This window comes from Dendrobium catenatum, unplaced genomic scaffold (genome assembly GCF_001605985.2).
Source record: "Dendrobium catenatum unplaced genomic scaffold, ASM160598v2 original_scaffold_268775, whole genome shotgun sequence".
Classification (NCBI taxonomy): domain Eukaryota; kingdom Viridiplantae; phylum Streptophyta; class Magnoliopsida; order Asparagales; family Orchidaceae; genus Dendrobium; species Dendrobium catenatum.
Genome location: NW_021587173.1, coordinates 47,628 through 119,716, shown reverse-complemented (window position 1 = coordinate 119,716; position 72,089 = coordinate 47,628). Strand labels below are relative to the sequence as shown.

General features: G+C 34.4%; 2 protein-coding genes across 2 annotated transcripts; both read right to left on the bottom strand.

Annotated features, from left to right (window-relative positions):
* Positions 1–17,932: 17,932 nt before the first annotated feature.
* On the bottom strand, positions 17,933–18,604 carry LOC110093384. Its single transcript, XM_020818256.2, has one exon. The coding sequence runs from the start codon at positions 18,602–18,604 to the stop codon at positions 17,933–17,935; it is 672 nt and encodes a 223-aa protein (XP_020673915.2).
* A 36,534-nt stretch (positions 18,605–55,138) lies between these two features.
* On the bottom strand, positions 55,139–56,680 carry LOC110093385. Its single transcript, XM_020818257.2, has 3 exons — positions 56,491–56,680; positions 56,013–56,235; positions 55,139–55,463 (listed from the first exon to the last, which is right to left on the bottom strand). Exons 1-3 carry the CDS (start codon positions 56,678–56,680, stop codon positions 55,139–55,141), a joined length of 738 nt encoding a protein of 245 aa, XP_020673916.2.
* Between the last annotated feature and the right edge of the window lie 15,409 nt (positions 56,681–72,089).

Genomic DNA, 72,089 nt, shown 5'->3' with positions numbered 1-72,089 from the left:
GCATATATAAGGTAGGGTTTATTATTATTTTTTATTAAAAAAAATCTAAGCACTATTTATAGGAGATAAAGCTTTAAAATTTTTAATAATTTAAAATTACACTCCACAGTAACCCCCCATCACCTGGCTCAGGTGGCAAGATCTTAGCCATTTAACCCCATTTCTCAATCCTAATAATACCTCCCCTTTCTCTGAATAAATGGTTGATTAAATCATTTCCTTAGCTCCATAGCAAATTCATTAGCTCCCTTATAGTTCCCTCTATTTTTCTTCAGCTCAAGAAAATTCCTAACTAGTAAGACAAAGAAATAAAGAGAGAAAAAAGATAATCTTTTTTTTTTCTGATATAGTGCTAACTATTTCTGGAGTCTTTTAAGAAGTCAAAGAGGGTATCTCTAATAATCTATACAGTCTAAGATTGAAGAAATTAATCCACTTGTTAGTGATATATTCTCATTTTATGCTTAATCTTCAATTTGAAATTTTCCAAAGTTCTGAATGTTTGGAGCCTCTGAACTCCAAGCATTGAAAACATATGGTGACTAGAGTCTCTGTTTAAAATTTCTTCCAATTGGAGGTTATATTGAATGTTTAAGCATTCAATGTTTAGTTTATTTTAAATTGAGTTGAATCAATCTGAGTCATCTGATTGGGTGATGGGATGACCCAAATTAATGAATCAATAATGACAATAAAAGGATTTTGATGCAGGTTAATATATCAAATGGCATGGGAAATGTGGCAAAATGATTTTATAATTAATTTGATTTAAAAATTCATTTAAATTATAATAACTTCAATAAATCATAGAAATCATGCCAAATTGAATGTTCTTCGGCTCATCAAATTCATATTGAGACTTTGTTTTAAAAATTAATTCATGAAGTTTGTCCATTGGATTGTGAGTAAATATGCTTTATTTGAGAATATGATTTCTTAATTTTCTCATACTCCAATCGTCAAATTTAGTTTAATTATGGATGGTAATTCATGAGCATGTTGTTTACTTACCATAATTTTCTTTTTAAAAAAATACCATAATTTTCTTAAGTCTTGATTTGCTCTAAACTTTTGTGATTTTAATTTTCAAGTTGACATTGTTATTTTTTAATTTTTAAGGTGATGTGTTAAGTTTTGACCCATAACTTTAAAAATTCATAGCTCTCCAAATACATTGAATTGCTTTGTTAGTTTTCTATGATGTGTTCATGTTTATTTAAGGGTTGATTTGCCACTGATTTTATCCAAATCAAATTAGTGGAACTCCTAAAATAATTCACCAAATTTCTAGATGCACTTAGCATTAGAGAATGATTTTGAAACCTATGAGGACTTTGATGAACTCAAATTCAATGGAATTGAATAAAATGTACATATATAATTATGTTTCAACATTCACTATATTTGGAGGAAATTTGCTTTATCATTTTGTGAACCCAAAAAATTATGAACATAGTGGACATAAAAACTTTAAAAATTCATAATAAATTCAAATTAAATCCAAAATAAATATTCTAACTATTAAATTATTTAGAATTAAAAGGTTAACAAAGGAAAAATAAAAGCCCTATGAAAATCAATCAAAATAATAATTAATTTAAAATCAAGAAAGATAAATATTTAATTAAATAAATAAGTAAAAAAAAATAAAAAATACCAAATAAATTTAAACACTTAAAATAATCCCTAGAAATTATCTCTTTCATTTGTGAAAATTTCAAGAAGTTTGGAGTTGACTTGGTAAAAAAAATAAAAAAAATCATTAAATAAATTATTAAATGATTCCATTAAATCATCAAAATCACAAAAAATCATAACTAATTGTATAAAAATCTAAATTAAACAAACTTAAAGGCATTAGACTCATATCTAGGTCTAGTATTTTTGAAAAATAATAATAAAAAAACTCTAGAATTCATTGTAAATAAAGAAAGTCAACATTTGATTAAACTTAATACATAAAAATGCATTAAACTTGTAAAACCAATAAATAATTATAGAAAAAAATCTAAATTGGACAACCTCAAAGGCATTAGATTCAACTGTTGGTCTAGTATTTATAAATATATAAAAAACTTAATAAATCACTATAAATAAAAAAGCCAATTAATTGGTCAAACTTATTTCATGTTAATAACCTTTATTTACAAAATTCATAAAAAAAATTCCTGAAAAATTCAAATTCAAAAATATAAGGGAATTGAGCTCATAATTAAATCATGTATATAATAAAAATATAAAACTTTTAGAAATCAATATAAATAAAAAAGTCAACAAGTGGGTCAAACATTAAATACCTTAAAATATTCAATAAGTAATGAAACAATTAGTGAATAATCAATTTACAAATATGAGCTTAGAACTTTCTAATAAAAAATATTTGCTACTTAGAAATTATTGAGCGTTATGTCCTATAAAATCTAAAATTAATAACTATAATATTTAAAACACTCCTTAAAATAAAATATAAAATTTTTAAAGCATTAAATACTTAAATTTAAATCACCCTTTAATGACATTAAAAAATAAATTAATTATGAAAACAAAATAAATAAATAAATCTAAGGACCAATCCAAACCATATAGTCTTTTACTCAAACTTAAATGGTTTGATTGAACAACCAACTCTAGCCTAGGTTAGGCCAGTGCTTTTATTTGATTTGCTTGTGAAGTGCCTTTCCTAGATGGCACTCATATTTCTGTGTTTACCTTTTTGAACTCCATATGTCATATTTATATTTATTTTGGTGCATAAGACATCAAAGTAAAATTTCACAGCCATATTATATATATATATATATATCTTCTCACACTTAATCACTTTATATATGCTTTTTTATAATTGATCTTTTATATTCTTACAAAGTATAATGTACCTATTCATTAATGTAAATGTAATAGAAATGACATAAATATAAATATACTAGATCTTTATATAGCTAGGTTTAGTTATACAGTTGACTTACAAAAGTCAAGTGATTGGTTGATGGTGATTGTAATTCCAAGTTTTTCAGGCATCTGCTACTGCAAGGAGGAATTCAAATTATATTTTGAAAATCAAAGATGAAAATGGTTTTCTGGTGGAGGATCAACATCATATTTAAGAGGTTCTATTTCATTTCGTTAAGCAGAAATGGAAGGAAATGAGCTATATACTAGATGGTTGGACTTCTCCGTGGAGCTATCTAGATGAAGATGAAAAAATAATGTTGAATAAAGAGTTTTCCTTAGAAGAAGTGGAGGTTGGAAGATTTCAAGAATGTTATTAATTAGTTCTTTTATAGGGCGAAATGAGTGCTATTTGGAAAGAAACTTTAATTATGCTGATACCTAAGGAAAGGAATCATATTGCTCCCTCAAACTATAGACCTATTAGCATGTACAATAAAGTTTACACGGTGGCTGCCATGGTTCTTTTGAACAAATTATCATCTACCATTCCTAAATTTATTTCTTAGGAGCAAGTGGAATTTCTGAAAGGAAGGTTGATGTCGAATCATGTTTTGGTAGCACAAGAAGTATTCCATAAGTTCAGGTATTCTGAATCATCCAAAGGATTAGTCTCTTTCAAAATAGATATGGAGCAAGCATATGATTCTATGTGTTGGTTTACTTTGGTGAAAGCTTTGAAGTATTTTAGGTTCCCATCTATGTTTTCTACACTGATTATGGACTGTGTTGAAGAACCAAGGTTCTCTTTCTTGATTAATAACAACTTTTCAAATTGGATCAATGCTAGGAGTGGCTTCCTTCAAGGTTGCTTTTGTCGCCTTTTTTATTTATTCTTTCATCTCAACTTTTATCAAAAGCTTTATCCAAAAAGGTGAATCTATTGGAGTATGTGTTTATCCAAATGGCCCTAGGATTTCACATTTGTTCTATATAGATGACTTCATTATTTTTTCAGAACCTAAAATGAAGGTAGTGAAGTAGATTAGATAGATTTTAATGGACTTTATGGTTGGACTGGTCAAAAAGTAAATGTTAATAAGTCAGGCATTTTGTTTGGCAAATCTATAAGGAAAAGAAAAAAGATAGCTATTTCTTGTATTATGGGATTCTAATCTGTTATGGAGTTCAATTACCTTGGAGTTAAAATTACTTTGAGGCGGCTTGTAGAAGCGGATTTCTAGTTCATTATTAATGATGCTTTGAGAATGCTGAACGTTTAGGGTGGTAAGTTCATCTAATTAGTTGGAAAGATCACTCTTATAAAATAAATATTGCTTTCTTATCCTATATTTCACTGTACACATTCTCTGATCCCGATAGGTGTTTTAAATGAGATTGATTGGATGTGTATAAGATTTATTTGGAATAAGATGAAAGGAAGATTTGGGCTTCATTATGTTAGCTGGAATGTAATGTGTAGGCCATTGAAGTGGGGAGGACGTGGTTTACATTCCTGTTCAACCAAAGTTGGGCCATTGATGGCTAAACTTGCTTGGAAATATATATAAGATAAAGACTCATTGCTGCATAAGAATCTTTTTTGAAAGTATCACTCTCTGTGTGATGATGGAACTTTGAAGAATGTAGGATATGCTATTTGGAAATTAATTTTTGATGACAGAAGATTTCTCAAGTCAATAGCTAGATGGAGCATTACTAATGGTGAGTCTACTGATGCCCTTAGAGACACTTGGGTTATGGATAAACGTATAAATAGGTGGCCTACATTTGTGTTGTCTCTAGAAAAGAGTGAAGTGATGGTGGATAAGTTCATTATAGATGGCTGCTGGAATAAAGGTGTAATTAATAAGTTATTTGGAAATGAACTGGTAGATCTGATATATCAAATACATATTTTGTCAGAATTGGGTGAAGATAGGATGGAACTTATCTATCAAAAATCTAGAAAGTCTATTTCTGCATTGGCATTTAAAGCATTAGCGCATGATCATTCCGATTGTCAAATTTGGGAATGGATTAAAAAGGCTAAGCTTATCCCATGGGTGGAGGTTTTTTGGAGGAGAATTTTCAACAATGCTATTCCTACATATCAATTCTTGTCATATAGGAGATTGCAAGGAGGAAAGGGTTGTCCAAGAAGCTGTAATGAGATTGAAGACATGGAAAATGTTCCAACCAAATGTAAGAAGTTGAAGGAAGTATTTCAACACCTAAATAGATGGCGCTTTGGGATCCCATCCTTTGATTCTTTTGAAAACTATAAGGATGTGAGCCACAATGTTTATTATCATTAAAAAATATAAACTCATGAGCTTAGTAAGAAATGAGTTGACTGCACTAATATCTTGAAAGGTTGAAAATTTGAATTTTATCTACATTAGCGCAGGCTCCTTATAGGTTAAAATCCTTTTTAAACAAAAAATATAATTTTAAAAAAGAATTAGAGAAGAAAATAATGTCTTTTTGAATCTTCTTACATGAAATATATCTAATAGAATATCAATGCAAAAATGGTGAGTCAAAAATCATGATTTTCAAACTCAAGTATCAAAAGTATCATTAGACACATGAGTTTTCTAAGATTTAAAAATAAAAGAAAGGTAAGTTATCTTATTGTGGGCTCATTTAACCTCTCCTTAGTAGTTTTTGATGCACTTTACACATCTTTTGATTTTTCAGAAGATATGATGCATGTTTTCACAATAGAAGCAACATTGGCACTTAGAAGCAAAAGAAAAACCCTTTTTAATGAGGTTATCTTCGGTAGGAAGAAGTTTATGAAGGGTTCACCACATAAAGATAGAGACAATTTTAGGGATGCTCTTGTGCCAAATGTTAGAGAAGAACTTATCCATAGACCTTTTATTTTTAAAAGACAGCCACACATGTTTGATATGGAAAGTCTCGTCATTAGAACCATCACACATAATAACATCTTTAGAGTTAATATTGATAGGTAAGTTAAGACCTGGTAATAACACAGTCCAAGACAAAGTTCGAAAGCTTTTCAGCATCCCAACCATTGTCTTTAAAGAAAAAATTAACTTTAATAGCATCAAAAGAAGAAGTATGCAATAGGGAATCAATAGAATCCTTACCATGCCATTTATCTTGCCAGAAAAAGATGTTCCCATCACCAAGCCCCCAAAAAAGAAGGGACTCCATTTCCCATTTTAGCTTACACAACCGTCTCCACACTTTAGAATCACCAGGCTTAACCGAAATAACAGTGGGATGAAGATCCCCACAATATTTAGAATTCATAAATTGAGACCAGAGACTCTCTTTAGAACATAATTTAAACCAAAGTTTAAAGGAAAAAGCCTTAGCAATGTCAGACATAGGCTTACAACAAACCCACCTTCCTCCAACGCACCACAGCTTTTCTCCCAAGATGACCACTTAATTTTAGAAGAAGAGTTAGAGCCCTTACAAAAAAACTTATTAATAATCTTGTGAATACTATTACAAACATATTGCGTAGGAAATAAAGTTTGAAAAACATAGACAGGTGCAACACAAAGCACGCTTTTAATTAAAGTAATACGACCACCAAAACTCAAGAAATTAGAATCCCATGATAAAAGTTTGTTATGCACCGAGTCAATCAGATCATCAAAAAGGAAAGAATTTTTTTTTTGTACCTTTGAACAAGGGAACACCAAGATACTTGATAGGCAAATTAGAGTGAGTAAAACAAGTAGCATCTTTAATAGCACGAATACGATCATTGGGAATGCTTTTCGAAGTAATAAAAGTGCATTTAATTTTACTAAAAGAGAGGCCACTAACTAATTCAAACATATTGAGAAAAGACATAATTTTCTGAACTCTATTAATAGAAGCATTAGAGAAAATAATTAAGTCATCAGCAAAGCAAAGATGGGATAATTGAAAGCCTCCCATACTTCTCTAATAAAGGCTATGATTAAGGTGAAATAAATTAGAAATACCTCTAGAGAGAAATTCAGCCGAGATGATAAACAGCGCAGGAGAAATAGGTTCACTTGCTTAATCCCATGCGAGGACTTGAAAAAACCATGGTTAGAGCCATTCAGAATAATAGAGAAGTAGACATTTTCAATACAATTTTTAATGAGAGAAATGAAGGTAGAGTTAAAACCAAACAGTTCCAACATAAAGTAAATGAAACTCCAATTAATATTGTCATAAGCCTTGTTAATGTTAAGTTTCAAAATCATATTACCTCCCCTAACTTTAACATCTAAATCATGAGTAAATTCTTGCGCAAAAAGAATATTGTCCGTAATAGCCCTACCTTTAACAAAGCCCATTTGAAAAGGAGAGATAATTTTAGGCAACACAGAAGATAACCGATTAGCAATAATCTTATAAAGCAGTTTATTAAAAAAGGTGCAAAGACTGATAGGCCTAAAGTCATTCCACGTTTGAGTAGCAGGACATTTAGGAATAAGAACAAGAGAGGTGCACATAAAAAATTTAGGAATCGGGTTACCCTAAAAAAAATCAAGAGTAACATTAAAAATATCATGACCAATAATATTCCAACATTTTTGGAAAAAAAGGGTCGTATAACCATCCGGACCAGCAACATAATCACTATTTATAGCAAAAACAATATCTTTAACCTCATCAAAGGAAGGAGATGAGGAAAGGAAGATATTATCCTCATGAGAAATATAGTTAGGAATAAAATAGTGATCCAAAGCTTGAATAGGGTTAAAACCTTTATTAAAGTGGTTATTGTAATGACTCACAGCAAGATTGGCTATTTCAACAACATCAGTAGAAAAAGAAACATCGGTTATTTGAATATTAGCCCTTTTCCTCTTAGTTAAAGCATGAAAATACTTAGTGTTATAGTCACCCTCAACCAAGTGCTTGGCAGCAGCTTTCTGCTTTCATTAAACCTCTTCTTGAGCTTTAAAATTAAAAAGATTAAGTTTAGATTGATTAAGCAAAGACATTCATATCAGAGGGGTCAACTTGATAAGCATTCTCATTAAAAGCAACAACTTGCTCAGCTTGCAAGATGTTGGAAAAAATATTTCTAAAAATATTACGATTCCACCAATTGAGAACATGCTTCAATCTCTTAAGCTTGAACAAGAACCTTTTCATACCAACAGAGGAGTTGTTAGGATAGAGCGGAGCCATCCAGTTCTCCCTAAAAATCTCAAAGAAAGAATTATTAAGAAGCCACATATTCTAAAATCTAAGCTGAGACGAAATATTAATACGATTATTATTAATATTCAAAACTAAGGGAGAATGATCCGATAAGGTTCTACTTAGATATTGAACATTAGTAGAACCAAAAGCATTAATCCAGGAGTCATTGAAGAGAACACGATCAAGCCTTTGCCAAAGATGCCCCCTATTCCAAGTAAAATTATTACCAGTATACCCAATATCAATCAAGTTGCAAGAGAGGATCATGTTATTGAAATCAGCCATAGAGCGATGAGAGGGAGACGAACCACCAAATCTCTCAGAGGGAGAAGTAATGGCATTAAAATCGACACCAACCATCAAAGGTAAAAAATAGAGACTATTAAAATCTATAAGTTGATCCAATAAAATCTTTCTAATGTAAAGAGAAGAAGCAGCATAAAACATATTAAAAATTATGTCCAGTCTACTAGCAGTTAAGTAGAGGAGAGATTTGATTATTCCTCTATATTTTTTCTGATCTACTGATTTTCCATTCGAGTCTTTGTTTAATTGAATCATAGAGCTCATTAGAGTGTTCATGGGCTTTGCACTATCCATCTCATATTTTATCAAAATATTTGTAATGCATTTCATTTGGCTAAGAAATGCTCCACTTTCTATTTATTTTACACTAAAGCTAAGAAAATAATTAAGCTCTCCCATCATGCTCATCTAAAACTCATTACTCATTATGTTTTAGAATTCATCACACAAATTTTTATCTGAAGATCTAAATAGAATGTCATCTACATAAATCTGAATAATGAGAATTTCATCTTTAATCTTTTGTAGAAAGAGAGTGGTGTCCACACTGCCCTTTACAAATCCTTTATCTAGTTAGAATGAGCTAAGTCTTTCATACTAGGCTCTAGGTGCTTGCTTTAACCCATACGGTGCCTTTTTTTAATTTGAACACATGGTTTGAAAATTGTGAACTTTCAAATTTGGGCGGGTTGCTCAACATAAACATCCTATTTAATTATCTCGTTCAAAAAAGCACACTTTACGTCCATTTGATATAGTTTAAAACTTTTGAAGTAATCAAAGGCTAAGAGCACCCTTATGACTTCTAATCTAGCTATTGGGGCAAAGGTTTCTTCAAAGTTTATCCCCTCAATTTAGTTATACCCCTTAGTTACTAGTCAAGCCTTATTTCTTACTATGGTTCCTGAGTCATTCACCTTATTTTTAAAGACCCATTTTGTTCCAACTACACCTTATTCTTTAGGTCTCTTAACTAACTCCCAAATATCATTCATGATGAATTGGTTAAATTCTTCTGACATTGGTAGGATCAAGAATTCATCTCCTAAAGCTTGATTTATATTTATGGGTTATATTATAGAGATGAATGTAGAATGACCAACCTCTTTCCTAAGTTCCTGCCTAGTTCTCACACCTTCTGATGGGTCTCTTAAAATTAATTCTTTAGGATGACTAGAAGAGTATCTCCATTTTCTAGGCAAATCTTCCTGAGGCTCTACCCTTTCTCCTATGTGTTGCGAATCTGAGATTATGGTTAGACTTTTGATGATAGCAAACATTTATGTTTTTCTACGACTGCCCTGCCTACTAACCTTATAGGTCCACAAGATCGAACACAACTCAAGACCAGCTCAATATTAGGTAGATTTAGTTTGAGTCAGTCGATAAGATTTTTTTTTCTTGAGTCATTTGTAAAAGTGGTTCCTGATGCTAAGTAACTTTGCACACACACACTTAAGAAGTTTTTTGAGCTTTTCTATTTTGAGTACATCATCCTGGATGATGTTTATATCAGCTAGGATGATCCAACTAAAAATAGAAACCCTAATTGGGGCATCCTGGTTAAGTAGCCATCATTAAGCAAATCATCCTGGATGATCCTTGTATCGGCCAAGACGATAGGCTCAAATCAGAAAGAATCAACCACCATGATCAATTTAGGTATTCTTTATTTTAGGACATCGGCAAGGCCGATCTATACATCGGCCTAGACGATGTAGAACAATTATGCCTAAATTAATATGGTAATTATGGAAAGATATTAAGGCTGATTGATATGATCACATCAGTCGGGCCAATTACAGGACCAGCCGGGATGATGTCCTGGATGATTGACAACGGCCAGCATCTATTCCGGGCGATGTTTAGGATGATTGTACTCAAATTTGAACTAATAGGCCAGGATGATATTGTATCGTCCTGGATGATGTAACCAATTTTCTTCTGATCGTCCCAAATCATCCCGGCTGAATGAGCTTATTTTGTACTAATCGCTCAGGATGATATTCCTATCATCCTGGACGATAATGTCTGTTTTTGAAATTCTATTTAAAGGACCAAAATTTTCTCATACAAATAGACCTTTAGCTGGTGTCTTCACCTAAGAGAGCCAAGAGGAGAGGGAGAGAGAGGGAGAGAGAGGGAGGAACTTGTGAGGGGGAGTTTGTGAGAGGCATTCACAAAGGTTGCTCAAAGCAAGGTTCCAAGACATCTTCTCTAGTCTTCATCCTTCATCCTTGGGGGTTCAAGGGAGGTAAGCTTCAGCAATTGGTCAAGGTTCTCTTCCTGCTTCAGGAGGAAGCAAAAGGAGTTGATGTTCTCTATCTGCTTCAGGAGGAAGCAAAAGGAGTCGAGGTTCTCTGCCTGCTTCAGGAGGAAGCAAAAGGAGTTGGGTTCTCTGCCTGCTTCAGGAGAAAGCAAAAGGAGTTGGGTTCTCTGCCTGCTTCAAGAGGAAGCAAAAGAACTTGGGTTCTCTGCCTCGCCGGGGTTGGAGAAAAGGAGTTTTTTTGAGGGCTTCTCTGCCTTGCTGTGGGAGAAAAAGGAGAGTCACTTTTATAGTGCAATACTTGGAGGGCACCTCCGGGGAGTGGACGTAGGTCGAGTTGACCGAACCACTATATATCTGGTGTGATCTTTCTTTGTTTTGATTTTTATATTTTTTTTCCACACTTTAATTTCTGTGGTGATTTTGGTTTATGATTGTGCTTTGATTTTAAGAAGATTTTTTAAAATATCAATTCACCCACTCTTGGTTAGCCTTGGGCTAGTTTATAAGGGCTTAACATCCCTAACAAACTTAAAAGAGGTATCAGAGTGGGATTCATAAAAATTAAGTTTAAAAACTTTTTGAATTTTGATCCATGGCTAACAACGGTAATCGTAATGCAATGGAAGGATATTCTATAACATGACCACCTTTATTTGATAATCTTCCTTTTGATTTTTGGAAAACTTGCATGTCTACTGTTTTACAATCGATTGACTATTGTATGTGGATGCTTATTAAAGAAGGATATTCTCCACCTTCTCGTGAACTTAATGGAATTAAAACTGAAGTACCTTTTACTGATTGGACTTTTGATGAAAGAGATTTAGCACAACTTAATACAAAGTGTTTGAACTACTTTTTCTATGCTTTAAAATATGGAGATTACATGAGTGTTTCCACTTGCACTACTTTTAAAGAAATTTGAGATAAATTGTGTATCACCTATGAAGGCAATAATGAAGTTAAGCAATCTCGTTCAAATATTTTACTGCATGATTACAAACATTTTTGTATGAAATCTGATAAAATAATTTCTGATATGCATACAAGATTTACTCAGATTGTTTCTTCGTTGCATGTCTTAGGAAGAGAACTTACTAACTATGAAAAAGAAAACAAAAATTTATGATGTTTGCCTTCCTCTTTTGATGCTAAAATCACTGTAATTTCTAAATCTAATTAAAGATTAAAATACCTATTCAATCGATAACTTACTTGGTTCACTCATTGCTTATGAGCAAGGGGTGAACCAAAGAAATCTTGATGCAGGTGGGAGAAAGAAGGAGAAAACGGTGGAACTTAAGTCGAATGACTCGGACACTGACTCATTCGGGTCTGAAAATGATGATATTGCCTTAATCACGAGGTAATTTAAGAGCTTTCTAAGGAAGCAGTACAAGAATCATCTGAAGTGGAATAAAGGTAAGGGTAACAAAAATTTCAAGAATTCTAATGATACAATTTGCTTTGAATGCAGGAAGCCAGGACATGTTAAAACTGATTGACCTACACTCAAGCCTCACCCAAGCAAGGAAAAGGGTGAGGAGAAAACCAAGTCCAAAAAGCACCAGAAGAGATTCTAAAAGGTGTTCTAGGTAGATTCTACATCAGACTTCTCTAAGACTGAACCGGAATAGGAGGAACAAACTAATGCTTAATGGCAGACAATAATCTTGATCAAAGTGACCATGAAGAGGTTTGTGAACCAACTTATGATCAATTATTTGAAATTTGTGAGCACATGCATGCATCATATAAAAAACTTAAGAAAACTCATGCTAGTTTGAAATTAGAATTTTTAAATTTACAAAAAGAGCATGAAATTCTTCTTACAGATCATTCTATGATTGATTCTAATCACATGGCTTTACTTAATGAGTTTGATGTATTAAACAAAAAACATGATGGTTTATCTGATGTTCATAATTCTTTAAAAATATCTCATGCCGATTTAGAAAAAAAATATAAATAATTAGAAAGACTAAAAGCTTTTGAAAATAAAAAACCTTCATTTCATGCATCACATAAAAAGCATCACCATAGATTAGTGCATCCTTTTCCTGGAGTTAGATGTTTTTCATGTGGCATGCTATGACACATAGCACACACTTACACCATTCACCATAGTCCACATTGGGTCTGGAGACCCAAGTTATATGATTCATAACATGTATTGTATTCTACTTTTCATAAGAAGGAACCCAAACATGCTTGAGTTCCTAAATCTAACATTTGATAATTTTGTAGGCAAGCTCTCACAAAAGGACTCATGAGAGCATGTGGTACCTGGAAAGCGGATGCCTGCCAAGCTTTAGTTTTCAAAAGACCACCTTTATGATGCCTGCCAATTAGGAAAGCAAGTCCACTCCATTTTTCACTCCATTAAGGACATTAGCACCTCCAGACCTTTAGAAGTCCTTCACATGGATTTGTTTGGACCCATTAGCACTGCTAGCATGGGAGGGAAAGTTTATGGTTTTGTAATTATCAATGACTACTCGAGGTTCAATTGAACTAGATTTCTGTCACACAAAAATAAGTATTTTGATGAGTTCAGAGCCTTCTTCACTTGGATTCAGAAAAAGCTAGGTTATGAGATCTTGAATATCCATAGTGACCATGGGGGAGAGTTTAAAAATAAGAGATTTGGAGATTTTTATGAGGACAAGGGAATTAGCCACAACTTCTCAGCTCCTAGGACGCCTCAGTAGAACGGGGTAGCTAAAAAGAAGAACCAGACCTTAGTGGAAGCCGCTAGAGCCATGATTGCTGATTATTCACGTCCAAAATACATTTGGGCTGAAGCGGTTAATACAAATTGTTATGTGTTGAATAGGGTGAATGTTAGAGCTAAATTGGATAAGACACCCTATAAGATCCTTAAGGGTATGACACCCAATCTTTCCCACATTCATGTCTTTGGTCGTAATATTTTCATTCACAATAATGGGAAGTATCACTTAGGAAAATTTGACCTAAAATCTGATGAAGGAGTGTTCTTAGGATATTCTAGTGTTGGGAAGTCTTTTAGGGTATTTAATAAAGAAAACTTTGGTGGTGGAGGAAACTACTTATGTTGTGTTTGATGAGTATGATCCTAGAAAGCTTAAGAGTTGAGGATGATGATGATGTTGGAGAGATTACCATTGGAGTAAAAAATTTAGAAAAGAGGGTAGAGCACCAAAACACTGAAGGAGTAGGAGAGGTTACCCAAAGAGTAGAAAATATAGATTTGGAGGAAAGGGTTGAACCTTCACACACTTTGCCTAGAGATTGGAGATACTCTTCGAGTCACCCTAAAGATCTGATCTTAGGAGATCCTTCTGATAGAGTTAGGACTATATATGGACTTAGGAAGCAAGTGAACCACTCTGCCTTTATCTCAATGACTGAACCGACCAATATAAACTAAGCCCTTTCTGATGAGTTTTAGATCTTAGCCATGCAGGAGGAGTTGAACCATTTTGTTAGGAATGATGTTTGGGAGCTTGTAGAAAAACCTAAGGAACAAAGTGTAGTTGGAACCAAGTGGGTCTTTAAGAATAAGGTGAATAATTCTCGAGTGGTGGTTAGGAATAAGGGCAAGATTAGTGGCTAAGTGGTATAACCAAATAGAATGGATAGATTTTGAGGAGACTTTTGCCCCTGTAGCTAGATTGGAAGCCATTAGAGTGCTATTAGCCTTTGCCTGTTGTAATGGATTTAAGCTTTTTCAAATGGATGTTAAGAGTGCCTTATTAAATGGGGAAATAAAAGAGGATGTGATTGTAGAATAACCCCTAGGTTTTGAGAGTTCCTAATGTCCAAATCATGTTTTCAAATTAAAAAAGGCCTTATCTGGATTAAAGCAGACACCTAGAGCTTGGTATGAGAGGCTTAGCATATTCTTACTAAAAAGAGAGTTTGTTAGCCACCACCCTATTCCAGAGGTAAGTAGGAGATGATTTACTCATTGTTCAGATCTATGTCGATGATATACTTTTTGGATCTTCTAATAAAAGGCTATGTGATGATTTTCTAAAATAATGAGTAAGGAGTTTGAGATGAGTTTGATGGGAGACTTGTCCTACTTTTTGGGGTTTAGTATAAAACAAATGAATGATGGAACATTTCTGAATCAATCAAAATATATAAATAACATATTGAAGAAGTATGAAATGAACAAAGCCAAGATAATTAATACTCCCATGTCCTCAGGAATTCAGTTGGACAAAGACTCAAATATAAAATTAGTTAATCAAAAGAAGTACAGAGGGATGATCCTAGTTGTTCATTTGGCCTACCAAGAGGTCTAAGGTCCTTCCTAGTTGTTCCGGGTCCATTCCTAAACACAATGGGGCACTTGGAGGGTTTCCTAGGAAGTGGACAGCAAGCTACAGCAGGGGAAAACACTCTAAGGGGACCCTAAATGGTGCTGGAAACTCAGGGACAACAAACTACAAGGAGGGCCTAAGCAACCTAGACAACTAGTGAAGTGGCTAGGTTAAGGACATCACTTGAACAATTGATAAATGAGCTTACAACCTCTAAATGCATGCAGGAAAACAGTGGACAACAAGCATAAAATGTAATTAAACTAATTTAAATTATAGCATGCGTGCAACAACATATAAAACTAGTAAAACAACTCATAGGATGATGTCTAGCATGCAAAACTAGAGCAAACCATGCTCTGATACCAGATGATGCAGGACTAATTTAGATGCTATGTTTATGGTTTCATTTGAACATTGCACAACTATTGAATTAGAATAATTTCAGCATAAAATTATAAGCAATCTTCAAATGACGATTAAGACAAATGAAGAGTTGCTGGCTAATAGTATTCATTTGGCCTAAATTAGTTGCTGGCTAGACATCATCCTAGGAGTTGTTTTACTAGTTTTATTCATTGCCTAAATGACGATTAAACATCTTGAAGTGTTGCTGGCTAATAGTATTCATTTGGCCTACCAAGAGGTCTAAGGTCCTTCCTAGTTGTTCCGGGTCCATTCCTAAACACAATGGGGTACTTGGAGGGTTTCCTAGGAAGTGGATAGCAAGCTACAACAGAGGAAAACACTCTAAGGGGACCCTAAATGGTGCTGGAAACTCAGGGACAGCAAACTACAAGGAGGGCCTAAGCAACCTAGACAACTAGTGAAGTGGCTAGGTTAAGGACAGCACTTGAACAATTGATAAATGAGCTTACAACCTCTAAATGCATGCAGGAAAACAGTGGACAGCAAGCATAAAATGTAATTAAACTAATTTAAATGATAGCATGCGTGCAACAACATATAAAACTAGTAAAACAACTCCTAGGATGATGTCTAGCATGCAAAACTAGAGCAAACCATGCTTTGATACCAGATGATGCAGGACTAATTAGATGCGATGATTATGTAGTCATTTAGGCATTGCACAACGCTTAGATTAAAATAAATTCAGGAAACAATTACTTAGCAATTCTCAACGAAGATTCAAAACAACTAAGGAAATGATTTGCTTAAGTGAGATTACATGTTTAGAACTTTGAAGCTTTCAAAATAAATAAGAAAATCACACAACGCAAATAGTAGGCTTCAAATTAAATCCCTAATCTAACAATGAGACGTAGGATGCATAGAAGATCGAGGGATTGGGAGGAATTTTATTTCCTAATGCCAAGTTCTGATTTAGGAAATAGTTTAAGACATGGGCTGTAGGAAATTGACGTTCAAAGTATGAGAGGGAAATTGAATTTATTTCCAATAGTGGAAGTTGGGTGAATAAGAAATAAATCCTAATTATCCCTATGGGAGCCGGTGGCAAAGATGGTGATAGGGGCAATTAATGAGAGGATTTATGATCTCCTAATTTGGCTTTAGGCTTTAGGAAAGTATTTAGTCAAATCCAATTTGAATTAGAATTTGAAAATAGATATGAATTAAAACTTTCCTAAAATAGGTAACTTAAATTAGGAAAGATTTTGAAATTCAAACTTGATTGATTTTGAATTTCAGAATTTTCCCAAGTAGTCTTCAACCTAATTAGGAAACTAAAAGAGGAAGGGAAGTGGGTGTGGCCGGCGGCTAGAGAGGATTCCGGGCAAGGTGGCCGGCGGTTTGTGGGGACGAGGGTGGCGGGTTTCCGGGTAAGGGGAAACCGAGGGGTTTTGGGAGGAGAGGTGGTCGGGTGGGGTGGAGAAACCGGCGGCAAGGTGGAGTAGGGTGAAGAGGCTCGACGAGGGGAAGGTGAGAATACAAAAATAAAGAAAACCACGAACCCGGCCGTCTCCAAGGTTGGTGGGTGATGCGCCAATCTCCCTCTCCAAGGGTTCTCTCCAAAGTTCTCTCCAAGAACTCTCAAGCGCTCTCAAGCACAAGTGTAGGAAAAATTCTTAATAATCATTCATTCACTTGAAAATAAAATAAAGGGGCTTTAAATAGCCTCAAATAAAAGACTCTAACTGACATGACACAATTGCCCTTAGGCTTACACATTACAATTCCCATACAAAAGGGGTACAAAGGGAAATAAAATAACACTCATAAGCAAATAATAAAATGCATTAAAACAAAATACATCGACTCAAAAATATAACGACTTAATCGTGGCCGTAGATCGGCGGCCACGTCGCTGGTAAACTCTCCATGATGATCTGATGTCCCCATCATTCTCCCGGGGTGGGAGAAAACTCGACTCCGTCGAGTAAGTATCTCTGGCGCTCTCGTAGATCTCAAGTGCATCTGGGTCAATCTGCTGCAGCTCCTCACGCTCTAGCCATGTATCCTCTAACTCGGGCTTTCCTTTCCACCTGATCAAATATCTTCTTCGTCCTCCTTCTCTTGTGGATATGATCTCATCACTTAAGATTGCCTCCACTCGCTCTGCTATAGGAAATTTGGGAATATTTGGTAGTGGAGGTAGGTTTGGGATCTCACAGGTTGGGTTCACACAAGGCTGTTTTGATAGTGGATTTTGTGGGTTAAAATCAGGAACTTCATATGCCACTAAGTCTTCTATGTTAAAGGAGGGATTTATATTCAAATATGCAGGCATATCTACTATATAAGCATTGTCATTAATTTTCTTAAGGATCTTGAAAGGTCCAACACTCTTTGCATGTAATTTTTTAACTGTTCCTGGAGGGAACTGTTCCGGGCGAATCCGCACCATAACAAAATCACCAACCTCAAAAGTTTTAAATTGACATTTTAAATCTGCATGTAATTTGTATTCTTGATTATTCTTTTCAATTTGTTGTGCAATGCCTTTATGAAGTTCATGCAAATGAGATACAAATGCAGATGCAGACTCAGAAATCCTTTACCTAGAACTCATGGGTATCAGATCTAACGACTGTCTAGGTTTGAACCCATATGCAATTTCAGAAGGACTTAGACCAAGAGTAAAATTCACTGAATCGAGGAAGTTGAGACCACATGGAATACGATCCGATAGGGAGGCTCCATGGGCTAGATTTAGAACATATGAAATGCCTCTAATCAGGGATAAAGGATCGGGAAGACCATCAGGATGGATCTCAACAAATCCACTAGGTATGAGCTGACTCTCATGAGGGACTGATTCGTCAAACTCAGTGGGAGTCTCACGAACGACTAAGGTGTGTAAAGGCACGCTCTGGGCTATGGCGGCTATCAGGTTCAGTCCCTTCTTGGCTTTGACAGGGTTGGCTTCAGGATCATCCGAAACCCGAGGTTGGGATGGAAAAAGTTTGATCTTTTTACCATCATGTTCAAACACGCAGATGTTTGAACGACCAGAGATGTGGACATCGTTATCAAAAAGCCAGGGGCGACCTAGCAGGATTTGTCCAACATTCATAACCAACACATCGCACCAGACATTCTCCTTATAAGTGGCAAAGGAGATGGGCACGTGGCTTCGTTCCTTCACCTCCAAGGCAGTGGTGTTGACCCAAGCTACCTTATAGGGGTTGGGGTGGGGAAAGATAGACAGACCAAGCTTAGACACCATGCTGGAGGAGACAGCATTGATGCAGCTGCCACTATCCACGACGACTTTGCAGTTCTTATCCTTGATTTTAGTGTAGGTGTGAAAGATCGTAGTTCTACGCCAGTCGTCGGTGGTAACGGGTTGTGACAGTGCACATCTCGCCACGCAGGTGGGAGGAGTGTCAATTTTCTGAATGTACTAGATGACAGCAGTGTCATCCTCCTCCTTAAAGAATTCACCATCATTGTCCACTTGGTGAATCTGGTCGATTTCGGGATCGAATTCAGCCTCAGTGATCTCTTCAATAATCGTGACTTTATATGGACTAGAGCACTGAGAGGCAATATGCCCATACCCCTGACATCTAAAGCATTTGGTCCCGGGGTTAGATCGATGGGTATCAGGAGTGGGAGGCTTACCTCTAACATCAGGACGGGGAGTAGGGGGACCAGACGAGGGTCGGGTGTTGCTCCCTGGGGTCGGCTGGGCAGTGGGGGTGTGAGGGGTGGAACTACCAGAAGGTCTATAGGAATGCCTAGAGTCATGTGAACGGATCGGGTGCTGTGAACGGGTCTCCTCTAAGTCAAGCACTAGGCTGTAGGCATTCTCCAGGGTAGTGACGTTCCGGGCAAACAGCTCATTGCGAAGATCCTCTCGCAACCCGGTTCGAAACATAGACAAGATTTGTGCGGGGGTGGTAGAGGTCTCCCCTTTGCATTGAATCAGGTAGTCATCAAAGGAGGCGATGTACTCCTTAACTGGTTTATTGCCTTGAGTCAGCCTATTCCACCTATCCAATAGTCGAGGGAAGTACGAGGGTGGCAAGTACTTTTGTTTGAGTTCCCGCTTCATGGATAGCCAGTCTACAATAGGGTACTCATTTCTATCTTCTCTAAGACTCTCTAAGTTCGCCCAATACTGACTCGCCCTACCCGTAAGTTTCATAGCAGCAAAGCTAACCTTCCTGGCCTCAGAAATGGCATACCACTTAAAGAAATTGTCCATACCTTTGACCCAGTCCAGGAAGAGCTGGGGATCGAGGGTGCCATCAAAGGTAGGAGCGTCAATCTTAGTGTTCTTCATTAGTGGTGCATCGGGATCATGGACTTGGTAGGTAGTACGATGATTGGCCCGGTGATGCCTTTCATCTAAATCAGGATCATGACGTGGATCATGTCCATGGTAGTGAGCTCGGTGATTAGCCCGATGTCGCCTCTCATCCATGTAGGTTTCATTCCCATACTTAGAAGTGGGTCTAGATGGGGTGTAAGGAGTAGGGTGGTCTCTAGTTCGCTCAAGTGTATCGAATCTCTCAGTGGTGTTCCTACGAAGCTCAGCTAGATCCGCCTGGTTTTCCTTGAGTTGCTGGCTAATAGTATTCATTTGGCCTACCAAGAGGTCTAAGGTCCTTCCTAGTTGTTCCGGGTCCATTCCTAAACACAATGGGGTACTTGGAGGGTTTCCTAGGAAGTGGACAACAAGCTAGAGCAGGGGAAAACACTCTAAGGGGACCCTAAATGGTGCTGGAAACTCAGGGACAACAAACTACAAGGAGGGCCTAAGCAACCTAGACAACTAGTGAAGTGGCTAGGTTAAGGACAGCACTTGAACAATTGATAAATGAGCTTACAACCTCTAAATGCATGCAGGAAAACAGTGGACAACAAGCATAAAATGTAATTAAACTAATTTAAATGATAGCATGCGTGCACAACATATAAAACTAGTAAAACAACTCCTAGGATGATGTCTAGCATGCAAAACTAGAGCAAACCATGCTCTGATACCAGATGATGCAGGACTAATTTAGATGCTATGGTTATGGTTTCATTTGAGCATTGCACAACTATTGAATTAGAATAATTTCAGAATAAAATTATAAGCAATCTTCAAACGACGATTAAGACAAATGAAGCGATTAATTGCGTAGGCGAAATCACATGCTCCGAATTTGAACTATCAAGATAATTGAGAAAATAAAAAACAATACCGAATAGTAGTTTTCTGAGGACATGGGAGTATTACTTTACCTGACTGCTAGTCGACCTGATATAATGTTCAGTGTTTATCTTTGTGCTAGATTTCAAGTTGATCCTAAGAAATCCCATCTGATTGGAGTTAAGAGAATTCTTAGATACCTTTTAGGGACCCAAAACTTAGGAATCTGGTACCCCAGGCACAGCACTTCTATTGAGATTATTAGATATTCTGATTCTAATTTTGCATGATGTAAGGTGGATAGAAAAAGCACTTCTGAAACTTGTCAAATCATAGGACAGTCTTTAATCTCCTGGCCTAGTAGAAAGTAAAACTCTATTGCTCTTTCCACTACTAAAGCCGAGTACATTGCTTTAGGAAGTTGTGTGGCCCAAGTCCTTTGGTTAAAATAGTAAGTATTGGATTTAGGATTACCTGTAGGCACCATCTCAGTTTTTTGTGACAACACTAGTGTCATCTGCATTTCTAAGAATCCTATCCAACATTCAAGGACTAAGCACATCGATATAAGACATCACTTTATTAGAGACCATGTGACTAAGGGAGACATTGAGTTAAACCATGTGGAGACTGAGAATCAACTGGCTGACATATTTACTAAACCACTGGCCTTCGACACTTTCAGCACTTTAAGGATAAGATTGGGTGTGATTGACATTAATGCATGAACTTCATCTCTACTGATTTTTTATCTATTATCTACTGATTACTTTGCTTTATCTTTTGTTAGATTTTTTTTTTGTTGTTTATTTTTTTTTATGTTCTCTTTGTTTTTTGGTACTTTAATTTTTCGTATGCCTTAATTTGTTTTTTCTATATTATCGCTGAATTGATATCATATGCCTTGTTTTTGTCTTTTTGAAAATTTGTAGTCAATGTTTTACATCTCTTAATCTGTTAAAGGGTAAAAACACCGTTGATTGTGTCTCTTTCTCTAACCTATTTTGGTGGTGAAAATTTCTTTTCTAAACAAAAAGTCCATCTCAAATTAACAACTGAGTTTTGCAATTGAGATCTTTTCTACCTTGCTACAGTAATCTATCTTATATTATAATAGTCAAAGTCTTTATGTTACTTCAAGATTTCTTGTTATCCTGTTAATGCATCTCTCATATGATTTTTTATTCTATTTTGTGGTTTATTCTTCCCTATATTAGAGAGTGTGTTTTTCTTCTCTAATATCTAGAAGATATACTCACAACTAAGAATATTTAAGAGTTTTTGGAAAATAATCTATCTTGCAAAAGAATAATAATAAAAAAAAGTGGCCAATGATGCCAAAAGCAAAAGATGCGCAATGACGCCAAATTAATGTATATATATATATACACAAAGTGTATCAAAAATCAAAAGATGCGCAAAGTGCGTCATTCAATAGACAAGAGGCATTAAATGAGCCCATAAAAAAGCAAGCTATCTTCCTTTCTTCCGACTCTTAATACTTAGAAGATTTCATGTATCACTTGAGATTTTCAAGGACTTGATTTCAAATTTCATGATTGTAACACACTACTTTTATATACTATTCTATAAGATATTTTTCTGAAACCAAGTCTTGATCGGATCTCTTTTGCTTATCCAATTAATATCTTTTCTGAGTTAGGCCTTTTGATTTCAAAAGACGATTTTACCCTAAAATAAGTCCGAGCTTAGGGTTAACATGATTGAATATTTTATCATTTTTTGGATTTTTGAAGTTGTTAACTCATTAACTTATAAATTTTTAAATTCAATCACATGGAAGACTATATCACATTCATGCCTTGATTTTTTAAAAAAAATACTTTGTTTCTTTGCTAGTTTTTCTGTAGCTTGTTTTAGTTTCTGTTCTATTTTTTGTTTTTGCTTTGTTTTTGTTTTTCTCCTCCTTTTGTGATCTCAAAAAGGGGAGTAGTCTCTTGTACCATATACTCTAATTTTGGAATTTAGTAAATTGCTTTTTCGTTACACTGCTTCCATTAAACTTTCATAACTGCTTGAACTTTTCTGATTGTGTTTGCCATCATAAAAAAGGGGGAGATTATTGCGAATATGAGATTATGGATTAGACTTTTGATGATAGCAAGCATTCATATTTTTCTACGACTGCCTTGCCTACTAACTTTTCAGGTCCACAAGATTGAACACAACTCAATACCAACTCAAGATTGGGTAGATTTAGTTGGAGTCAGTCTGTAATATTTTTCTTTTTCATGAGTCATTTGTAAAAGTGGTTTCTGATACTAAGTAACCTTGCACACACACTTGAGGGGTTTTCTGCGTTTTCTTATTTTGAGTACATCGGCCATGTTCATATCGGCCAGGACGATCAGACTAAAAACATAAACCCTAATTAGGGCATCCTAGTTAAGCAGCCACCATTAAGTAAATCATCATGGATAATCCTTGTATCAGCTAGGACGATAGGATCAAATCAGAAAGAATCATTCTCCATGATCAATTTAGGTATTCTTTATTTCAGGACATCAGCCAGGCCGATCTATACATCAGCCTGGATGATGCAGCGTAATTATGCCTAAATTAATCTGGTAATTATAGAAAGCAATTAAGGCTAATTGATACGATCACATCGGTCCGGCCGATCGCAGGATTGGCCGGGATGATGTCCTGGATGATTGACATTGGTCATCATCTATTCCGGGTGATGTTTAGGACGATTTTACTCGGATTTGAACTAATCGACTAGGACGATATTGTATCGACCTGGACGATGTAACCAATTTTCTTCTAATCGTCCCAAATCATCCCATCTTATTGAACTTATTTTGTATTGATCGGCCAGGATGATATTCCTATCGTCCTAGACGATAATGTTGGTTCTTGAAATTCTATTTAAAGGACCCAAATTTTCTCATGCAAATAAACTTTTAGCTACTGTCTTGACCTGAGGGAGCCAAGAGGAGAGGGAGAGAGAGGAAGAGAGAGGGAGGAACTTGTGAGGGAGAGTTTATGAGAGGGATTCATAAAGGTTGCTCCAAGCAAGGTTCCAAGGCGTCTTCTCCAATCTTCCTCCTTCATCCTTGGGGGTTCAAGGAAGGTAAGCTTCAGCAATTGGTCAAGGTTCTCTGCTTGCTTTAGGAGGAAACAAAAGGAGTTGAGGTTCTCTGCCTGCTTCAGGAGGAAGCAAAAGGAGTTGGGTTCTCTGCCTGCTTTGGGAGGAAACAAAAGGAGTTGGATTCTCTGCCTACTTCAGGAGGAAGCAAAAGGAGTTGGGTTCTTTGCCTTGTCGGGGTTAACAGAAAGGAGTTTTTGTGAGGGCTTCTCCTCCTTTCTATGGAAGAAAAAGGAGAGTCACTTTGTAGTGCAATACTCGGAGGGAGCCTCCGGGGAGTGGACGTAGGTCGGGTTGATTGAACCACTATAAATCTGGTGTGATCTTTCTTTGTTTTGATTTCTGTATTTATTTTTGCACACTTTGATTTATGTGGTGATTTTGGTTTGTGATTGTGCTTTAATTGTAAGAAAATTTTTTAAAATACAAATTCACACCCCCCTTGTTGGTTAGCATTAGGCCAATTTTTAAGAGCTTAACATCCTTAACGAACTTACATTATGGTCATAGTTTCTACTCCTTGAATTGCCTCTTCTTCATGTTCTTCAATTCTATATTCAGAGGACTTATCCGATTCATCAAACACTACATGGGTGAACTCTTCTACTACAAGGATTATCTTATTTAAGATTTTATAGGCCTTACCTACAGATGAATAACCTAAGAAGACACACTCATCAGCCTTGGGATCAAATTTTCTTAAGGGAAGTTTGCCACTAATTAAGATAAAGCACTTACAACCAAAGACAAGTAAGTGTGAAAGATTTGATGTCCAACCCTTAAGGAGTTCATAAGGAGTTTTATTCAGCTTCGACCTAATGTTCACCCTATTTAAGACATAGCACACTGTGTTTATCGCTTCTGCCCAAAAAGATCTGGGAAGAGTGTATTCAGCTAATATTGCCCTAGTAGACTCTACCAAGGTTCTATTCTTTCTTTCTGCTATTCCATTTTACTGAGGAGTTCTAGGGGCAAAGAAGTTATGCTTTATTCCTATCTCTTGACAAAAGGATTTAAATCTTTCATTTTGAAACTCTCCACCATTATTAGTATGGATTATTGAGATTTAACATCCTAATTTTTATTGAATCCAAGTTGAGAAGGTCTTAAATTCCTTGAACGACTCATTCTTATGTGCTAGGAATGTTACCCAATGAATCTAGTGAAGACGTCTATAATTATAAATCCATAATTCTTCCCACCTAGTCTAGCTATGCTAATGGGTCCAAATAAGTCCATGTGAAGGATTTATAGTGGCTTAGATGTGTTCACATCCTTGATTGAATGAAATGGTAATTTTATTTATTTTCCAAGTTGGTAGGCATTGCATAGATGGTCCTTAGTGAAGTCTAACAAAGGTACGCCTCAAACTAGGTTTTTATGGGTGATATTTCTAACTGTTTTCAAACTATTATGGCATAGTCTCCTATTCCATAGCAATGAGTCATCTATTATTATTTTTAAGCACAGTGAATTTGGATTTTAAATACAATCAAGATCTAACATGTAAATATTGTTTATTCATTTTCTTTATAATACAAGCTTATCATTTAAACTAATCAAGTATTTGTCGAAAAGAAATTTTATGTCAAAACCTTTGTCACACAATTGACTAATGCTTAATAAATTATGCTTTAACCCATCAACTAATAAGATGTTTTCAAGTAAAAAATTCTTAGCATTTCCAATAATACTTGAGGCCATCACTTTCCTAGTGGTGTTGTCTCCCATGGTCACTTGCCTCTGGTCCTGGTGTTTAATGAAATGAACTTCTTCATGTCTCTAGTCATATGTTTCGAGCAGCCACTTTCTTGGTACCACAAGCTCTCACAAGATCTTTTGAGAGAGCACACCTACAAAGTCATTCAAGGGTTGAATTAGGGAACCCAAGTGCATTTGGGTTCATCTTTATGCTTGCATGAATGGGATGTATGCATGCTATATTGTAATGAATGTAATTTAGGTCTCTATACTATGCGTGTCCTATAGTGAATCGTGCAAGTATGAGCTATGTGACCTAACGTGCCCTAAGAAAAGTACCTAAAATCGAGAAAGGGTTCACTAACCTAAGTGGGTAGTGATGACTCTTCTTAAAATTATGTGATGCCTGCAATGCTGGGGGTTTTCTTGGTTTGGCTAATGTGAATGATGTTTTTTTTCTTTTTTAAATGCTATAATTTTTTCTTTTAATGTTTTATTTTTGTATTCATATCTCCCATGCAAGTTTCTCTAGTTTGTCAAACTCCTTTTCTAATTCAACATGCGATGTTTTTAAGGATTCATGTACATTAGTTAACTCAATATGCTTCTTATTTAATGCATCAAACTCATCAAGCAGAGATATGTGATCTCTATCTAAATCAAAATTTTCTTTAACTAAGTTAGCATGCTCCGTTTGTAATGTACTAAACTCAATGTTAAGACTAGCATGCATTTTCTTTAACTTTTTATACAAGTCATGGATTTTCTCGAAAATAACCAACAAATATTCATGTGAAAGCTGGCATGCCTCATCTTGATCCAATTGATCAAGATTATCATTAGCCATTATACACAAATTTGTTACCTCATCCTTTGCTTCTTCTTCTGACGATTTTGAGGTAGAGTTGGCCTAAAATGCATTTTATTTCTTCATCTTCCCTTTCATATATTTCACTTTCTCCTTGCCTTTTTCCTTAGTTGGTTGACTCTTTATGTTGGGGCAATCATCTTGGAGGTGACCTGGTTTCCTGCACTCAAAATAAATCGTACCAGATAAAACTTTATTAGTTCTTTAGCTTTTACATTTGTTCTTGTTATTCTAATGATACCTTTGTTTTCTTTTTAGAAAGTTTTTGAACTGTCGGGTAATCAAAGCTGCATCATCATCTTCCTCCACTGCAAAACTTTCACTTTCCAAGTTGTTTGCTTTCAATTCCACCCTCCGCTCTTTTTTTTTCTCCTGCATTATTTTGCCTTTGACTCACTCCTTGCTTATACACAATGAGTGACCCAAGCAAATTATTAAAAGAATAAATGTTTAATTCTTTGGATTCAGTAATTGCAGTAATTTTAGCATCATAGGAACTCGGTAAGCATTTATGAATCTTATTAACTTTTTTAGAATTAGAAATTTCTCTACCTAATGCATGCAAGGATGTCACTATTTGGGTGAACCTAGTGTATATGTAAGATATAGTTTCACTAGGTTTCATACAAAAAACTTTGTAATCATGCAATAGAATGCTAAGTCTAGATTGTTTAACTACACTAGTTCCTTCTTACGTGATACACAGTATATCTCTAATCTCCTTGCAGTAGAATAAGTATATACTCTCATGTAGTCCTTAGATTTTAATGCATAAAAGAAATAATTTAAGCACTTTGTATTTATTTGCGCTAGATCCCTATCCTCATTGCTCCATTCACTAAAAGATACTTGAGTTTTCATGCCATTCATAAGTTTAATTGGTGCAATGTAACCTTCTTGAACCAACACCCACATATGATAGTCTATAGATTGTAAAAAAGTAGACATTCTAATTTTCTAGAAATCAAATGTAATATTGTCAAATAGAGGTGGACGAGTTATAAAATAACCCTATGCAGTATTACAATTACCAAAATGAGCCATGATCAATTTTTTTAAGGTTTTCTAAAACACTATTTTTGAAACCCCGCTCTGATACCAAATAAAAGTACGAGATACGCCAAGAGGGGGTGGGTGAATTGGAAATTTGTTGCAATAAACTAACAATCATAAATAGGAGTTCTAATTTTTTTATGTTTTAAATTTTAAACAAGAAAAATAAATTGATTCATAAGCGAATTCTTAAAACACAATTGCAATAATAGGTGGTGAAATTTTAACTTACTCAATAAGGACTTAGAATATGATTTTTACTAAGCAATTATAATGAATATAAAATGCAAAACATAAATAAAGTGCAGTAAGGAAAAAATCACACAAGAAGATTTATAGTGGTTCGGTCACTTGACCTACGTCCACTCACCGGAGTCATCCACTATGGGAATTTCACTACTCAAAAGTAATTCTCCTTTTACCCTCACAATAAGATGGAGAAGCCTTTACAAACCTCACTTTCACCTTCCAGGCATGGCAGAGTACCAAATGCTATGTCACCCTCCTAGTGACAGTTGCAAACTTTCTCATTTTTCTCCCTCATGGAGAAGGCAGAGTACCTTAGACGACACATAACTTGAAGGATCTCCCCCTTAAAAAGCTTCCCACAAGATCTTCTCGAGGCCACGGGAGGAGAAACTTGTAGCAAGCTAAGAGCAACTGTGTGATCTCCTTCACACTCCTTCTTCCTCATAAACTCACCTTCTCTCTCCTCTCACAAACCCAAAATCTTCTCAAAATGCTCTCTCTTAAGAAATCAACTTCTAATCACATTCCTCTCTCTCTCTCTCTCTCTCTCTCTCTCTCTCTCTCTCTCTCTCTCTCTCCCTTGTCTCTCAAAAAAAAGTTTAGTATTTAAAACTAGGCTCCAAAAAATCCTAAATTTTCAATATAACCATTATATTCATATAGTATGATCCAAGATCATGCAGTACAATCAGTTCAAAGTATCCTTCATCCTGGTATAAAGGAGTACAAACAAAAAATGTTTTTTAGTAATAACATATAATATGATATAACATCATCTAGTACGATTTATAATTTCCTTTTGTTCATACAGGATGAATGCTAGGATGAGCAAAACTCATCAATGTAAGTCTTATGGTACGACCCACTTCATACAGTACTATTAGTTCAAAATCAAGGGATCGTTAGTACAATGTTCGAGATTATCAAAAAAAGTCTCGATTGATCATACCGTATGAACTATGTCGTACAATACAATAACTAATCAGATATTAATCCTTGATTGACTGACTAATCATGCAGGGTAATTTAAGTTAGTATTCAAAAAGTCATACTGTACGATATGATCGTAAATACAAATAGTTCAAAATTTATGAATTATGAACTTACTTAAATTAATTAGCCAGCTAAGGTTTTTAATTAAAAATACATTGTACAGTATGATATATATCTTACAATACGATTTGTTTATAGATAGCCATTGAGCTATAGTAGATCATACAGTACGATTGAAACTCATACAGTACGATCGATAGAAGAAAAAAATTATTTATTTTAAAAACCTCACCCCCTAAGTGTGTGCATGGTTGCTCAGTTTTGCATACACTTTGTGGTCAAACTCAAGAAAAGAAAAAATAATAAAAAGGAAATTACATAGTTACAGACTCCATATCCTACTCTACCCAATCTTGAGTCTTCTTATTATCTTGAGTAATTTGTGATCTCCATAAAATGTTAGTACTCACAGACAAAAGCAGAAATAAAAAATATTCAATGCATAATAATTCAATCAATATTATTTGTCATCATCAAAATCTCAAACAAGGGGTCATGGTCTGCAACATCATTCAAGTTTTTTAATTCATAAATAGTAGTGACTTTAGAATCAAATTTATCAAGTAGAAAATATAGAACTTTGTTATCCTTTTTAAAGTTTAAATGTTCTTTACCTAAAGAATGCAATAATGTCATAATTTGGGTAAACCTAGTATATTTGTTTAAGATATTCTCAAAAGGTTTCATGTGAAAAAGTTCATAGTCATGCAATAATATGTTTAATCTAAATTATTTAACTTCACTACTACCTTCATATGGAAAGCATAGTTTATCTCAAACTTCCTTTCCAGTGATACAGATAGAAGCAATCATATAATCTCCAGAATTTAAAGTATAGAAAAATTAATTCAAAGATTTAGCATTCAATTGAGCTTTAATTTTTTCTTCTTGAATCCATTTATTAAAAGGAATATTAAATTTAACTTCATCTATAATACTTGATGGTACAGAATAATAATTCCAAATCATATACCACATTTGATACTTAAATAATTATAAGGAGGAAGACATACAAGTTTTTCTAAATCAAAAAAATATTTTCAAAAAAAGGTGGTCACATGATTGAATATCCTTACATAATATTATGATTTTCAAAGTTTGCAATTGATCTTTTTTCAAAAGTTTTCTAAAACATAATTTATGAATCTCACTCTGATACCGCTTGAAAGTTTATGAGGATTAAGAATCCCTAAATAACTAGAATTGAGGCTAACCAAGAGGGGGAGGGGGTGAATTGGTGATTTAAAAAATATTATTTAAATAAAAAAGAAAAATCCCCTTCTTAAAGCTTTTTCAACATCTAAAAATATATAATCAATAAAACATAATATCAATCACAAATTTTTAACCAAGCAGTTATATACAAAAATAAATGTAGAAAATAAAATACAGAAAAATAAATTCGAGAATAAACACACTATAGATTTATATTGGTTCGGTCAACCTAACTTATGTCCACTCCCTAAAACCTCTCATTATAGGTATTCCATTAAACCTTTAGTGACTCTCCTTTAGCCTCCATAGATAGGAAGAGAAGCCCTTACAAAATCACTTCCACCTTCTCTTGTGTGGCAGAGTAGCCGGGTCCTTTGACAGCAATAATTTCTTCTTCTTCCCAAAAATTCCCTCTTGACAAACCTTGAACCTGATGGTACTAAAGTGTAAGCTTGATGGAGAAACAAAATGAAATCCCCTCTACACTCTCTTGAAACCCCCTCCAAGGATCCTCTCCCTCTCAAACTCTACCCATTCCTCTCTCCCATTCAAGTTCTCTCTTAAAAATTTCTCTAGAAGAGCAAAGACATAATGGTTGCCAAAGACACTTATAATATCTTTAGAGAAAGCTTAAATAAAAGGCTTCAAAAACCTTAAAAACATAATTTTGGTGGAAAATATCATCAAGTAGAATTGCAGCATCATCTAGTATGATATGCTTAAATAGAGGGCTTTAGAAAACCCTAAAACTTTATTATGGCGCAAAATATCATCTTGTATGATCGTATGATCATCCTATACGAAGTAAAGAATTTAACCTAATAGTCCAAGATATTCTCTAGATAGTTCAATATGATTAGTTCAAATTTGTATAGATCTAGTATAATATAGGGGATCATCCTGGATGATTAGAAGAAAATTATAATATTTCATATGGGATGATAAAGTATCATCCCATGGATCTCTCAGGTCATTTGGTATGATCTTTACTGATCATATGGGATGATTGGATTGAAAAAATTAACCTTAATTAGTCCCCTAATAATAATATAAATTTAGACATGATTATCATAGATTGTCCAATATGATGTACATCATCCTAGACAATTAAAACAAAATATAAAATTCAAAATTTTGTCTAAAAAATTTTTGGTGGCTATTTTCATGATCATAACTGGTCATCCTGGATGATCTAAATCATCCAGTATGATTAGTTAGATGAGCTGATTGTATAATATGATATAAATCATATAAGATTATTAGTTTAAAAAATGAACTTTTGGTTTTGACTTAATATCACTCCCCCTAATTGTATGTGTGCATGGTCACCAAGCTAACATATACCCTTATAGGACTTTACTCAATAAATTACAAATATATCTATGAATATTATAAATATCTTTATAGTATAACCTATTCTACCCAATCTTGAGCCTTGAATCTTTGTTGGAAGGTGCATTGTATTCTTTAATAGTTAGTACATACTCAAACAAAGATATATTAAAAATACAAGTAGACATAAGGAGATGAGCCAAAATGTTTTTTATCATAAAAAATATATACTCATGAGCTCAAGTTACAATGCCCCTTAGCTATATACTTAGCCTTATTTCTAATTACTATGCTAGAGTCATTCTTTTTTTTCTTGAAAAATCTTTAGTTCCTATAATACTTAAGTCTTTATGTATGCTAACCAACTTCCAAACATCATTCCTAACAAATTGATTCAATACGTCTTGCATGGATAAGATCTAAATTCGTATACTAAAGCTTAATCTATGTTTGAGGGTTCTACCATAGAGATGAAAGTAGAGTGACTAACCTCCTTTTTAAATCCATTCCTAGTTCATACACCTACAAATGAATCTCCTAGGATTAACTGCTTAGGAGACTAGATGAATATCTCCAATCTTTGAGCAATGGGCCATGAGGCTCTACTTTATTTTGTATTTAAATTGATTTTACTCATTGGATGACTTCAGCCATTTCTTCTCCTTATGACCTAGGCTCGACAAATCTATCAAATTCATCAAATACTACATGAGCGGTCTCCACTACCCTTATTTTCATCTTATTGCAAACTCTATAGGCTTTACCTATAGATGAATATCCTAAGAAAACTCCTTCATCTGATTTAGTGCCAAATTTTCCTAATGGAGATTTTCCAATCTTTAGAATAAACACCTTACATAAAAAACTATGTAGGTGAGAGAGATTGGGTGCCTTTCGTTGAGTAATTCATAGGGTGTCTTTTTTGGTTTGGATTTGACATTAAACCTATTAAGAACATAGCAAGAAGTATTCACTACTTCATCCTAAAAATATTTAGGAAGTGAATACTCAGTTAGCATGGCTCTTATACTTCTACCAAGGTTCTATTCTTTCTTCAGTAACCCGACTCTACTAAGGGGTTCAAGGAGAAAAAATGTTATGTTATATTACTAGCTCCTTATAGAATAGTTCAAACTTATCATTTTTAAATTCTCCACCATAATCACTACGGATAATTATAATTTCACAAACTAATTTCTTCTGAACCCATATGAAGAAAGTTCTAAATTTCTTAAATGATTCATTCTTATGTGATAAATATCTATTCCAAGTAAATATTGAGTAATCATCAACAATCACATATCCATATGCTTTTCCACCTAAGCTAGTAGTGCTAATCGATCCAAACAAATACTTGTGAAAGATTTTTAAAGTTCTACTGGTGGACATATCCTTGATTGAGTGAAAGTAAGTTTTGATTTGCTCTCCTAGTTGGCAATCATCACAAAGGTGGTCCTTAGAGAATTCTAGTTTAGGTATGTGTCTAACTAGGTGCTTTTGGGTTATTTTCTAAAAGTTTTCATACTTTTTTTTTTTTGAAGAAAGCAATAAACATCACTATTAGAAGGGGAAAAAAAGCCCCAACTAAGTACAAGCTAAAGAATTCTCCTTCAAAATGTTAACAAACGAAGGAGGAATCTTATCAATTAAAATGTCTTCCAAAAAAAAAAAAACTAGAAAAAACACCAAAGTTAGCACAAAGGTCAGCTAACTTATTACAATCTTTTTTCACACAGTTGAAAATAACAAAATTAAAATTATCAATCAAAGAAAATTTATCCATACCTTTGACTCCATTCTTTGTATTATTGTGTACGAATTTGATAATATTGACATTATCACTTTCAATGACTATACCTATGTATCCATGCATCCGATCTTTCAAGATTTAAAAGGAAGCATCACCATAAGAGTAGATTAGTGCATCCTTTTCCTGGAGTTAGATGTTTTTCATGTGGCATACTAGGACACATAGCACACACTTGCACCATTCACCATAGCTCACATTGGGTCTAGAGACCCAAGTTACATGATCCACAACATGCATTGCATTCTACTTTCCATAAGAATGAACCCAAACATGTTTGGGTTCCTAAATATGACATTTGATAATTTTGTAGGCAATCTCTCACAAAAGACCTTGTGAGAGCATGTGGTGCTTGGATAGCGGATGCCTCGACATATGACTGGTGATGCTAATCAATTCATATTACTGGAGATCGGGATAGGAGGCAAGGTGACTCTTGGAGGCAACACCTCCAGGAAGGACATAGGCTCAGGTATAAATGGTAATTCCAAGAACCTTTTGATTGAAAATGTTTTGCTTGTAGATGGATTGAAACACAACTTGCTCAGCATTAGTCATCTTTGTGATAAGGGCTTCATCATAATTTTTTTAGCAAATTCATGCATTATGAGCTTAAATAATAACACTATTTTATAAGGAAAGCAGATCAATAATGTTTACATGCTTGATTTAAATAACATTGATTGTGCTGCTTAATTTTGCTTAAAAAATTGCTATTGATGATTCATGGTTGTGGCACAGGAGATTATGTCATGCCAGTATGAAATCCCTTAGAAAAGTGACCCAAAAAGACCTAGTTAGACGTGTCCCCAAGCTTAAGTTTTTAAAAGACCACCTTTGTGATGTCTGCCAATTAGGAAAGCAAATCCACTCCACTTTTCACACCATTAAGGGCATTTACACCTCTAGTCCTTTAGAAGTCCTTCACTTGATTTTTCTTAGACCCATTAGCACTGCCAGTTTGGGAGGAAAGTCTATGATATTGTGATTGTCGATGACTACTAGAGATTTACTTGGATTAGATTTCTGTCATATAACAATGAGTCCTTTGATGAGTTTACAGCCTTGTTCACTTGAAATAAAAAAAAGCTAGGTTGTGAGATCTTGACCATTCATAGTGACAATGGGGGAGAGTTTGAAAATGAGAGATTTAAAGATTTATGTTAGGACAAGGGGATTAGCCACAACTTCATAGCTCCTAAGACCCCTCAATAGAATGGGATAGCTGAAAGGAAGAACCGAACCTTAGTGGAAGCCACTAGAGCCATGCTTACTGAGTATTCACTTTCAAAATACTTTTGGGCTGAAGCGGTTAACACAGCTTATTATGTGTTGAATAGGGTGAATGTTAGAGCCAAATTAGATAAGATACCCTATGAGATCCTTAAGGGTAGGACACCCAGTCTTTCTCACCTTCATATCTTTGGTTGTAAGGTTTTCATTCACAATAATGGAAAGTCTCACCTAGGAAAATTTGAGCCAAAATCTGATGAAGGAGTGTTCTTAGGATATTCTAGTGTTGGGAAGTCTTTTAGGGTGTTTAATAAGAGGACATTGGTGGTGGAAGAGACTATACATGTAGTGTTTGATGAGTCTGATCCTAGAAAGCCTAAAGTTGAGGATGACGATGATGTTGGAGAGATTACCACTGGAGTAGAAAATTTAGAGAAGAGGGTAGAGCACCAGAACATTGAAGGAGTAGGAGAGGTTACCCAAGGAGTAGAAAATATAGATCTGGAAGAAAGGGTTGAACCTTTACATAGTTTACCTAGAGATCGGAGATACTCTTCGAGTCACCCTAAAGATCTGATCTTAGGACACCTCTTCTGATGGAGTTAGGACTGGAGATGGACTTAGGAAGGAAGTTAACCACTCTGCCTTTATCTCAATGACTGAACCCACCAACATAAACCAAGCCCTTTCTGATGAGTTTTGGATCTTAGCCATACAGGAGGAGTTGAACCAATTTGTTAAGAATTATGTTTGGGAGCTTGTAGAAAGACCTAAGGGACAAAGTGTAGTTAGAACCAATTGGGTCTTTAAGAATAAGGTAAATGATTCTAGAGTGGGAGTTAGGAATAAGGCAAGATTAGTGGCTAAAGGATATAACCAAATAGAAGGGATAGATTTTGAGGAGAATTTTTCCCCTGTAGCTAGATTGGAAGCCATTAGAGTGCTATTAGCCTTTGCCTGTTATAAGGAATTTAGGCTTTTCCAAATGGACGTTAAGAGTGCCTTTTAAAATGGAGAATTAAAAGATGATGTGTTTGTAGAATAACCCCCAGGTTTTGAGAGTTACCATTTTCGAAATCATATTTTCAAATTAAAAAAGGCCTTATATGGATTAAAGCAGGCACCCAGAGCTTGGTATGAGAGGCTTAGCACATTCTTACTAGAAAGGGAGTTTATTAAGGGGAGTGTAGACACCACCATTTTCCTGAGGAAAGTAGGAGATGATTTACTCATTGTTCAAATCTATGTCGATGATATAATTTTTGGATCTTCTGATAAAAGGCTATGTGATGATTTTTTTAAAATAATGAGTAAGGAGTTTGAGATAGTATGATGGGAGAATTATCTTATTTTTTGGGGTTTAGCTTTAAAAAATTAGATGATGAAACTTTTTTAATCCAAGCAAAGTACATAAAAGACATCTTGAAGAAATATGAAATGGACAAAGCCAAGCCAATTATACTCCCATGACCTCAGGAATTCAATTAGACAATGACCCAAATAGAAAATTAGTTGATCAGAAGAAGTACATGGGGATGATTAGATCTTTACTTTACCTGATTGCTAACCAACCTGATATAATGTTTAGCATTCATCTTTATGCTAGATTTCAAGCTGATCCAAAGGACACCTGACTGTAGTTAAAAGAGTTCATAGATACCTTTTAGGGACCCAAAACCTAGGAATCTGGTACCCTAGGCACAACACTTCTTTTGAGATTATAAGATTTTCTGATTATGATTTTACAGGATGTAAGGTGAATAAAAAAAGCACTTCTAGAACTTGCCAATTTATAGGACAGTCTTTAGTCTCCTGGTCTAGTAGAAAGCAAAACTCTCTTGCCCTTTCTACTATTGAAGATGAGTACATTGCTTTAGGAAGTTGTGTGGCCCAAGTTCTTTGGCTAAAATAGCAAATACAAGATTTAGGATTACTTGTAGGCACCATCTCAATTCTTTGTGACAACACTAGTGCCATATACATTTCTAACAATCCTATCCAACATTTAAGGACTAAGCACATTCATATTAGGCATCATTTTGTTAGAGATCATGCGACTAAGGGAGATATTGAGTTACATCATGTGACAACTGAGAATCAACTAACTGATATTTTTACTAAACCACTGGCCTTCGATACTTTCAGCACTTTAAGGACCAGATTAGATGTGTTTGACATTAATGCATGAACTTAATTTTCTGATTTATTTTATCTACTGATTACTTTGCTGTATTTTTCTTATTTTTGTTGTTTTTTTTGTTAGTTGTTTTTTTTTTTGTTTTGTTTTTGGTACTTTATTTTTTCATATTCCTTGATTTGTTTTTCCTTTTTAAATCATCGCTAAATTGATATCTTATGCCTTGTTTTTTATTTTGAAAATTTGGAGTTAATATTTTACATCTCTTAATCTGCTAAAGGGTAAAAACACCGTTGATTGTGTCCCTTTCTCTAACCTATTTTGGTGGTAAAAAAATTCTTTTATAACCAAAAATCTATCTCAAATTATCAACTGGACTTTGCCATTGAGATCTTTTCTACCTTGCTACAGTAATCTAGCTTACACTATAATAGTCAAAGTTTTTATGTTACATCGAGATTTCTCGTTATCCTGTCAATGCATCTCTCACATTATTTTTTATTCTATTTTGTGGATTGTTCTTCCCTATATTAAAGAGTGAGTTTTTCTTCTCTAATATCTGGAATATATACTAACAACTAAGAATATTTAAGAGTTTTTTGAAAAAATATCTAGCTTGCAAAAATAATGAAAAAAAAAGTGGCCAATTATGCCAAAAACAAAAGATGCGCAATGATGCCAAATTGAAAAAAAAATATATACACAAAGTGTATCAAAAAATCAAAAGATGCTCAAAGTACACCATTCAAAGGATAAGAGGCATAAAATGAGCCCATCAAAAAGCATGCTATCTTCCTTTCTTCCAACTCTTAAAACTTAGAAGATTTCATATATCACTTGAGATTTTCAAGGACTTTATTTCAAATTTTGCGATTTAACAAACTACTTTGATATATTATTTTATAAGATATTTTTTTGAAATCAAGTCTTGATCGAATCTCTTTTTCTTATCCAAATGTTTTTTTAACTTAGGCCTTTTGATTTCAAAAGAAGATTTTGCCCTAAAAGAAGTCCGAGCTTAGGGTTAACATAATCGGATATTTTACCATTTTTTAGATTTTTAAAGTTGTTAACTCATTAACTTACAAAATTTTAAAATCAATCACATGAAGACTATATCATGTTCATGCCTTGATTAAAAATTAAAAAAAATAAAACTTTTTTTTTCTTTTGTTTTATCGTTGTTATTTTTTGTTGATATTATTGTTTTTGGGCCTTGTCTGATCATCTCCATCCCTTCTTTGATTTGAAATTTTTTATCACATCATCCTGGCCGATATTTATATCATCCTAGACTATAAATTTTTTGTGCTTCGAGAACTCCATCTGCTGAATATTCTGAATTTCCTGCTCTTATTGTCCTAGACGATCCTTTATCGTCCTAGACGATATGATCGACCTCTGCTACAATCATCTTGATTGTCCTAGCTGATTCCTTATTTCATCCTAGACGATGCATTTATTTGTTATCGTCCCATCCGATACACCTATTCATCCTGGATGATACACGTGTCAGTATGTTTAAAATCTTTAAAATCACCAGGGATGATCCATTTTTGGACAATCGTCCTAGACGATCCACTGTTCGTCCTAGATGATACACATGGCGTATGATTTAAAATATTTTATATTCGCCTGGTATGATCCATTATTGATCATAGTCCTGTACGATCCATCTAATCGGTCTAGATGATATGTTTTTTCAACGATCGTCCGGCCTGACTCCTCGCTTATGTCTTATCATCCCAGACGATATCTGATCGTCCCGGATGATCGGACCACCTTTTTGACCAATCGGCCTATTCACAATAATTGCGACGGATCGTCCTAAATGATCCTACGATCAGCCTGGATGATTCGTCCGATCCTTTAAATTTAGAGCCTTCCATCCAATCTTTCTCACTTCAATCTTCTTCTCCTCTCTTATTTACTTCCTATTTGCTTGCTAATGGCTGGCGAAAAGCGTGCTCGTCAGATGTCTGGTAGCTCCTCGAGGAGGGGAACGTTGGACCCTCATTTTTGGGAGGCAGATGATCTGGCTGCCTACCATCATTATAAAGAGTGCAGCATTACTCTCTCCCGAATAATCAACCCAGCCTATCTCTCCTATCCGGTACTAGATCTTTTCACTCACACCTCTCTTTGCTTTATTCTCACCCTCGCAGTCCCTTTTAGTTCTGAACTACTTTTTGAATTTTATGCAAACCTCCGCATAAATTTTTCCTACACTGCTCTCTCCTCTTATGTGAATCGACGTCCTGTCGAGATCACATATCAGGATTGTACTGAATTATTGTAGCTGTCCACCACTGGGGATAAGCTGCATACCCTTGTCTCTGATCCTGACTTTGACTGGTCGCTTGCAAATCACTTTCTTTGCCACACCAACGCACCCTTTCATGTTGGAGAGACTAGATCTTTACTTAATGATGCTAGGATGATCCAGCACATCCTTCGCACCTCTATGATTCCCAAAGCCGGCGACCGAGTACACATCACTCCACTTCTTTCACTTACTACCTTTTATATTCTGGCCCATAGAGAATTCAGTGCCACAGACCTAATCTTTTGCTACATCGAGCATTTGACTATCATTCGTGATCTAGGTCATAGAAGAAAGCCCAATCTTGCTCTAGGACACATCATTACATATGTTCTAGAATCCAAATACAACCTTCAATATCCTGCTCCTCCCAACTATCCGCTATCCTTCTATTCAAATAGTTCCTTCAATGCCATTCACAGTACTTGTCTCCACCCAGGGGATGGGGAAGCTCAGGAGGCTGAGGAGGAAGAGGCTCCCACTCCCGCTCTTGTTCCTGAACCTGTTCCTCTCTGCCAGCACTCTCAGCTGGATCAGTTGGTGGAGAGATTTGATCAGTAGGAGGCAAGGTTCAATTCCTATGTTGCACACCAGCAGCAGCAGTATGACCAGGATATGGCCTGGTTTGAGGCACAGTTTGCTACTCTCTCTAGTTACTTTTAGCAGCCACCACCACCACCACCTCCGTCTGATGATCAGGGTCCTTCATTTTTCTAGTTTTAGTTTTTTGTAGTTTGTTTATCTTATGTTTTATTTTGGTTTTTATTATGTTTTTTATTTGTGTTTTGTTTCCCTCCTTTTTGTGATGTCAAAAGGGGGAGTAGTCTGAATTCTAGAACTTAGTAACTACTTTTTCATTACACTATTTTTACTGAATTGCCATAACTGCTTGGAATTCTTTATTTGTGTTTTCCATCATAAAAAAGTAGAGATTGTTGTGAATCTGAGATTATGGATTAGACTTTTGATGATAACAAACATTCATATTTTTCTACGACTACCTTGCCTACTAATTTTTTAGGACCACAAGATTGAATGCAACTCAAGCCAGCTCAAGATCGGGTAGATTTAGGTTAAGTCAAGCCTGTATTTTTACCTTTCTTGAGTTAATTATAAAAGTGGTTCCTAATGTTAAGTAATCTTACACACACACACACACACACTTGAGGGGTTTTCTGAGTTTTTTTATTTTGAGTATATCAGCCTGGACGATGTTCATATCGACCAGGCTAATCCAACAAAAAATAGAAATCGTAATTAGGGCATCCTAGTTAAGCAGCCGTCATTAAGCAAATCATCCTGGACGATCCTTATATCGGCTAGGACGATAGGCTCAAATCAGAAAGATTCAGCTGCCATGATCAATTTAAGTTTTCTTTATTTCAAAATATCGGCCAGGATGAAATCAACATCGGCCTGGACGATGAAGCATGATTATGCCTAAATTAATCTGGCAATTATGGAAAGCAATTAAGGCTGATTGATAGGATCACATCGACCGGTCCGTTCGCCGAATCGACCCGGATGATGTCCTAGACGATTGACATCGACCAGACTCTATTCAGAGTAATGTTCAGGACAAATGTACATGGATTTGAACTAATCGAACAAGACGATATTGTATCGGCCTGGACTATTTAACCAATTTTCTTTTGATCGTCCCAAATTGCCCCGATTGATTGAGCTTATTTTGTACTGATCGGCAAGGATGATATTCCTATCGTCCTATACGATAATGTTGGTTCTTAAAATTTTATTTAAAGAACCTGAATTTTCTCATGCTTAAGACCTTGAGTGCTACTGTCTTGACCTGAAAGAGCCTTGGGAGAGGTAGATAGAGAGAGAGAGAGAGAGGAACTTGTGAGGGAGAGTTTATGAGAGGGTTCACAAAGGTTGCTCCAAGCAAGGTTCCAAGTCGTCATCTCCGTTCTTCATCCTTCATCTTTGGGAGGTTCTTGGGAGGTCTACTTCAGCAAAAGGTCTGGGTTCTCTGCCCCCTTCAGAAGGAAGCAAAAGGAGTCGGTTCTCTGCCGCACCGGGGTTGGTTAAAAGGAGTTTGTTGTAAAGGCTTCTCTGCCTAGCTGTGGGAGCTAAAGGATATACACTTAGTTAGTGCAATACTCAGAGGATGCCTCCGAGGAGTGGTTGTAGGTCAAAGTTTGACCAAACCTCTATAAATTTGGTGTGATTTTTCTTTGTTTTACTTTAGCATTTAATTTTTGCATCCACTACTCTTGTGGTGAATTGTTTTGGTTTTAATTGTGTGCTTTACCTAAAGAAAATTTTTTAAAAATATCAATTCACCCCCTCTTAGTTATCCTCGGGCTAGTTCTTAAGGGCTTAGCATCCCTAATGAACTTTCACTAATGCTTTTTGTTTAAAAATAATTTCTGATGAGTCTTGGTTATGGCATAGGAGACTTTGTCACGCTAGCATGAAAAACCTTAGGAAGATTACCCAAAAGGAGCTAGTTAGAGTTATACCAAAATTATACTTTATTAAGGATCACCTTTGAGGTGCATGTCAAGTAGGAAAATAAGTGAAGTTATCATTTCATTCCAATAAGGATCTTAAAACTAGCAAACCTTTAGAAATAATTTATATGAATCTTTTTGGGCCAATTAGCACTGTAAGTCTAGGAGGTAAGGTATATGAATTTGTTATAGTTAATAATTTCTCAAGATTCATGTGGGTTAAATTTTTATTTCATGAGAGTTAATCATTTGAGGAATTTAGAGATTTTTTTACTTGAATTCAGAGGAAAATATGGTGTAAAATTTTAACAATTCAAAGTGATTGGAGAGGTGAATTTGAAAATAAAAAATTTTAGAATTTTTATAAGGAGAAAGAAATTGATTATAATTTTTCTACACCTAGAATCCCTTAGTAGAATGGGGTAGTCGAAAAAAAGAACAGAACATTAATTGAAGTAGTTAGAGCCATGTTAGCAGAATATTCACTTCCTAAATATTTTTAGGCTGAAGCAGTTAGTACTACATGTTATATTTTGAATAGGTTGAGTATTAGATCAAAATTGAACAAAACACCCTATTAGCTTTTTAAGGGGAGAACATCTAACTTATCATATTTGCATGTTTTTGGGTGTAAGGTGTTCGTACATAATAATGGAAAATCTTTTTTAGGAAAATTTGATTCAAAATTAGATGAAGGAAATTTTCTTGGATACTCTTGTGTTGCAAAATCATAAAGAGTATTTAACAAAAGAACTTTATTTATTGAGGAGAAAATACATATTATATTTAATGAATCTGAGATTTTAGAAGAGACAAGTTTGGAAGAGGATGATATAGAAAATTACTTCTAAAAGATTGAGAAGATTATTTTTGATGAAAATTTGGAACAAGAAAACCTGTTGCCTAGAGATTTAAAATTTTCTAAATTCCACCATAAGGAATTGATTTTAGGTGAACCTAGTGCGGGTGTTAGAACTAGGTGTGGAATTAGCAAAGAAGTTAATCATTCTAACTTTATTTCAATAATAGAACCCACAAATATAAATCAAGAACTTTAGAATGAATTTTGGATTTTGGCCATGCAAGAAGAATTAAATCAGCTTGTAAGGAATGATGTTTGGAAATTCATTGCAATTCCAAAAGATCATAGTGTAGTTGGAATTAAGTGGGTATTTAAAAATAAAATGAATGTCACAGGAGTTGTTGTTAGAAATAAAGCTATATTGGTGGCTAAGTGGTATAATCAAATTGAGATAATTGCTTTAGAGGAGACTTTTTCCCCTATAGCAAGACTTGAAGTAATTAGGGTTTTGTTATCCTTTACCTAATTTAAAAGATTTAAATTATTTCAAATGGATGATAAAAGTTCCTTTTTGAATGGGGTGATTCAAGAGAATGTTTATGTTGAATAACCTCTAGGTTTTGAAAATTCTAAATTCCCTAATCATGTGTATAAATTTAAAGAGGTATTGTATGGATTGAAACAGACACCAAAGACTTGGTATGAGAGGTTAAGCACTTTTCTATTAGAGATATCTTTTATAAAAAGAAGTGTGGACACCACTATCTTTTTAAATAAATTGGGAGACAAAATACTCATTGTTCAAATTTATATTGATGATATCATTTTTGGATCTACAAATAAAAATCATTGTGATGATTTTTGTAAAATAATGAGTAGTGAATTTGAGATGATCCTAATTGGAGATTTAAGTTATTTTCTTGGTTATAGCATTAAGTAAATTGAGGAGGGAATATTTCTTAGTCAGTCAAAGTATATTAAGAACATCCTCAAGAAGTATGAAATTGATAATGCTAAACTAGTAAGTACACCAATAAGTTTTTTAGTATAGTTGGATAAGGACCCAAAGGGAAAATTTGTTGATCAAAAGAAATTTAGAGGAATTATTAGAACTTTACTTTATTTGATAGCTAGCAAATCATATATTATGTTTAGTGTTTGTTTGGGTGCTAGATTTCAATCAGATCCAAAAGAATCATATTTGACAGCAGTAAAAAGGATTTTGAGATACCTCTTGGAAACTCAGAACTTAGGAATTTGGTATCCTATGTACAACTCTTTATTTAAAGTTATTAAATATTCAGATTCAGATTTTGCAGGTTGTAGGGTTGATCGAAAGAGTTTATCTAGAACTTATCAATTTATAAGAAATTCTTTATTTTCTTAGTCTAGTAGAAAACAAAATTTTGTAGCCTTATCTACTATTGAAGCTGAATATATTGTCTTAGGAAGTTATGTGGCAGAAGTTCTTTGGTTGAAATAATAGTTGATTAATTTAGGATTTATAATAGGCATAATTCGAATTTATTATTATAGCACTACTATCAATTGCATTTCAAAAAATCATATTCAATATTCTAGAACTAAACATATAGACATAAGGCATCATTTCATTATAGATCATATATCAAAAGGAGAAATTGAATTGAATCATGTTTCAACTGAAAATCAACTTGCAGACATTTTACAAAACTATTAACCTTTGATTCTTTTACCACATTAAGAACAAGATTAGGTGTGATTGATCTTAATGCTTCGATAAAATCTTCTACAAACTTAATTTTTTGTGTGTTTTAATTTTGTTTTTGTATTGTTTTTGTTTTTAATTGTGAGTGTTTTTATTTTGTTTTTTTTATTTTGAGTGTTTTTCAATTTTTACATTTGTCACTTGTGTAGGTTGAATGAATTTTAGATTTTTTTTTAGATTTTATTTTCTAAGTGTTTTATTCGTACTGTACAAAATTACTTTCATATCATACAAATTCTGTAGCTTGTCATTCTTTTTTTGGAGTGAATGTGTAAAGTTTTGATTTTTTAAAATAAATTGTACTATATAATAATATCATTATCCCGTACGATCTTTATACATTCATATGTACGCATGTAGACAATTATGTGGGTAGAAACAGTTATTATAACTAATTCTACGTATGAACGAAAACTTTATCTATATAATCCAGGTGTCATTTTCTATGGGGGATGAACCTAACCGTCATTAAATAAATATTAAATAACTAATTTTCCTATATGAACACATGTTCGTCTATACAATCGTATAGTCAAAAAGTCTGTATGAATGATTCCTTATAAATTATGTGTCTACGAAAAGTCATTTCATTTTGAATGTTATCATTCATCCATACAAAAATTCTTTCATCTCGCACAATCTCAAGAACGTACGTATGAATACATTTTCATACTGTATGAAGGGTGGTCATTTTCTATAAATAGGAGGGCTTTAGAAATTATTTTCATTCACTTCCAAATCCTTCTTAAATCCCTCTAAAGATAACCAATCTAGGAATGGCTAGTTATAGCAAGCATTCTAGAGTTTCTAACGGTTCATCATCCAATAGTGGTGATGATAACTTTCTATCTCGAGTTAATAAAGATTCTTTTTATAGGTTTATAGATGCAAGAATCATTCCTTCAAGACTTTTGATTCAAGATGATATCCACTTTTCTGTTATGCCTCCCATTGCCTCAACCCAGTTCTCTTTCATTTTGACTTTAATCTATGCTTATCATAGAGATACTTTTCACTATTTTTTAGTAAATATGAGGTTTAGTGAGGATGAGAGTTGGATAACATCATTTTTCAAGAAACAGTGGGTTGAAATATCTAAGGAAGATCTAGGAACCTTTATTTATTTAAGGACTCGTGGGACTAGAACACACACATTGACCTCCAAATCCGATTATGACTGGTCAGAGATAAAAAAAACTCCTAGAGGTGTAACTCAAGTTTGTCACATGGCTAGAGTTTACACCATGAATAAAAATGCCAGGATCATCCAGCAAATCTTAAGAACTTCAATCCTTCTTAAGGCTGGTGATCACATAAACAATACTCCTTTTTAGTCCACTATTATCTATTTGATCATGCCTGTATAACCAATTGATGAGGCCTAACTCATCTTAGATTATATTTGTAACCTTTCTAAAAGTGGGTTTCCTTCTCATAAGTGAAAGAAAAATATTGATCTAGGACACTTAGTGACCTACATTTTGAAAAAGAAGTACAGCATAATTCATCCTGATCCTCCCACTGAAATGCCAATATTCTTCACCGATGCCTCTTTTCTATCTCTTTTTGGGAGGAATGAGAGTTCAAGTGAGGATATTGAGGGAGAAGGGGGAGCACCTATACCTAAACAAGGATCTGATTAGAACTACTTTAAAGAGATGGTCTAGTGATTTGACCAGATGGAGAGTCATTTTGATCAACATTTTGATCAAATTCAAACTCTTCTAAACCAGCATGATGCATAGTACCAATAAGAAATGGGGTGGATCTGAGGTCAGTTTGACTTGATGAACACTAATATAAATATAATGCATAGCTATTTCTAAATCTTCAACTAGCCTCCTCCTCCGGATCAGGGTCATATAGAGTTTTAGATGTACTTCTTTAAGTTGCCTTTGCTAGTCCATTCCTTATAATGTGATAGTGATAATGATGTGATGATGTTAGTGTTCATTTCGTTCTATAGTACTTATTTTTTGTTTTGATTTGTGTTGATGTTGTGATGTTTTAGAACTTATGTTAATTAATATCAATGGCTTTCATGTATCCGATTTTTATTTGATATCAATAAAAATGTCATATTTTATTTAGTTATTTTTTTGTTCCTTGTTTGAAATGTGAGTTTGCCTATATGAAAATACTATTTTAATTTATCTAAAAAGTGTTATAAATTAACTTGCACTATAAAATTATTTTCATTATGCAATCTAATTTTTCAAAAAAAATTTAAGCTAACTTATAGCTCGATTAAGTTAAGGATATCAATCTCATGTTCTTTTTAGGCAAACATAATTTTAATATAATTATTATAATTTTGATGTCTTATTATTATTTATATTTTTTTAATATAATTATTTTTGTAATTAGAGAAATTCGATTTTTTTTATTATTGATTTTAGAAAGACCAAATAAAAAAAGGATATAATAAAAAGAAATGTACAGTCTATATAAAAAATTGAAAGAATGTGCAATGGTTCATAAAATAAAAAGAGGCACAAAATTAGCCCAAATAGAAAAAGATGCGCAAAGTGTGTCACAAATATTTGCAAAGATGCGCAATGTTGCCAATTGAATATGTTCTTTCCTCTATTATTTAACCTTTAATTCAAATCAATCTAATTTTCATTTATATTTTATATTGAAAATTGAAATTAGCTAATCTTCATTTCGTTACTTTTGCAATAATCCTCCATATCTAACTATTTAGAATGCTTCATGATCTATATATATATATATATATATCCTTTCTCTTCATGGAATCCCGATATTCACATGTTTTATTCTTTTAGAGGGAGCTAAGGAGAAATTTAGGGTATACATGTTAACTCAAATAATAATTATTTTGTCAACATAAAAAATGGGGAGATTATTGGCTAGTTATAACTTAATTTTTTTATTATTGATATTTTTGCAATATGTATATTTTTTATGATTTTAAGTATTATTATTTTAATTACAATTTCTCCTAACATGTTTTAGATGTATTATTTTATTATTTGACTACTAACATTTTAGGAAAATCATACTCCAAATTGTTGAAAACTTCAAATTAGATTAGATTAGGTCAATTATAAATGAAGTATGTATTTTTTATTTTATTGAGTCTGAGAGAGAGTGATTGTAATTGAGTAATTGTGTATATGCACCCTGGGGGAGTATTTAAAATTTATAATTTTTAAACATATCATACTGTATGAAGTCATTTCGTATAGGAAAAATTATTCAGTTATTTTCCCCTACGAGAAGTTAAATGACTGTATGTAGAAAAACTTTTCAAAGTACAGATCATATTGTACAAATTTCTCTTCGTACATATGGCATTTAGAGTATTAATTGGATAAGTCCCTTTTCATCCCAATGAATTAAAAGTTTTTTAGAACTGATCATACTATGTGATGTCATCTTTATACAATGTCGTTCAGAGTACGAATTGGACAGGTCCATTTTTGACCCGATGAATTCAAAGTTTTTTTGAACTGATCGAACTATACGATGTCATCTTCATACAGACGTCGTTCAGAGTACGAATTTGATGGGTCCCTTTTTGTCTCAATGAACTTGAAAATTTTCTTAAATGATCATACTGTAAGATATCCCACTCGTACAGACGATGACCAGAGTATGAAAATGTGTGGTACCTTTTTGTCCCGACGAAGATGAAAATTTTTAACTATTCAAACAGTACAAACTTGGTTCATACTAGATGATCATTATGTATGAAATCATTTCGTATAGATTCACAAGAGGTTCGTATGCAATTGTTTTTGAATTATTTATATGTATAAACATACGATTGTATTTGCTTGAAATGGAAATTTTCAATTTTCTGGAAGGTTTTGATGTCTTTCATATAAAAGGTCCTTAGAAATTAACATGAAAAAAATCTATTCTTCATGATTTTTTAAGGGCAAGTGAAAGAGTGATTGTGTGAGATTATTTGAGAGAGATTTCTTGCAAGTGGATTTTGAAGGGTTTATAAGGTTACTCAAAGGTAAGGATCTCTTTGTGTATTTGGTTACTACACTTCTTTTCTTCTTTCTAGTTGCTCATGAGAAGATCTTTGAATAAGATGCAGTAATTTGCTAACTCTTGGAGGATGTGAAAGGATGACGGTACTCTACCGACACTTGGAGGGTATGAAAGGATGATGGTTCTCTACCAACACTTAGAGGGTGTAAACAGATGACGGTTCTCTGCTAACACTTAGAGGGTGTAAACAGCTGATGGTTCTCTACTGCACTAAGGATTGGTGGAAGAGAGGATTTATAAAGGCTTCTCCACCTTTTTGTGGGAGCAATAGGAGAGTCACTTTGGTAATAGTACAATACTTGAAGAGGGAGTCTTCAGGGAGTGAATGTAGGTCGTGTTTGACAAAACCAATATAAATCTTTATATCTTTTTCTTTTTTGTATTTTTTTTTTGCAATTTGCTTATTGTGGTTAAAAAGTTTATTTTAATCTAAAAATCAAATTACTATAAAATCTAAAAAGGTTTTCTATTAAAAAATTCAAAAAAAAAATTAAATTACCAATTCACCGTTCCACCTCTTGGTTAGCCTTGGGATAATTTCTTAGGTTTAATAACCTATACTGAAACAACACATTGAGTATAATTTGAACATATGGACTCAATGGAAGAGGTCCAAAGCCAAGAAGAGATCATTTGGTTTGGAATGGTTATTTAAACCCTTTACTTTGGGAAACCATGGTTGACTTAGTTAACTAGGCCAAACCAAAGCATGGGTTTGGGTCTAATGTGATCCTAAAGATATTTATGATTAATTGGGATAGGTTTTTGATGTTGATATGGGAAAGCTGTGTTGAATTTTATGAAAATACCAAAATTCCCCTTAAATGGCATTTTAGTCATTGTGACCCCTGGTCAACGCTAGGTCAAATTCGGCCCAGAAAAGCACAAGTTACTGGTAAACAAGTCAAAATGAAAATTGTGTGCTTGGTCAAGTGTTTTGGGGAAGGTCCCATGATCAATTTCCACAAGGTGGCAAATCTAGTGGCATAGGATATAAATAAGTAAAGGTTTTATAGCCTTTATAAATCAATATAGTTTTTAGGGTTAGAGTCCTCCAAATGTGCTCAAATTTTGAGGGTCAGCACTAGAAACATATCATATCAATATGCAATTAATAGACTCTAAATTAGATGCCAATTTATTAGATTTCAAGGTGATAGAAAAATCACCCAGAAAGGGATTCGAGACTTGGGACCTTAACACTGAGGTTTCGTTTGCAATGTTAGATTTGGATTGGATTTAAGAGTTGAATGGTTGACCGTGGATCACCTATATCAATAAAAGTCAAATGGATGTTTAAAATTGATTTGATATGATGTAAAAGTTAATTGGAAATTGGATGAAGGCTGTACTTAAAATTAGATAGAAGGTTGGAGCTGGATTTGATTGGGATTAATTTAGGTCTTAACTGGGACCTATATGATTAAGAAGTGATATACTCAAGCTCATGAGTTTATATTTTTGATGATAACAAATATTATAGCTCAGACCCTTTTATCTACTTGTATTTTCAATATATATTTGTTTGTGTTTATACTAATATTTCAGGAATATCAGACACCATTTAGTGATGATTCAAGGCTCAAGATTGGGTAGAATAGATTAAGATGAAAAGATTTTGTTAATATTGATTGATGTATTTTTTATTTCTTGAGTCAAGCCCTGTAAGGGAGTATGCTAGCTTGGTGACCATGCACACACACACACTCAGGGCGAATGAGATTGACTCAAAACTAGAAGTTCAAATTTGAACTAATCGTATTATATGATTTATATCCTACTATATGATCAACTCATCTAACTAATTATACTGGAGAATTTAGATCATCCAAGATAATCAGTTTTGATCATAAAAAAATAGCTGCCAATCATAATTTAAGCAATATTTTGAATTTCATATTTTGTTCTAATCATCTAGATTGATGTATATCATATTGGATGATCTTTAAAAATTATACCTAAGTTAATCCTATGATTAAGGGACTAATTATGGTTAATTTATTTAATATAATCTTCCAATACGATTAGTTAAGATCATATTGGACAACTTGAGACGTACATGAGATGATACTTGATTATCCTAGATGAAATACAATAATTTTTCTTCTAGTCATCCTCAATGATCCCTAATATTGTATTGGATGATCTATACAAATTTGAACATATTGTACTGGACTATCTAGACATCATCAAGGATAATCATGTCAAATTTTATACATTGTACTGGATAATCCTACGATCATACAGGATTATATTCAGCATCAGAATTGAGTTTTTAGAGCTTTTTTAAAGCCCTCAATTTAAGCACATCATAGTGGATGATCCTGTAGTAATACAGGATGATCTATTCCTTTAGAATAAACTTTTTAAGGTTTTTGAAGCCCTCTATTTAAGCTTTCTCCAAAGATATTATAAGTGTCTTTAGCAGCCATTGTGTCTTTGTTCTTTTAGAGAAAACTTGAAGAGAGAACTTTAAAGGGAGAGAGAAAAGGTTGTAGTTTGTAAGGGAGAAGATCCTTGGAGGGAGTTTCAAGGGAGGGTGGAGGGGATTTCACACGGTTGCTCCGACAAGCTTGCACCTTAGTACCATTAGATTCAAGGTTTATCTTGAGGGAAGTTTTGCAAGATGAAGATCTATTTGGTGACAAAGGACCTAACTACTCAACCTCATTAGAGAAGGTGGAAGTTTTTGTAAGGGCTTCTTCACCTAGCTTTGGGGGCTAAAGGAGAGCACTAAAGGTTTAGTGCAATACTCGAAGGGTGCCTTCAGGTAGTGGACATAGATTAGGTTGGACTAAACCACTATATGGATGTAGGTTAGGTTGGACTGAATCAGGTATATTCTATCCTTTATTCTTTCCACATTTATTTTTCTTGCAATTAACTACATGGTTGAAAATGCTAATTTATCTTTTATTTATGAATTTAATTCATTTCCAATTCAAGTTATAAAAAGATTTTTCATCATCATTAAAGAATTTTTTTAAATACCAATTCACCCCCTCCCCCTCTTGGTTAGCCTTCAGACTAATTTTTTAGGGTTTAACACCCCTCATAAAAATTTTAAGAAATAAACATCATCCAATCATTAGGTTACCAAAAAGAGACTCAAGTGGGTCATAGTTACCTCATATATAAATGAGGTTAATAATTAGACCCCCAATATGTCTATTAGAATAATATTCTAGTGCACATATTAGCATTGACCGAATAGAAGGATTGAATTAGCAAATTTTAGTCTAAGAAAAGGGATAACCAAATCTTAGAGAATCAAAGTTAAGTGGGTACTAAGGCGGTGCCTTAAAGGGCATTATCCACCACTACTAGATGATTTTGTACTAGGTCAAAATATGCCAAATATAGAGGATCAAGTTGAATGGTTTTATAGTCTGGTCAAAATATGACCAACAAAGAGTATTGGATGATCATATAATAGGGCCAAAAAAAGCCCATCATAGAGTATCAAAGTTGAATGGCCTTGTGGTGGGGTTGAAACATGCCTAACACAGAGGACCAAGTTGCATGATCATATAATGGATTCAAAACATGTCCATTACAAAGGATCAGGTTGAATGATCTTATGGTGGGGTTAAACTATGCTTGAATGATCATATGATGGGGTTAAAATATGCCCATTATAGAGAATTGAGTTGAATGGTCTTGTGATGTGATCAAAACATGCCCAACATAGAGGACCGTGTTTAATGGTCTTTTGCTCGGGTCGAAACATACCCAATAAAGAGGACTGGGTTAAATGATCTTATGATTGGGTTAAAACATGCCCATTATAGAGGATCAGGTTGAATGGTCTTATTGTGTGGTCAAAACATGCCCAACATGGAGGATTGTGTTGAATGATCTTATGATGGGGTTAAAACATGCCCATTACAGAGGATCGAGTTGAATGGTCTTATGTTGGGGTCAAAACATCCCCAATATAGAGGATCGAATGATCATATGATGGGGTCAAAACATGCCCATCACACAGGATTAAAACTTAAGGGAAGGAAACACCTAACCTAAGAAGACTTGGTGATTACATGGTGGGTTCAAAATATGCCCACCAAAGAGGATCAAAACCTAAGGGAAGGCATCACCTAACCTATAGCGAGGAAGAGTGGAAATGATTGATTAATGATTTTGACCATTTCAAAAATACTTGGATAGTGAGAACATGATTGATTAGAATTAATGTAGAATGCCAAAAAATTATATTAAATGAAAATCTAAGCTACATTAAGCATAGTATTTCGTAAGGAAATACCAATTAATAGGTAATATTGGGTGATTTCCTATACAATCCACTAGATGATATGAACCCCCTTCATAGACTGTCCCTACAATGAGGGGTCCTTCCCAAGTTGGTTCAAACTTCCCACCAATCTTTCGGTGAGCTAAGATATGCCTTTGAAGAACCAATACCAAGTCTTATACTTCGAAGGTTCTAGGTCACACTAACTTATTGTGAGTTTGAACCATTCGGGCATTATACAACTCTAGACTTTTTTGAGCCTAGAGATGATACTCTTCAAGGCCTTTGAGTTCTTCTTGTCAGAGTTATACATTCCACTCAGTTGTGATTTAATTTTTTATTGCAACTCTGAGTGAAGGAATTTATATTTCTAAGGGGAGTACAGCCTCAGACTCATACACTAATGCAAACTGAGTGGATTGGGTCAGGGTTCTATAAGTTATCTGATTGGCCCATAAAGCTTCTGCCAACCTCTTATCCCATTGACATTTGTTATCATTAAGGATCTTTTTAATAATCTACATCAAAGTCTTGTTAAATGCCACGGCTAACCCATTAGCCTATGGATAAAAGATTGTTTAGTATCTCTAATCAATGTTATGGCATCTTACAAAACTATTATTTTTTATAGACTAGAATGTATAATCGTTATATGATAGAATTATATGGGGTAGGATGAATAGATATATACAATATGAACATAAAAGAACTGCAAAATATTATGAGATGTTATATTGTGTAGGGGATTTGTTTTCACAATTTTGAGAATTAGTAAATTGCAGCTAATATGAAACTGTGACCCTTTGAAAGAGGGTCAATCGGCCCGATAACATTCATGCCCCAACTTTCGAAGGGCCACAAAGCTATCATGGGATGCAGTATATTAGGTGGATATAGTAAAACCACACCATGGACTTGGCCTTGATGATAACATTTTGCAACATTTATGTAATCATCAATCATAGTAGGCCAGTAGTATCCAAGCCTTTTGACTCTCAACTTCATTTTTTGACCCAACTGATGAGCAGCACATAGTCTAGAATGTACCTCATTAACAATCTTTAAGGCTTATCATTTGTCTACACAATATAGCCACATCTAATTAGACTATCATTGGTACAATGTACTATTGACTAATACATATGATAAGGTATATTTCTTGATCTAGTTGGCGAGAGATTTATCCATAGGAAGTTTACCCTCTTGAGGATAGTTTATTAACGGTAGTCCTTAATCATTTTTTTCATCAATTACTGAAGAGATAGAATGGATCTAGGAAGTTTACTTATCAATTTTCTCCAAATCTATAGGAGATAGGATCTGACGACCTTGGATCTCTATAGGAATGGATTCTTCATCTAGGGATACAAATTTCATTGCTATCTTTTCTAAGGTATCCACCGTAGAGTTACTTTCACAAGGAACCCTATACAAAGTTATGACCAAAATTTGCTTAAGCAGGTGACTCGTGTAATGGTTATATTTGAGGAGCTTAGGATTCAAAACCTTATAGGTTCCTGCAACCTGGTTGATTACTAGTTCAGTATCACCAAAGATTTTAATCTCTTTAATCTCTATCAAAATTATAACTTTCAGGCTAGTTATCAGAGCCTCATACTCAACCTCATTATTCATGCAAGGATCTGATAAATGGTCAAAAAAATGCATCATTCCCTTCTCTTATGTTATGAAAAATAGGCTAATTCTGGCTTTTTTAGGGATCATAAATATTATGGTTTTACCATGTTAAGAAAATCTCACACCATCAAAATATGATTCGTAGATAGTTTCATCAGATTCACTTAAACTCATGTTTTGTTCATTGGGAAAATTATTATTTAAAGGAGAATCTACCAACAGCAGGTGTGCTATATGGAAGACAACAACAACCTTTCCTTTCATAGAATATAAGGGAATAAATGTGATTTCAAATTTAAGAAATATCATAGATTACCAAGGCAGACATCTTGACAACATAGGTCAGCTTATAAGATATTACAATAGGTTTACTCTTGAAATCAATCTGACTATAATAGAAAGCATGTAGTGTCTAAATTTTCGGGATGAAATAATTAAAGCAAGATAATGCTTCTCGACCAAAGGATACATGATTTCCATAGGAAGAAGTGTTTTTTTTTTTTGAAGAAAACATTAAATGCATTAAGAATAGAACAAAGTAACTACAAGGTTGATTCCTCCTTCAAAGTTTTAACAAAAGAAAGAGGAATCTTATTACAGTTTAAATCTTCCCAAACAAAGTTACTAACCTTAGCAAGATTAGCACAAACATCCGCTAACTTATTGCAAACTCTCGTAACCCAATTAAAGATGATGTGATTGAATTCCTTTAAGAATTCTAGCTCCTCCAATTCTTTGAAGTCAAGAAGCCAAGCTTTATGAATGACCTTGATCACATTAACATTGTCACCTTCAATACAAATTCCTTTGTATTTGAACATCCAATCTTTGATTACTTACTTGAGATATTTGATAGCTATCATTTCCAGTTGTGAAATGTCCCAATGGATACAAGATTTGCCAAAGGACATTAAGAATCTCCCTTTACAGTCACGGATGACACCCCCAATACCGACAAATTGGATGAGTCAAGAGAAGCATCTATATTAATTTTTAACCATTCGGGTGGTGGGGGATACCAAGATTTCAACAGTCTAAACGACTGATTAGCATCCCTTGATTCCGATTTTGAGTTAAAAATCAACTTAGAAAATGATGAAGAGCTAACTGCATTTGTAGCTATATAGGTAGCACCTTGTATCACATTGTCATGAACAAGAGTGTTCCTAGCTTTACAAGAGAGATATAAGACATTACAAAATAAATTGGCAATCATACCATTGTGATTTGTCATAGTTTCAATCCAAGTATAGAATTCTTCCATGCTGTTAAAATCTGGAATATGAAATCCCCATTTGCTTAGTTGCTTGGTTACCTCTTTCATTTTTCTGCATTTACAAACAATATGCTCCACATCCTCTATATATGCCAAGCATCTTGGGCATAAAACATTTTCTTGCAATCTTCTATGAGATAGAAATTGGAAAGTAGGAATAGCATTTTTAAACATCCTCCAGCAAAATATTTATATCCGTGGATTTAATCTTGCATTTTTTAACCACTTCGAAAAACTGCATTCTGCAATTCCTTGTTTAATGGCTTCTATGATTAAACCTGAGATGGTTTTTCCAGAGAATTTTATTAATCAACTCCTACTCATCTTCCATAAGATTTGCATTGATAGTAATTTGTAGAATCAAGTCCACCAAATCAGCTCCAAAGAACTTCTTCAATTCTGCTATATTCCAATTTCCTCCTTGTATAAATTTATCCAGCATAACATTGTCCTCATTATGGGGGATAACAAATGTAAGACATTTCTTAATACTCCTATCTAAGATCCAATTATCTTCCATAGTGTTAATAGATTTGCCATTAATAACATTCCATCTTAAGATAGGATTGAGAGCTTTTCCACCATCTTTGATAATTTTCCAAGAAGTAGAGGTTCTTTTTTTACCGTTTCCAATATCAATCCTGTTGCCATATTTGGAAGCAAATACTTTGTGCAAGAGAGAACCTTTATTGTTTATAAATCTCCAAGCTAGTCTTCCTCTCAGAGCGGACACCATAGAAGATGAAGATCTCAATCCACGTCCTCCTTTATTAGCTGGAATGCAAAGATCCTTCCAACTTACATAATGAATACCTTTACCTCCATTAGATTTATTCCAGAGAATTTTTTTGCAAATTTTATCTATTTCCTTCAAGATCCGAGAGGGCACCAGCATGTGTGTGCTGTAGTAATTTGGAAGAGCCAAGATCACCGATTAGATTAGGACAATTTTGCCAGCTAAAGAAAGAGATTTACTTCCCCACATGTTTAGCCTTTTAAAAGACTTTTCAATGATGAATTGGAAATCATTTGAAGCTAGTCTCTTTAAAGACATCTTTATTCCAAGATATGTAATTTGCTTCAGCTCCTTAAATCCCATTATACATTGGATGGATTTCCTTTTTCTTCTATCCACTATCTTCCTAAAAATTATAGCAGATTTTCCTTTGTTAATGCATTGTCCAGTCCACCTGCTGAAATTATCCAGAATTTCTTTAATCTCTTTAGCCTCTTTCCTATTAGCTTCTGAGTAGATCAACACATCATCAGCATAAAGTAAATGAGAAATCAGAGGACCTTTTGGGTAGATTTTAATGCCAACAGAAGATAAAGAAAGTGCATTGGAGAGAAGTTGAGAGCAAAGAATGAAGAGAATTGGAGAGAGTGGACAACCTTGTCGGAAGCCACTTCCAGCTTCAATCCATTCAGATAGTGAACCATTAATAATCAAAGAGAATCTTGGTTCAATCACACATTCCAAAAAGAGTTTAGATATCATAGGAGGGAATTCAAAGTATTTTAAAGCAGCTTAAAGAGTTATCCAGCTCATTGAATCATATGCTTGCTCCATATCAACTTGATAGGAAACAAGACCTTTAGAGGATTTTGAATACTTGAATTTGTGGAAGACTTCTTGAGTGAAAAGAACATGATCCGATATATATCTACCCTTAATAAATGCTGCCTGCTCCTCAGAGATGAGTTTAGGAACAACTGGAATGAGTCTGTTCAGAATCAGCTTAGCCACAACCTTGTACACTGAGTTGCATAGGCTAATGGGTCTGAAGTTGGTTGGCAGCACCGGATTAGACACTTTAGGGATGAGCACAACTAAAGTTTCTTTCCAATTTCTATCCATCTCTCCATTAAAAAGAAAGGAGTTAATTGCATTCACAAAATCTATCTTGATAATAATCCAATAAGCTTTGATGAAAGAATAGGTAATACTATCACTTCCTGGAGCTACATTAGCTCCTAATTTCTTTAGAACAACTTCAATTTCTGTTATAGAAAATTCCCTAGTAATCCAAGATTTCTCTTTATCATTCAAAACATCATTTGGATGTGGCCACCCTTCCAAAGACGAGTTCCTCTGTCTCCATTTATTTCTAAAAAAACTGATTAGAACTTCCTCAATTTGATTTGGTTCTTCAATAACCACTCCATTATCATTTTTAATTTTCACAATTTAATTTAACTCCTAGCACTAGCAAATGCATGATAAAACTTTGAGTTAGTATCACCCTCCTTCATCCATTTTGCTTTGGCTCTTTCCTTCCACCAAGAGTCTAATCTAGCCATTGTTGAGTTGAGCTCACAGATTTTAGTTTTTAATGTCCAACATTCTTCCTTACTAAGCCAACTGTTGTTAGATTCTTTGTTTTGAAGATCCATTATTTGCTCCAACAAATTCTCTTTAAGAAGATTCAAGTTTTTAAGCTTGGCTTTACTCCAAAAGAAGAGAGCCTTCAAAACTCTTTTGAATTTATAATTCAAAATCTGAGCATTTGAACCCGAACAAGACTTTTTTCCATTCATTCTTAACCACCGATAAAGCAGCAGGGTAGGAAGTCCAAACATCTTCAAATTTTAAACATTTGGATTTTGATGATTTATGCTCAAGAAAATTAAGAACAATCGGACTATGATCCGATGCAATCCTTGTAAGATGCCTAACAATCAAATGTTTAGAAGAACTTAAAGCTAAAGAGTTAAGGAAATATCTATCTAATCTCTCCAGGATTCTAGCTCCTCCTTCCTTGTTGTTGCACCATGTGAACCTTGGCCCAATAAATCTTACCTCATGGTAATCATTGTTAGTAATAAATGCCTCCATCTCCTTTGGCCCTTTAGAAAAATAAAACTTCCTTCCCCCTCTTTTGTCTTCAATTGAATTGAGGCAATTGAAATCTCCCCCTATCACCATGGGTGTTTCCTCATTAGAATGAACTTCCAACTTGTTCCATAATTCCCTTCTTTTATACAAATATTTGTTGCCATAGATAGCAGCCACTCTCCTTTACCATTGTTGAAAATTGAGAGATCCCCAATAATACATTGGGAAGACAAATCCCGCACAGCAAAATCAGCCAGGGCTATATTCCAGAGAACAATAATCCCACCAGATAAACCAATCGAAGGTACCATCACATAATTCCAACCATCTCCAATAGTCTTCTTGACTTCTTCCATATCAAAATTAGATATCTTTGTCTCTAATAATCCCACAAAAATTACATTGTGTAATTTAATAAACTCTTTAAGGAATAGAGAAGCACACCTTTTTCTAGCTCCTTTACAGTTCCAAAAGGCTAGAGAATACATTAATGTATTGTTGGGGAAGACCTCCCCATTGTGGTTTTTAGATCCAGCTCCATCCTTCTGCTCCTTGAATTGGTGCTAATCAAACCAAGGTTTTTCAGTTGTTTTGATTTTTTTTTTAACCAAGCTGAAATCCTTTTCTGTATTGTACATGATCTGACCTGGAATATCAGAAAATACTGAAGAGGTTACATCAGCTTTCAATGCCACATCAATTTTTTCCTGGATTATTTCCCCTTCTTCTGCCTGATTATCAAGAGCATTAAAGATATTTTCTGCTGTGTGAATGGAGAATATCTCTCTAGATTCTGATTTACTTTCTGGATGGGCAGCAACTTGAATTTCCTGAACTGTTATAACTTCACTTGCTTCCTTCCCATGCCAAGAATTTTGTGGATCCTGATTACATACAACTTCAATATTCTTATGCAAATAAGGATTTGAAACATCTGCTATTCCTTCATCAGTCTTCGAATTTTTCAATTTCAATTGGACTTTGTTGGAGGGCTGATGATAGATTTTCTGATTTCTGCTATAACCTCTCTTCTTCCCTCGTTTGACAATTAACCAAGGGCCACATCCAGAGTCTTCGTTATTTCTTCCATTTGAATCTTGCAAAGGATTTGCACTTTTCAATATTGTATTTTCTGAGATATTCCTCTTCTCTTGACTAGTGGGAACCTCAACTGAATTTTTGCATTGTTCCTTGTTATGGCCAATAAGACCACAACTGAAACAAAAACTAGGAACCCTTTCATACTCTATCTTTTGATAGAATCTCCCATAACAGCCTTCACCCCATACTCCTAGTAGAAGCTTAGCATCCAAATTTATTCTTACACAAACCCTTCCAAATTCTCTCCGTCCCCATTGGAACATGTTTCCATCAATTAGATATGGTTTTCCAACCATTGAAGCAATTCTACATATGTTTATGTTGTCCCAGCAATGAAGTGGAAGGTTTGGAAGACGGATCCAAATTGGTGCTGTGAGCCCCTTCAGTGAAGTAGGAGAGAAATTTTGTGACCACTTGTCCATCCCAATTATTTTTCCATTTACAAAATATGGCCCATTCGACATTAAAGCTTCCATTTGATCAGATTCAGGAAAGGAACATAAAATCCACCCCATGCCTAGCATAGTAAGGTGGAATTTTCCAAATGGTGCCCATTGCCTCCTAAGCTCAGAACTGATGACCCAAACAGGAGGTTCACCACAAAATACTTTATCAACTAGTGAGTTGATAAGTTTGTTAGCATTTTCTTTCTCATTCAGATCATGGAGTTTAACAGTCTTACCATCATCAGACAAATAGCTGCCTAAATCCAAGTCAGACACTTGGATATTTTCTTTCCTTCTCCAAGCATTTGTTTGTTTTTCCACATTAGCTCTAGCTGATTAACAACATCATCTCCACAATCTCCTTTTTCGGCTTGATCAACATTCCTGACCTTCAGCAGATCAGAAAACAAGATTTTCGGTTGTTCTACAGATTTCAGGTGGTTATCCATGTAATCGGTCTTCTCCTTCATATTCAATGAAGTATTTTCTTTAACAGATTCAGAAACATCTTTAGTGATTATAGACAAAGAGTCTCTATTAGTACCTTCAGACCTTATCAATTCTGGTGTAATTTTCTCAATTGGTGGCAAAACTTAACTCGATGCCTCAAATCCACCCTCCGGAGCCAATGCCTTCTTGTTAAATAAAACTTTCTCAATCCTTTCCTCTACCATTAATTCCTTCCCTTTACCAATAACATATGAAATTTTTCTTTCCACAAAGCCTCCTTCTTTAATAATAATACCTTTAGCACTTCTATGTTTGAGCCCGAGGTTGTCATCTCCAAACGCTGGAGGCGAAAGGAGAAGAAGAGAAGAAGCTGTAGATGGCTTTTTAATGTTACGATGATCCTATGGCTTGCCGCCAGTCATCAGATGACGGCGAACATCCTCCGCCATCAGGATTCCACATTTCCCGCGAAGTTGAAATTTGAAATCCAAACATAATGCAAATCGTTTCCTCAGAGTTTCTCTCTCTAGTTTCTCTCTATTTCTTTCTTTGTTGGCTGGGCTTATTGATTCATAGGAAGAAGTGTTTAGCTAAGGTAATAGAGAGCATTTTCTTTCCCCTCATCATTGACATGAGCTAATATGGGACCTAAAGACTCATTTTCAGTGTAGAGGATCAAATGTTTTCTTGAAATAGGGGCTACCAAAACTGCAGATTAGAAAGGTATTCTTTGATTCTTGTAAAAACACTTCGACATTTCTCATCTCAAATGAACTTGATATCCTTATAAGCTAGGATATATAAGATTTGACTTCTTCTAGAAAGATTATATACGAACCTCCTTATATATGCTAGCCTACCTTGGAGAGAACTTAATTGGGTAAGGCTCTTAGGGGGTGGCATATTTTAATGGATTTAATTTTAGAAAGATTAATTTCAATTCTACGATACCTTACTACGAATCCTATGAATTTCCCTGAAGTGATGCTAGAGGAACACTTCAAAGGATTTATTTTGTGGCCGTAATGATGTAACCGATCGAAAATGACTCTTAAGTCACATAGGTGAGCCTCTTTAACTTTTCTCTTGACAACCAAATCATCAATATATCACTTAACTTGATTGTTGATTAAGTCGACAAAGATATGAGTTATGGCCCACTGGTAGGTTGCACCAGCATTTTTAAGGTCAAAGGGCATCACCTTATAACAGAAGATTCCTATAGGAGTTCTGAATAAAATATTTCTCTTACCTTTTAGGGTCATAATGATTTGATTATAACCAAACGAGCCATCCATAAAAGAGAAAATAATAGGAGAAGATGCAATATCCACCATAAGCTCGGGTATGGGTAGAAAAAATTCAACTTTGGGATACGCCTTATCTAGATCCCTATAGTCAACATAAATGAAGATTTGATTATTCTTCATTCTAACTTGTATGATGCTAGCTTCTCAAGAGTGGTATTGTTCCTCTAAAATGAGTCTAGCCTTGACCAATTTCTTGATCTCATAAATGACTTATTGCTCTATATCTAAATGCATGCGTTGAGGAGATTGTTTAAAAGGAATGACATTGCGTCAAATTCTGAGTTTATAAACTACTACATAAGTGAATATGCCTGACATTTTGTCTTATATCCAGGAAAAGTAATCCCTAAACTCAGAAAGGAGTTAAATTATCCTAAGACTCATCCTCAATCAATAAGGTACTTATGAAGGTGGGTCAAGGGTCATCATTGGTTCCTAAGTTAACTTTTATTAACTCATTGACAGGAAATTTAATCTCTTCCTTAAATTCAGGGGGTGCATCCTAAACTTGAAGTTCATTAGGATCATTTAAAGTCTCCAAATAGAGTTTGTCTAGGGGGTTAATGACTTTAATTGGGACATTTTGAGATTCAAGATGGTAAGTTAGCATTAAGTAATATTTATCTTCATCAAACAAACTAACAATACTAAAGATGATACCACTTTTGAATTTTTTTTTCTTGATTTTTGTTTGCCAAATGTTTTCGTAGTATCTAGCTTGACCCTTAATCAATCTATATGACACAGAACCTTTGGAAAAAAGATATTTTTGCACATATAGGAAAGTAGTCATAAGGTGATTCCATTAATTCATTCTAATTTACCAGCTCAAGGGTTACCTTACTTTTATCCCTTGTGAAGGTGGAGCCAAGAAAAAATTTTTGGTCTTTCCTTGATTCATTATCAATATTGGGAGAATCTTTAATATCTAACCTTGCAACCCTCACAAATAATGGGGTTAAGGTTAAGGCATCGATTCTCTTACTAAGCTTTCCATACATTATTAATTAAGGTTCAACGCTCTTAAACTTTGAAGCAACAACCTCTGGGTCACTATCATGGTCTAAAGTGAGAACAAATTTTGGAGGAGAATTTACATTCTATTAATCAAAAGAAATTGCAACATGTAATTTTTTTGGTTCTTCATCGGAACTATACCTCGGATCAATGTACATAGGGGTTATTCTTCTTTGAAGCACGACCTCGACCCGGTTACCTTTGGGCCATCATCCCACCTATTACAGGTAACATGTTTGGAAGCCTAAGGACCAGAATGGTGATATCATCTTTGATGTTATATTCTTCTATTTTTTTATATTTTTTTCTTTTCCTTCTTTTGATCCTTATTTGCTCTCTTATTTTCTCCTCAATATTGATATCAACTTTAGAATGGGAAGAGGACCCTTTTGATATTAAATATATGGTTTCATCATAAATCCCAATCTCTTGAATCGAGAATGGTTGTAAATCACCCTTAATCATGAGTTTAATGTCATCTCATTGGTACCTGATGCATTGATGTAGGGTAGATGGAACCATCCTATATTCATAAATCCACGGACTACTTAAGAGTGCATTAAAGGATATGGTCTCGAATAAATTATATCCCAATCTCTTTATATTCAACATATTGATCAATACACCTGCTACAATAAAGACTCTTGATAACTTAAAATTCTCTACAATTAAGCTAATGTAAAGAGGGAGATTTTGGTCAGTAGTACCAAGAAGTAGATCTTCAACCTAAAGATTACTCATGGGATTTCCTTGAAGTATAGGGCTTCATCTTTTGAGGTCTAAGCTAATTGAGTTAAGAAAATCTTCGGATTGAGAAGTGCTTTGATTAAGAACTCCCTCATTTCCTTTGACAGGATGAGGGCATCATAGATGCTCAACTTAGCAAGTAACTACCTAAGTTAAGCCAAAATGTTATAATCAACCTTGGGAACATCAAACCCAGGACCTAGTGGAGTAGAAGAAGGATTGGCTTATTGAGGAGGATTAAGAATCAGATTATTAGAGATAATATGCATACCATTAACTTGGGGATCAAGCCTAAGGGGCAATACTTTTCCATCATGAAGTTGCACCTACTCAATATCCTCAGGAGGGAAAAGTATAGCTGAGTCTACATTCTCTGTAGGTGCAAGATCATCATTTTCTAAGTGGGAGTAGAATCTAAATTTTTTTTCATAATAATAGTCCCCTAATAATTGATTTGGGTAAAATCACTATCTAATAACACCTCATATTTGACTTCCCCTTGAGGGGTCAAATCAGGAATGTCAAGTTTTTGAATTCTGGAGTGATCTCAATTGAATTTTCTTTCAAAGAAGAGTCATTTCGTAAATCATTTTAATGGTTAATCTTAAAAATTGTTTTAGAAGGATGCTTTTTATTAAATTAATGACCCTTTGCCTTTAATGAGGCAAAGTAAAAGTCAAATAATAGGAGTGGGGAAAGAGTTTTACACCACCATCTTCCACTCAAATATATCTCTTATCAACATACTTCCTCTCTACAAAAACATCATTCTTTTATTTTTCTTTTTATACAGTAGTTCCTATTACTATTGGAGAGGGAAGCAGCTCAACATCCTCTTAAGAAGCATCCATGTCAACATCCTAAATCAAGTTTTGGGCTCTCATTGGCAGCTATTGAGAAAGATGAAAATGCTTGATAATAAACTTTTAACTGTCTTGGATAAAGCGATATACCAACCATCTTCTATTGATATAGAAATGTTAAAAAGATTGCCTAAAATGGTTTTAACCGATCCTTATTCCGATTCTACTAAATACTCTTTAGGTATGATGATGTTACCTTACTTGAAGCTCTTCTCTATCGAGTCCTTGAAAATAATGCAATCTACAGTCAAATAATAGAGCATGTTGTGGTAATAATATACTTAGGATCATATTTCTTATATGCATAATCTAGCCTTTTAGCTTTAGGTAACTAAAAATCTGGCTTTTTCAAAAGGCTCATAAAGATCTTCCTTATCGACTCTCTTTTAAATGGGTATGGTATGACTTGTTGCAACTTAGTTTTCATAACTATATTTTTATATCATGTGTGTTTTTGATGATTCCAAAATCATATTGAATTAATTATTATTTCTCTTAACATATATTGGAAATATTATTTTTGTTCTTTGTGTGTACTAATTATTCAGGAAAATCAAATACCAAACTGCTAAAGAATTCAAGGTAGAACATATTAGGGTTTATTGTAATCGAAGTTTAAACTTTTTATATTTTTCTTGAGTATGAGATAGTGTGATTGTAATTGGGTAACCATACACAAACACACTGGGGGAGTGTAAAAAAAATAATATTTTTAAAACTAATCATACTGTATGATTATGGATTATACGGGATGATTTAACATGAGTGCTCCTCTAGAATGAAGTTGAATGAATCATGCCAGGAAAAATTTTCTAAGTCCTGTTTGTAATATACAAAGTTACAATCATACAAAACTAGGTTCCCATTAGAGAGAGAAAGTGCTTTTTTCAAACGTCCACATTCCCAATATTTTCTCCATTGATTCAGCAGGGTTGTAGGATATGGTGGCAGACGGCCACTGGCCATTACTTCCTTCGAATGTGAAAGCAACATCTGTATGTGGAATGGTTATGCTGAATAAGAATGAGCAAGGACATCTGGTGACAGGAGTTGATCGCAAAGATGATGATATCCACAGGCGAAGATTTAAAGGTGAAGTAGTCATTACTGAAATGTTGGTTTTCAAACTGAGAAGGTTAAACATGTTGAAGGTAAGGGTAAAGATGGTTCTTTGAATGTTGATTGTAAGACTCCACATGTTTTGAAATCGACTGGTTTTTCTCCCCCTAAATCATTTGATCCTGAGGCTTGTTCGTCGGGTATGAAACTTTTTATTAGTAGATTTGGGAATTTAAATGCAATCATTGTTATTGACAGTGCGATAAATACCAATTCCTTGAGTTTGGTTAACAAAATATTCATAACAAAGATAAGCCATCCGTGGTTCCTTTGGAGAAGGCTATTGTGAGTAGTGAGGCAATGGAGTTCTAGTGAATGAGAATTTTGCCTTAGAATAGTGATGAAGTTAGCAGGATGGTTAATCCTTAGAATAAAAAACCATATATCAAGTTAAATTTCAATAGGGAGAATGCCATTTTAACTGAGGATGGAAAAGCTCTAAAATTAATGGATGCTACTGAAATCTTGAATGCTAAGAAGCTAGAAAACTCATTGGTTGCAAAGGTATTTGGTAGAGAAATACCATATCATTTAGTGGCTTGGGAGTTGAGATTTAAATGGGCTCTTTTTGGTAAATTTCGTTTTACAACCTCAGGAATTGGTTGGTATTTGTGTTCATTCAAATCAATGGATGCAATGGAAAGGGTTCTTTCGGGTGGTCCATGGTTTGTGAACGATAACATTGTTTGAATGGAAAGGTGGTCGATTGATTTCTCTCCTTCCTCGATAAAAGGTCTTACTTCACTTATATGGATTAGGATGCCTCAATTGCCTCTACAATGTTGGGATGAAAACAATGTGGCTGTGATTGCTTCTATGGTTTCCATTGATGTTGGATGGAAATATGTTTCAATGGGGAAGGAGGGAGTTTGCAAGGGTTTGTGTTTGAGTGGAACTTGACAAACCTCTTCCCATGGGAGTTTGGGTGGAAGAAATGGCGGGAAGGTTTTTTCAAAAAGTAGAGTATGAAAGAATTTCATCTTTTTGTTATGAATGTGGTAGGGTTGGCCATGAAAAAGGAAATTGTAAGAAGGCTAGTATGGTGTTAAAAAATAGTGTGGGTGGTACAAACAACAAAGTTCAAGACAACCAAAATAAGATAACAAAAGAGATGGAGGTTAAAGACACTTATGAACCTTGGGTCCATATTAATTACAAAAGGAACAAGAGGTATAACAAAGCTGTGACTAATGTGAGGCAGGTACAAAAGATTTTTTTCTAAGAAATACCAAAGCAAACCTGACATTGTTCAAACTGATTTATCTATCAAGTTGAACAAAGAAATGGAGGTTGTTGTAAATAATGGAGTAGAAAACATCAGTGAAGGCAATTTGTAGGTAGAAGATGGTGAAATTACTTTAAATGGTGAAGTCTATTTTGAAACCTCAGCAAAACAATTGGAATGCACCAACCTGTCTAATGATTCAGTGAAAGAACTTTCTAATGACAAGGTATTAAAATCAACTCCTACTTCTTCTACTATCAGTATGGCTAATAAATTTCGAACTTTAAGTGAGGGTGTGCAAGAGAAGCTATGCCTTGAGGCAATTAATAAGAGATCTGTGAAGGGTACTAATCATGGTTTAGAGGATGAAATTATTGTGGAGAGTAGTATGTTGAAGGAAAAAGGGAGCATAGGGGTCTTAGAGAAAAAGGAGGTTGGTGGTAATAATGAAGGGGCTAAAGTTAAATTAGCCAAAGAATTGAGGTCGCTTGGGCCAGTTAAAATATTTCCTTGGGTCAGGACATTGGATGGGAATGATAAATTAAGAGCTGGGGGCTCTCCCCCTTGGTTGATCAATGAATGCTATTGCTTTCTAGAATTATAGAGGGGCTAAGAAGAAGGAGGCCTCTCTCTACTTAAAAGAGTTTGTAAAAGATTTTAATGTTTTTTTTGTTGGTTTGGTAGAGACTAAAATATCTTCCTTGGATAGATTGGCTTTTCAAAAATTGATGGGAGTGGATTGGGATTTCTTTCTTCTTCCATTAGCTGGATTGTTAGGTGGCATTATGGTGATGTGGATATCAGATCTTCCTTCTTTCTCTATTTTAAAGTCTTCTGAGCAATGTGTAGTCGGAGACTTGGAAGTGTTTAAAAAGGGGACCTAGATGATTTCCACTGTTTATGGTAGTAAGGAGGTAATCAGGAGGATGGATTTGTTGGATTGCCTTCATGAGGTCTCTCATAAGAAGGTTCCTTCTATGATTGGATGTGATTTTAACTGTATTTTGGCTCAAGAAGATAAAAGAGGTGGAAGGAAATTTGTTTTATCTCAAAGCTCCAAAGATATGATTAATTTTATGAATCTCAATGATTTTCATGAAATTGGTGTGGTTGGACCAAGGTTCACTTGGTGCAATAAAAAAAGTGGGGGATGAAGGATCTTGGAGAGGTTGGATAGGTGTTTGTTGAATTCGTTTGCTTTGGAGAAGATTCAAGTGGGGATTGAAAGGCACATTGCTAGAGTGGTCTCAGATCATTGTACTATTATTTTAAAAATCTTTGATTTAACCATTAGGAAGAAGAGTTTTTTTTTAACTTGAAGATGTATGGGTGCCTTTTCATGCTTCTTCATGCATTATTTCCAAGGTACGGAAAAAGTCCTATGTTCAAGATGACATGCAAATTTTAAACAAAAAATGCAAAAGAACATTGAAAGAATTGTTCTTTTGGAGTAAAGCTTAATTGAAGGACTTTTTATCTCTTAAAGAGGGCTTGAAAAAAGAGGTGTTGCAATTACAAGAAGAGGAGGCTATGGAAGGTGGATTAGGTGAAGAAAAGTTGAAACTCTTGAGAAATAAAGTGGGTGAACTTAATGTCCATCATGCTAGGTTGAATACTTGGTGGAGGCAAAGGGCTAAGGTAAAGTGGATGGAAGAAGGGGATTCTAACTCCAAATATTTTCATGCCTTTGTAAATGGGAGGAGGAATAGCAATTGGATTAATCGTATTAAAGGGACACATGGGGTTATGGTGGAGAATCCGAAGGAGATAGAAGATGTTTTTTAAATTATTTCAAGGAGAAATGGAGGGAAAGGGATTGTTCTTTACTTAATTGGCCGATTGGATGAAGATGATAATCAATGTTGGAAGCAGATTTTAGTTGTTCAGAAATTCTGGATGTTATCCGGAATTTGGGTGTGAACAAAGCTACAGGTTGTGATGGTATAACTTATTCCTTCTTCAAATCTTATTGTAATATAGTTGGTGAACACCTAATAAATTTGTCTCTTCGTGTAAACTTTGTGATGAATAGAAAGAAACTTTATTTGTGTTGATTCCTAAGGTCAAAGAGCCCATTTCTCCTTCAAGATACCGATCTATAAGACTTTGCAACTCAATTTATAAGATTGCAGCTAAAGTCTTATTAAATAGATTGCTTTTGGTGATTCATAAGGTTATATCAGAAGAATAAGTTGGTTTTGTGAAAGGAAGATCAATTTCAAATCACTTACTATTGGCTCAAGAGGTTTGCAGTAAAATTAGGTGTTCTAAAGCTAAAGATGGTTTTTTGTCAATCTAAATTGACATGGAACAAGCATACGAAAATATGTGTTGGGCAACCTTGAGGCAAATGTTGAACATTTTGGGTTTTCCTTCTAGATTTGCAGGTTTGATGCTAGAATGTGTGAGGGATCCAATGTTCTCAATCATGATTAATGGAAGCAACTCAAGGTGGATTAAGGGAACTTATGGATTTCAGTAAGGATGCCCTCTTTCTCCCTTATTATTTATTTTGTGCTCTCAGTTATTGACTAACTCTTTCTTGGATAAAGGCTTGGATATTGGCATCAAACTATCACAAAATACACAAAAAATTTCACATCTCTTGTATGCAGATGATATTCTTCTTTTCTCTGATGCAAAGTTAAAGAACATTAGATTAATGAAGAAATTGATTCAAGACTATAGCAAGTGGACCGGTCAAAAGGTAAATCTTCTAAAATCTTCAATGCTAATGGGGAAGAGTATAGGAAGAAGAAAGAAGAAACAGATATCTTAATTGTTCAACATAAAAGAGGTTGAAGAAATGGACTATTTGGGTGTTAAAGTTGCTTTAAGAGGATTGAAGAAATATGATTTTCAACATCTATTGGATAAAGCTTCAAAAAGACTCAATGCTTGGGGAAACATATTCATCTCACTTGTAGGAAGGATAACCTTGATAAAGACTGTATTTCTTACACTCCCTTTATTTATTTCTTCTCATTCCTTGGTTCCCTTGAGTATTTTGAAAGAGTTTGACAAAGCTTGTAGGAATTATATATGGAATAAACATGATGGTTCTCATGGTCTTCATTTTGTGGCTTGGGATATCATGTGCAAACCGAATGAATATGGAGGTTTGGGTCTATTTTCATTTGTCTCTATAGTGGGTTCTATAAGAGCTAGAGTTGCTTGGAATCTAGTTGACAATCCAGCTCTTTGCTTAATAGGAATATTGTGGCTAAATATGGGAGTTGTTGGTGGAAGAATGATGGGAAGAAGAGTTCTTCGGCCATATGGAGAATTGTAACGGATGGATGGAATTCTCTTAAGGGGATCTTAAGGTGGAATATATCTTCAGTCTCATTGATTGATATCCGTAAGGATGTGTGGATTCTTGATCGAAGCTTATAGAAATGGCCGACGTTTGTAACCAATTGGGATGAAGAGATTATTACTCTAGATTCTCTTTTGGTTAATAGAGCTTGGAATGTTCCTAAACTTTTCTAGTTTTTTGGAGAATAACTTGTGAATTTGATTAACAAAGTTGATATATTGTAGAACTTGGAGGAAGAAAGAATGGAACTTAAGTTTAGGTTGTCTAGAAAATCCATCTCAGCATTATCTTTAGCAGCTCGGTACACAGCGACTATGCAGGAAGAGGTTGTCATTGGTTCTTCAAGCTTAAACTTAATCCTCGAATTGAATTGTTTGTTTGGAGGCTATGTATGAATGCAATTCCAACTGTATATTTCCTATATTATAGAAGACTTGTTGATTCAAACCTTTGTCCAATAGGTTGTCTTGAGGTGGAAAATATTGATCATTATACAACTACATGTCCGAAATTGCTACATGTTATAAGATTACTGAACTCATGGGTATTCTTGGTACTGGTTTTTAGCTCTTTTTTGGATTGTATGAGGAAACTTAATTTGTTTTTGGTAAGAAATCCTTTCTTGCCAAAGCTGAACTTAACTTTGCTTTTTCATTCATGGATTAATAGAAATAGAGTGAAGCATGGTGATGTGGAAGAAAGTGATGTTGTTATTTCATCTAGAGTCATAAGTCTTATGGCTACTTTACATAAAGAAAAAATAATTTTGGGAAATTGGGGTACTAATCAGTCTTCAGGACTGTTCAGTTTTTGGTACCCCCTCCTTCTAATTGGTTAAAATAAACAATGATGGATCCCTATGTAGTCGAACAAAGATGGAATTGGTGGAGTCGTCAGAGATTATAAAGATAGATTTTTTATGGCATTTGGATGTGGATATATTCATTGGGATAGTGCACAGTTGGAGCTTTTGGCTTTTAAATCCTTGGAAAGTTTTATTAAAAGTTGAGTGTTTGAGGCTAATGGCATTATCATAGGGGGAGATAACCTAAATGTCATCAACTTTCTCCATAAGTTATATAGCATACCGGAGAAGATGATGAGTGATCAAATAAATGAAAATCTACTATTCATGAAGAATTTCAGTAATGTATTTTTTAATTTTGTCAATCTTCAATGTAATAAGTTAGCTAATTATTATGCTAACTTAGCTTGTGAGTAAAATATTTTTTGGGATGTTATTAGTGAGAATTATATTCCTCCTTCCTTTGTGGTATTGGTAAAGGAGAAATATGATAGATTTCCCTTCATTGAGTAGTTTTTATATAGGTTTCTTTTTTAATGAATTTTGGCATTTCTTCTAAAAAGAAAGAAGTTACAATCATATAAACGTTGTCTAGAGTTCAAAATGGCTACGTACCAGTTCGTCCTAAATGAACTCAAAATTTTTCTAAACTGATCATATTGTACTATCATAGGTTCATAAAGATAACATCCAGAGTATGAAATAGGTGCATACCAATTCGTTCATATGAAAAAAATAAATTTTTTGAACTGTTCGTACTGTACAAACTTGGGTTCGTATAGACGATGTCCAGAGTACAAAATGGGCTCATCAATTTTCATACCAAATAAAGTATGATTTTGGTTAAACTGATTGTACTATATGTTATTGGGTTTATATAGTATGCCAACCAGAGTATGAAATTAGTTCATACAGAATCACCAGATGAATTGGTTCAATTTTGAACTAATCATACTATACGATGGCAGGTCATACATATGATTGCTAGAGTATGAATCTGATTCATACAAGATCTTCCGAGTAATTTTTGAATGGATCGTACGTATGATGTGAGATCTGAATGTACAATCTTTGACGGACAAATTAAAATTTTTAGTTTTTTGAACTATTTTTTCTATCCTTCATATTTAACATCCTAAAAATTGACTGTGAAAGAACTCCTATGAACTCCTACTAGGAATTTCTTTTGAGATTTCACTTGGAGAGTGTTTATAAGTGTTTCTTATGATTGGAGAGTGGGAGATTTCTTAAGACAGAATTGTGAGGGGATTCACAAGGTTACCCAATGGTGAGTATCTCTTGCTTGTTCTTCAAAGGTCATCCCTACTCTCTTGATGTTTCTTGGAAGAATATTTCAACGAAAAGTTGGTACTCTGTCGACACCAATAGGGTATGAAAGGATGATGGTACTCTGTCGACACTAGGAGGGGATCAAAGGATGACGGTACTCTATCGACACCAGGCGGGTATGAAAGAATGACAGTTCTCTTCCTACACCAGGAAGGTATGAAAGGATGATGATACTCTACCATACTGGGGATTGTTGGAAGAGAGGTTAATTATAAGGGCATCTCCACCTTGCTGTGAGACCAAAATAAAAGTCACTTTGGTATAGTGCAATATCTAAAGAGGGAGTCCTCAGAGAGTGGACGTAGGTTTAGTTGGACTGAACCACTATAATTTTATATATTCTTCTGTTTTATTTTTACTGCATTTTTATTTTTATACACTTTTAGTTTTGTAGTTGAATAATTGATTTTAGAAAAATTTCAAAGTGCTTAAAATCATAAAATGGTTTTATATAATTTACCAAGAGAATTTTAAATTACTAATTCATTCCCCCACTTGATTAGCATTTGGACAATTGTAATATGTCTAATAACCTTTTTGGACTTATAAGTGGTATTAGAGCCTACTTTCAAAAATTAAGGTTTAGATAACTTTTTGAAAATGATCATGGATATTTTTGGAAACTATAGCACACCCAAAGGATATTCGATAACTAAACCCTCGTTGTTTGATAACATCC

Excerpts from the sequence above, each read along its gene's own strand:
- LOC110093385 (XM_020818257.2), bottom strand. The coding sequence starts at position 56,680 with ATGGATAGAAATTGGAAAGAAACTTTAGTTGTGCTCATCCCTAAAGTG. Across the intron at positions 56,236-56,490 it reads GCAGGCAGCATTTATTAAGG|CTGGAAGTGGCTTCCGACAA; the intron begins GTAGATATATAT and ends AATGGATTGAAG. Across the intron at positions 55,464-56,012 it reads ATTCTGGATAATTTCAGCAG|GATTGATATTGGAAACGGTA; the intron begins GTGGACTGGACA and ends ATATGGCAACAG.
- LOC110093384 (XM_020818256.2), bottom strand. The coding sequence starts at position 18,604 with ATGGTGTCTAAGCTTGGTCTGTCTATCTTTCCCCACCCCAACCCCTAT.